Genomic DNA, 72,089 nt, shown 5'->3' with positions numbered 1-72,089 from the left:
GTATTTCATGTCGGTATAATTTGTGGAAGGGAAGGGGAAAAACAATACGGTTAAATAGGGGTACAGGAGGAGCCATTGCAAAAATGTTATGTACAAGTCATTATGTCCAAACGAACTTTACAACTTTGGTTTGTGAGTGGTGGTGGGTATGGGAGCGGGGAGGACTGTGGGGGATGACAGGAGGAGGATGGGTAAAGATGGGAAGGGGAAACAAAGCCAGACGTTACAATATTTTATAAAAAATGTACTCTATCGTGCACATGTAATTGTAATCCCTCTCTACATTGTTTTCACAAAAAATAAATGAACAAATAACTAAATAAATAAATTTAAAAACAAGAAAAGTTGCAGCACTCAGAACTTGGGGACCTTGAAACAATTTGAAGGCCGTCAAGCAATGAGGGTTCACTCCCTCCTGAAAGGAAGGACACGCCTCCACAGAGAAATTGACAGCACTAATCTTCCCAAGATGCTCTGCTCTGCATCCTAGCAATATTGAAAGTGCCTCATTCTGTCTACAATAATAGATGACATTTTTTTCCTCTTAATTCTGAGAGAGTTCAAAAGCATTTAGGAACTCAGGATGCAAAGAATAAGATAGACCACTCAGAACCTCGGCGATTTAAAACATTATTGTTTCCCGGTGACAAGGTTCTAAATGCGCTACAAATTCCCCAAAGGAAATTCAGGAAACTAAGGGGAGTTAGTCAGCATTGGTCTATCCCAGGCATCTTCGGTCTGTATCCTAGCAGGGCTTAAACCTCCTCACAGTCCTCATTAACCAGTCCCAATTTTTTCCTTTCAGTTCTGGGATTGCTGTGAAGTGTTAGGGAGCTCAGGATGAAAATGACAAGATAGAGCCCTGAGAACTTGGGTACCTTAAAACAGAAGTGTTTTTTGGCACCTCAATTGTGAATACTCTCCACCTTCCATATTGTAGAGACAAGCCACCAATGAGAAATAGACCGCATATTTCGGTCTCTAGTAGCTCCTATGTGCATGCTGGCATGGATCCCAGCCCCTCTGGTATCACCAGCCATAGGTCAAAAGTTTTCTTTGAAATATTGGGAGAGTTAAGGAGGTTTTGGGAGCAAAGGATGCAAATAACAAGAAAGAGCTTCAAGAGCTTTAAGGTACCCTAGTTGTGAATGCTCTACACCTTCCCCAAAGGAGAGAGAAAAGCCGCTAAATAGAAATAGACTGAATTTTTCTTGCTCAGGCAACTCTGGTCTACATCCATTAGGGCTTAGTGCCCCTCACACTGTCCACAGAGCCCAGTCCAATTTGTTTCATCCAATTCTGGGAGGGCTGACCTGTCTTAGCGAGGTCAGGATTCAAATGACAAGATAGAGCACTCAGAAATTGGTGACCTTAAAACAGTTTTAATGTCCCAAAGTATGGAGGCTCTACTCTTTCCCCAATGGAGAGACAAGCCTTCAAAGGTATATGGACAACACCGACCTTTCCCACATAGCCCAAATCTACATCCTAGCAAGACTGAAAGTTCCATATACTGTCAACAATAACAGGTCCAAATATATTCCTTGCAATTCTGGGAGAGCTGAAATGTGTTTGGAAGCACAGGATGCAAACGACAAGATAGAGCAACACAGAAATTCCGTGCCTTAAAACAAACTTGTGTTCCAGGCCTCAAATTCTCAATGATCTACACCTTCCCCAAAGGGGAGACAAGCCTTGAAATAGAAATAGAACACATCTTTCTAACCCAGGTTACTCTGATCTGCATCCTAGCATGGCTGAATCCCTTTATACTGTCCATCCACAGTAAGTAGTCCGTTTTTTTTCTTCCAGTTCTGGGAGCACTGACCAGTGTTAGCGAGTTCAGCATGCAAACGAAAGTTTGAGTAAAGCAGAAAAAGTCAGATGAAGTGATGTTAACGAAATGAACCCTAAGATATGTATTCAAAAGTTTTTTATATTCTTTCAAGAGATTGTTTATGACACATTCATAAGATCATTTCTTTTTTACTTTGTAAGTCCCTCTCCCACTGTGTATTCACTGCTTTCACTGTATTTCATGCCTGTATAATTTGTGGAGTGGAAGGGGAAAAACAATTCTTTTAAATAGGGATACAGGTGGATCCATTGCAAAATGTGATGTACAAGTCGTTATGTCCAAAATGAACTTTACAACTTTGGTTTGTGCATGGTGGGGGGTATGGGAGCAGGGAGGTCTGTGGGGTAGTGCAGGAGGAGGATGGGTAAAGATGGGAAGGGGAAACAAAAGAGGACGTTACAATACTTTATAAAAAATGTACTCATTAATTTGCACAGGTAATTGCAACCCCTCCGTACATGGTTTCCACAAAAAAAATAAATAAATGACCAAATAAGTAAATAATTAAATTTAAAAACAAGAAAAGATGGAGCACTCAGAACTTGGGGACTTTTATGCAGTTTGAAGGCCCCCAAGCAATGTGGGTTTACTCTTTCCCCAAAGGATGGACACCCCTGTATAGAGAAATTGACAGGTCCAATCTTCCCAAGAACCTCTGGTCTGCATCCTAGCAATACAGAAAGTGTCTCATCCTGTCTACAATCACAAGTTCTGTTTCTTTTTCCTTACCACTGGGAGGGATGAAATGTTTTTGAGGTCTCAGGATGTAAACGACAAGATAGAGCACTCAGACCTTTGGTGAGGTAAACAATAAAGTATGGTGCCCAAGTTCTGAAGGCTCTACAATTACTCAAAGGAGATACAAGCCACTAAAGAGAAAGAGACAGCAGGGTTCTATCACAGGCAACAGCGGTCTGCATCCTCGCAGGGTTTGAAGCCCCTTACACTGTCCACAGTAACAAGTCCGAATTTTTTCCTTGCAATTCAGGGTGGGCTGACTAGTGTTCGGATGCTCAGGATGAAAACGACAAGATAGAGCACTGAGAATGTGGGGAAATTAAAACAAAATTTTTTAATGGCGCCAAGATTCTGAATGCTCTATACCTTCGAAAAAGAAAAGACCAGACCCCGAAGAGAAATAGACAACATCGTTCGGTTTCTAGCAGCCGCTGTGTGCATTTTGGCATGGTTTAAAGCCCCTCTTGGTGTCACCATTCGCAGGTCAAACTTTTTTCCTTGCAATTTTGGGAGAGCTGTGGAGGGTTTGGGAGCTCAGGATACAAACAACAAGAGAGAGTTTTCAGAATTTGTGGACCATAAAGAAAATAGTTTTAAGGTCTTCAAGTTTTGAGTGCTCTCAACATTTCCCAAAAGCGAGACAAGCCTCTTAGGAGAAGTACAAAACATTTTTCTGTCCCAGGCAACTGTGCTCTGAATTTTAGCAGGGCTTTATGACCATTGCACTATCCACAGTAAACAGTCCAAACTTTGTTCTCCCAATTCTGGGAGAAGTGACCAGTGTTAGGGAGCCCAGGTACAAACTATAAGATAGAGTACTCAGAATATGGGAACCCTAGAACAGTGTTAATGCCCCCAGGGAAGAAGGGCTCTACACCTTCCCCAGGGAAGAGACAGTCCTCCAAAGAGAAATTCACAGCACCCATCTTTCACAAGAAGCTCTGCTCTGAATCCTACCAATATAGCAAGTGCCTCATTCTGTCTACAATAAAAGGTGATTTCTTTTTCCCTTTAATTCTGGGAGAGGTTAAAAGTGTTTAGGAACTCAGGATGCAAAGAACAAGATAGAGCACTCAGAACCTCGGCAATTTAAAACATTATTGTTTTCCGGTGATTTGTTTCTAAATCCTCTACACATTCCCCAAAGGAAACACAGGGCACTAAGGGGAGTTAGACAGCATCGATCTATACCAGGCATCTTCAGTCTGCATCCTAGGCAGGCTGAAACCTCCTCACACTATCCCCATTAACCAGTCCGAATTTTTTCCTTGCAATTCTGGGATTGCTGAGCAGTGTTAAGGAGCTCAGGATGATAACGACAAGATAGAGCCCTGAGAATTTGGGTTCATTAAAACAGAAGTGTTTTTTGGCACCTCAATTTTGAATACTCTCCACCTACCATAATGTAGAGACAAGCCACCAAAGAGAAATAGAGAGCATATTTCGGTCTCTAGTAGCTCCTATGTGCATACTGGCATGGTTCACAGCCCCTCTCGGTATCACCAGCCATAGGTCAAAAGTTTGCTTTGAAATATTGGGAGAGCTGACGAGGTTTTGGGAGCACATTATGCACACAACAAGAGAGAGTTCTCAGAATATAGGGACCATAAAGAAAAATTTTTTCAGGTCTCCACGTTCTGAGTGCTCTCAACTTTTCCCAAAAGCGAGACAAGCCACTTAGGAGAAATAGAAAGCATTGTTCTGTCCCAGGCAACTGTGCTCTGAATGTTAGCAGGGCTTAAGGTCCCTTGCACTATCCACAGTAAACAGTCCAAACTTTGTTCTTCCAATTCTGGGGGAAGTGACCAGTGTTAGGGAGCCCAGGTACAAACTATAAGATAGAGTACTCAGAATATGTGGACCCTAGCACAGTCTTAAGGCTCCCAAGGAAGGAGGGCTCTACACCTTCCCCAGGGAAGAGACACCCCTCCAAAGAGAAATTCGCAGCATCCATCTTTCCCAAGAAGCTCTACTCTGCATCCTACCAATTTAGCAGTGCCTCATTCTGTCTACAATAAAAGGTGAATTCTTTTTCCCTTTAATTCAGGGAGAGGTTAAAATTGTTTAGAAACTCAGGATGCAAAGAACAAGATAGAGCACTCAGAACCTCGGTGATTTAAAACATTACTGTTTTACTGTGACCAGGTTCTAAATGCTCTACGCATTCCCCAAAGGAAAGACATGGCACTAAGGAGAGCTAGACACCATTATTCTATCCCAGGCATCTTCAGTCTGCATCCTAGCAGGGCTTAAACCTCCTCACGCTGTCCCCATTAACCAGTCCCAATTTTTTCTTTGCAATTCTGGGATTGCTGAGCAGTCTTTGGGAGCTCAGGATGAAAACGACAAGATTGAGTTCTGAGAACTTGGGTAACTTAAAACAGAGCTGTTTTTTGGCACCTCAGTTGTGAATACTCTCCACCTTCCATAATGAAGAGACAAGCCACCAAAGAGAAATAGACAGCATATTACGGTCTCTAGTAGCTCCTATGTACACCCTGGCATTATTCACAGCCCTTCTCGGTATGACCAGGCATAGGTCCAAATTTTTCTTTGAAATATTTTCTTTGAAAAATTTGGGAGCACAGGTTGCAAATAGCAAAAAAGAGCACTCACATCTTGGGGACCCTAAAACAATTGTTTTAAGGCCCCCAAGTTGAGAGTGTTCTACACTTTCCCCAAAGGAGAGTAAAGATGCTAGATAGAAATAGACTGCATTTTTCTCGCCCAGGCAACTCTGGTCTGGAGCCATAATGTCTTAATGATCCTCACACTGTCCACAAAGCCAAGTCCAATTTGTTTCATCCAATTCTGGGAGAGCTGACCTGTGTGAGCGAGCTCAGGATGCAAACGACAAGATAGAGCACTCAGAAATTGGTGACGTTAAAACAGTTTTAAGCTCCCAAAGTGAGGAGGCTCAACTCCTTCCCCAATGGAGAGACAAGCCTCCAAAGATATATGGACAGCACCGACCTTTCACACTAAGCCCTAATTTACATCCTAGCAAGACTAATAGTTCCCTACACTGTCAAAAATAACAGGTCCAATTATATTCCTTGCAATTCTGGGAGAGCTGAAAAGTATTTGGAAGCACAGGATGCAAACGACAATATAGAGCAACACAGACATTTGACACCTTGAAACAGAATTGTTTTTCAGGGATCAAATTCTCAATGATATACACCTTTCCCAAAGGAGAGACAAGCCTCTAAATAGAAATAGACCGCATCTTTCTAACCCAGGTTACTCCGTTCTGCATCCTAGCATGGTGAAAGCCCCTTATACTGTCCATCCACAGTAACTAGTCCAATTTTTTTCTTCCAATTCTGGGATAGGTGACCAGTGTTAGCGAGTTTAGCATGCAAACGAAATTTTGAGTAAAGCAGAGAAACTCAGATAAGGTGATGTTAATGAAATGAACCCTAAGATATATATTCAAATGTTTTTTATTTGCTTTCAAGCAATTGTTTATGACACATTCATAAGATAATTTATTTTTTATTTTGTAAGTCCCTCCGCCACTGTATTACCACTGAATTCACTGTATTTCATGTCGGTATAATTTGTGGAGGGGAAGGGGATAAAATTCCTTTAAGTAGGATACAGGTGGACCCATTGCAAAAATGCGTTGTACATTTCGTTATGTCCAAAACGAACTTTACAACTTTGGTTTGTGAGTGGTGTGGGGTATGGGAGCGGGGAGGACTGTAGGGAAGGGCAGGAGGAGGATGGGAAAAGATGGGAAGGGGAAAGAGAGGAAGACGTTACAATACTCTATAAAAACTGTACTCATTTAATTGCACAGGTAATCGCAACCCCTCTGTACATAGTTTCCAGAAAAAAATAAATGAACAAATAAATAAATGAATAAATTTAAAAACAAGAAAAGATGGAGCACTCAGAACTTGGCGACCTTGAAACACTTTTAGGGCCCCCAAGCAATGAGGGTTTACTCCTTCCCAAAGAGGGACACGCCTCCATAGAGAAATTGACCTCACCAATCTTCCCAAGAAGCTCTGGTCTGCATCCTAGCAAGACAGGGAGTGTCTTATCCTGTCTACAATCACAGGTTCCGTTTTTTGCTTTACCACTGTTAGGGATGAAAAGTTTTTGAGATCTCAGGATGTAAACGACAAGATAGAGCACTCAGACCTTCGGTGAGGTAAACAATATTGTATGGTGCCCAAGTTCTGAAGGCTCTACAATTAGTCAAAGGAGATACAAGCCACTAAAGAGTAAGAGACAGCAAGGTTCTATCACAGTCAACAGTGGTCTGCATCCTAGCAGGTCTTGAAGCCCATTACACTGTCCACAGTGAAAAGTCTGAATTTTTTTCCTTGCAATTCAGGGTGCGCTGACAAGTGTTAGGATACTCAGGATGTAAATGACAAGAGACAGCAATGAGATTATGGGGAACTTAAAACAAAATTTTTTCATGGCGCCAATGTTCTGAATACTCTATACCTTCGAAAAAGAAAAGACCAGCCGCCGAACAGAAATAGACAACATTGTTCGGTTTCTAACAGCCCCTGTGTGCATACTGGCATGGTTCAAAGCCCCTTTTGGTGTCTCCATACGCAGTTCAATCTTTTTTCCTTGCAATTTTGGGAGAGCTGTGAATGGTTTGGGAACACAGAAGGCAAACAAGAGAGAGTTCTCAGAATTTGGGGACCATAAAGAAAATTGTTTTAAGGTCTCCATGTTCTGAGTGTTCTCAACATTTCCCAAAAGCGACACAAGTCACTTAGGAGAAATAGAAAGCATTCTTCTGTCCCAGGCAACTGTGCTCTGAATTTTGGCATTGCTTAATGACCCTTGCACTATCCACAGTAAACAGTCCAAAATTTGTTCTTCCAAGTCTGAGAGAAGTGACCAGTGTTAGGGAGCCTAGGTACAAAAGATAAGATAGAGTCCTCTGAATATGGGGACCCTGGAACAGTCTTAAGGCCCCCAAGGAAGGAGGGCTCGACACTTTCCCCAAGGAAGAGACTCCCCTCCAAAGAGAAATTCACAGCACCCATCTTTCACAAGAAGCTCTGCTCTGCATCCTAGCAATATTGAAAGTGCCTAATTCTGTCTACAATAACAGGTGAATTTCTTTCCTTTTAATTCTGATAGAGCTCAAAAGTGTTTAGGAACTCAGGATGCAAAGAACAAGATAGAGCACTCAGAACCTCAGCAATTGAAAACAGTATTGTTTTACGGTTACCAGGTTCTAAATGCTCTACACATTCCCCAAAGGAAAGACAGGGCACTAAGGAGAGTTAGACAGCATTGGTCTATCCCAGTCATCTTCGGTCTCCATCCTAGCACGGCTTAAACCTCCTCACACTATCCCCAATAAACAGTCCCAAAATATTCTGGGATTGCTGAGCAGTGTTAGGGAGCTCAGGATGAAAACGACAAGATAGAGCCCTGAGTACTTGGGTACCTTAAAACAGAACTTTTTTTGGCGCCTCTGTTGTGAATACTCTCCACCTTCCATAATGAAGAGACAAGCCACCAAAGAGAAATAGACAGCATATTTCGGTCTCTACTAGCTCCTATGTGCATCCTGGCATGGTTCACAGCTCCTCTCGGTATCACCAGCCATAGGTCAAAAGTATTCTTTGAAATATTGGGAGAACTGAGGAAGTTTTGGGAGCACAGGATGCAAATAACAAGAAAGAGCACTCACAACTTGGGGACCTTAAAACAATTTTTTAAGGTCCCCAAGTGTTTTAAAGTCCCTAAGTATTGGGGGAGGGCAAGAGTAGAATGGGAAAAAATGGGAAGGGGAAACAAATGAGGATGTTACAATACTTTATAAAAAATGTACTCATTATCTTGCACATGTAATTGTAACCCCTCTGTACATTGTTTTCACAAAGAAAATAAATGAACAAATAAATAAATAAATAAATTTAAAAACAAGATAAGATGGAGCACTCAGAACCTGAAACAGTTTGAATGGCCCCAAGCAATGAGGGTTTACTCTTTCCCCAAAGAAGGACATGCCTCCACAAAGAAATTGACAGCACCAATCTTCCCAAGAAGCTCTGGTCTGCATTCTAGCAAGACAGAAAATGTCTCATCCTGTCTACAACCAGAGGTTGTGTTTTTTTCCTTACCACTGGGAGGGCTGAAAATATTTTGAGATCTCAGGATGTAAACGACAAGATAGAGCACTCAGACCTTCGGTGAGGTAAACAGTATTGTATGGTGCCCAAGTTCTGAAAGCTCTACAATTCCTCAAAGGAGATGCATACCAGTATGTCTCTCCATTGTGGTCTGCATAAGGAGCCCAGCCTAGCCTGAGGTAGCAGTAGTGGTTAACACCTGACTTGTGGTGTGGTGCCTGGCTTACATAAGTGGCCCAGCTGATCCTGAGGCAGTGCCAGCAGCTAGGGCAGTGGCAACAGCTGTGGCAGCAGCAGAGGCATCAACAGCAGCAGCGAACAACTCCGGACCCGTAGTGGGGTGCAGGGCTTCTCCATACTGGTTTTCATAATCAGCCCAGCCAAGCCAATGGTGGCAAAGCGTTTAAACAACCCCAGACTTGAGGCAGGGTGTGGTGCTGAACAACTCCAGAAAAGCCTCATGAACTTTCCTGCCTGGACTGGCTTTGCACCTGAATACACAGATCTGAGCCTCATGAATAGTTAGAATTACAGGCATTCACACCAGCAAGGTCTTATTTTTGTCAACCCCCCTAATTTTTTCTGAAATAGATCATTTCTTAGTTCATACAAGGAATTTAAACAAATACAAGAGAATCGACATAATACCCTGTATTCTACCTGACTGTAGTGGAATCAAACTAGTTCTCAATAATAAGGCATAAAGTAGAAAAAAAACTTAAACACGTGGAAATTAAACATAACTCAGTTGACCAATACATGGGTCACAGAAGAAATTAAAGAAGAAATTAAAAACTTCCTACAATTCAATGAAAATGAAGAAACATCACAACGAAATCTATGGGACACAGTAAAAGCTGTCCTGAGGAGCAAATTTATTGCTCTCAGTGCACACATCAAGAAAACAAAGACCCGATTGGGAAAGTGGCTCAGTGGTAGAATACTTGCCTTGCATGCATGAGGCCCTGTGTTCGATTCCTCAGCACCACATAAGCAAAAAGAAAAAAAGCCAGAAGTAGCACTGTGGTTCAAGTGGTAGAGTGGAAGCCTTGAGCTGAAGAGCTGAGGGACAGCGCCCAGGCTCCATTACCAGACCCCACCCTCCAAAAAAAAAAAAGAAAACAAAGACCAAGTAAACAATCTTATGATGCAACTAAAACTGCTAGAGAAACGAAAAATTTGAACCTAAATTTGCTAGACAGAAAGAGATAACTGAAATAAGAGCTGAAATTAATGAGGTAGAGACTAAGAAAATTATAAATAAAATTAATAAAATAAAAAGTTTTTTAAAAAAGTCAATAAAACTGAGGGACCACTGGCAAGAGTAACTAACAAAATAAGAGAGGAGACCCAAATCAATAATATCAGAGATATCCCAGGAAAATTACAACAGACATCCAAGATATCCAAACAATCATAAAGAAGTAATTCCAGACTCTAATCACAAAGGAAGGAAAACCTAGCAGAGAGGGATAAATTTCTACAAAAATTCAAATTTCTATTCTGCCCTTTCCTTTTCAGCCATGCTTCTCTACCATGTATTGTGGGGGCAGCAGTTCGGTAAACAAACATCTTTTCCTGCCTGAATAGCATGTGGTGTTCTACTCATTGGCTTCCTAATGAAACCTACCTATTTAATATACCTTACATATGGTGCCATGATTCAGATGGGGTTTTTGAGTCGGAAATGTTAGAATTTCCCAACCACCACTTTTCTGTGAACCAAACTGCCTTGATACTTTTAACCAATACCATTGCTGGCCTTCACATCCACATCCACATTACTTGTCCAGTCTGGTGAGTGAAACTACTCTCTATGGCTCTCTGTTGGTCAATCTCTCTGCAGTTGTGGCACCATGACAGATAGCTCGTATGGCCTTTAGCCGAAAGGCTGGTCACCTATGAAGCTAAAGAATCTAGGTTTGTGGGGCTTGGCGATTTCTCTCTAGAGGGCTCTGTGGAAAGTCGGGATGCTGCTTCTGCCTGGTCAGCTCTTCTTCATTCACCAGACTGATTCTCCTACACATTTACTGGGGTGCTGTGAGTCATGCCCGAGCCGTGAAACCCCTTTAATATGCCCCCTGTGCTCTCTGGATAGCCAGATCACCTAATGTTTTAATGCAATTCTCAGATTTAGTCAATTATTGCCTCCGCAATGGTACATGGTTAGAAGTCTGTTTACTTTCAGGTTCTCTATGCTCTCTGCTATTCATGTCCAACTTTCTATATCTCTCACTTTTTTTTCTACAACTTTTTGGATTGTGTCCTGAAGAATGCAATATGGGCTGGGTTCCAGGGACCCCCTCTGGGTTCCCTCTCAAAGGCTTGCCAAACTAACCTTGATTTTTTGTTTAGGCTTTCTTTGCTTTTTTTCAGAAATTCGCCACCTTGAGTTCCCCATTTTGGCCACATGATGGATTAAGGGTTTGGCCCCATCCAACCCTTACCGCTCCACCAAGCATACTACTCCTCCAACCACCTATTCTAATTTGCCTTGCTAACAAGTTGCTCTTTTCACAGACTCTGGTAACTGAGGCCTAACCATCTGATGTGCTTTGTTAGCCAAGATGTCTAAAAAATATTGTCAAAAAATTTAGGTTTTGCATTTTGCCTTTTTTGTTTGTGTTGTGTTCTAGTACTGACAAGATGATTCTAAAATATTGGGCCTATGTGTCCTAAGATTCTCTCATGTAATGAGTTTTTTCATTGCAGAATATTTGGTCAATTCTTGATAAGGACCAGGTAAGCTCTACTTATTCTATTTGATCTCCTTGTTACTTTAGTTGGAAATAACAAAGGGCTTTTGTGGCAAAGATTGCAATTCAAAGCCAGGCCGGGCTGAAAAATCTCTCAGACTCCATTTCCCAACTAACCTGCAATCAGTAAGGCAGGAAGCATTTGCTCAAGCCTCTTATCTCTAACCAGCAAACACTGCAAGTGGTACTATAACTCAAAGTGGTAGCCTTGAGCAGAAGTGCTCAGGGACAGTGCCCAGGTCTTGAGTTCAAACCTCCTTGAATACCAACTGGAACAAACCATCCTAGTAACAAGTACCTAGATTCAGCCAGTCTGGGGAACAAGGAAAAATGGAAAGGAGTAAGAGGAGATATTATCACATCATCCATTTTATGCCTGCCCTTTGAAAATTAACCAGAGCCGGGAGATCAATAGAAGTAATAAGACTGCCCATCTAATGTCAATACCTGTCTAACTTTCAACTGGAAAGGAATTTATATTCTTGCCTTTGTTACTTGACTTATTCTCTACCTAGTCACCAGATGTCAGAAATAGCTAGCAACATTTGTACCAACATTTTCAGCCCCAAGGCCTTCCTCTTGTTATTTATTTGCTCTATAGTATTTTTTCAGTCCCTCAATGCCTGAGTTTTCTCCAGACTTCATCCAAGAGACTTGCCTCCTCTAGACATCATCTAAGCACTCAATGCCCAAGTGACAGCTGTTTCCTGCTACCTTCTCCTAGAGGGGAACATATCTCAGCCTTTTACCCCTACTGTTGACACCCGTGAAAACAGGAAGTAGCCAGAGAGAATCTTCGCCCTTTTTCATAATTATCAAAAGGCTGGAATATAAGGTCTGAACAGGGACACCTTCCTCCCTCTTGGCTAAGTTTCAGCCCAGTATCTGTTACATAGGTAACTGGCAGAGCTGGAAGCAGTCACTTTCCCCTCCTGCTAGGTCACATCCTGGGCCACCTGTGGTCACGTGCCTCCCATCTGATCATAAGAGGGTACCAGACCCTGAGGTCACATCTGGATCCAGTGTGACCACACCTTTCCCCCAACTGGCCACACCTTCTCCTGTCCATAGCCTAGATAAGTCCGGGCCCAGAGGTGGGTCACAACTTCCTTTTCAGCCATGCTTCTCCACCATGCAAGGTGGGGGCAGCAGTTCGGTAAATAAATTCTTTTCCTGCCTGAAAAAAGAATTGCCCAGACAGAACCAAGAAGAAATAAATCAATTAAACATGTCAATAACCTACAAAGAGATAATAGAAGTAATCAGAAGTCTTTCAACTGTAAAAGCCCAGGACCTGATGGATTCACTATAGAATTCTATATGGCCTTTAAAGAGGAACTAATTCCCATACTCCTCAAGCTCTTCAGAGAAATAGAAACAGAGGGAGTAATCCCAAACTCATTCTGTGAAGCCAATATCACCTTCATACCCAAACCAGGCAAAGACTCAACAAAAAAAGAACTATACACCAATCTCTTTTATTAAGACAGATGCAAAGCTCCTCAATAAAATTGCAGACAACAGAATCCAGAAACCTCACCAAAAAATCATACATTGTAACCAAGTATGCTCCATCCCAGAGATGCAGGGATGGTTTAACATACGTAAGTCAATAAATGTAATCCATCGCATCAACAGGTCCAAGGTCAAGAACCACATGAATATCAACATTGATGCTGAAAAGGTTTTTGATGAAATTCAGCAGATCAAAGGCCAATATTATACTTAATGAGGAAAAAATACAACCAATTCCCCTAAAAACAGGAAAAAGGCAAGGATGCCCAATCTCTCCACTCTTCTTCAATATAATTGTGGAATTCTTAGCCAGAGCAATAAGGCAAGAAGAATATATTAAAGGGATCCACACAGGAGAGGAAGAAGACAAACTATTTTTTTTTCAGATGGCATTATTTTATAAATTAATGATCCCTAAAGCTCAGCCCTAAACTCTCAGAGCTTATAAACCAATTTGGCAAAGTAGCAGGATACAAAATTAACCCACAAAAATCAGTCGCCTTTCTGCACACCAACAATATACAAGCAGAAATGGAAATCAAGGAAACAACCTTATTCACAATAAAAAAATGTATCTAGGAATTAAACTAACCAAAGATGTAAAGGGTCTATTTCATGGAAAGTGTAAAAGCCTTAAAAAATGAATCATAGAGTGTGAAGACTCAGTGTTTATGTTGAGGGGACAGAATGATACAGGCTCCAGTCTCAGGATAATCTGAGGACTGTGTTTGGGATTCGGAAAGCTCTTGGCAGGCCGGGCTAGAGAGGGAAAATGTTCTCTCTCCCTATCTCAAAACACATGTCACAGACTCCTGGGAGCTCAGGAAGTAGCTCTTCTGCTTGCTTAAGCATAGATGAACAGCTGGTCAAGCATTTTCATGAGACTGGTGAAGTGGTTTGAGCTTGCTCTAAAATAGTTTAGATAATAATATACCAAAGCGTTGTCTCATAGGTCTAGTAAAAATGTATCTGTTGAAATTTTTGTGTGAATGTCTTCTGACCAAATCTTGGCAAAGATCATGCTTGCTTGTCTTTAAATACCTACTAACAATAAAGCACAGCATGCAGTGGCAATCGCTGTTTGCACTCTGCATCCCCTGTATCCTGGTGATTTCCTGACCCTTACCCAGGGATCCCAATGAACTAGACGTTGACAATTGGCACCCAAACAGGGACCCTGCATTGTTGAATTCAGGAAGGGATATTCAGGTAAGTACTTTTAATTACAGGGTGATGGGACAAGTTAAGTCTACTCTGTACTTTCAAATGCTTAAACATTTACTTGCTGCCTATGGTTTAAATATTTCTTCTTTTGACATAGAAATGTGTATTAATGTAGTTAGGGAATGGAATCCTTGGTTCCCCGATAAAGGAATATTAGATGTTGATAATTGGAAACGAGTAAAGAATAATGTAGAAAGAGCTGTTGGAGAAGGGGAAGAGATTAGATTTTGGTCCATTTGGGCTATTTTACATACCCTTTTTAAAGCTTTGAATGAGGAAACATTAATAGCAGACTTAAAGAAAGAGGCTACCCCTTCTATTGTAGGTTTACAATTGGACTCTTAGGTTAAGGACGCAATAGATAAGGATGCATTGCAATTAACAGAGAAAAAAACTAGAGATAAAAATGGGCTGAAAAGGAACAAACTGAAAGTGAAAATAAAATGTCTGAGCAAATGGAATTGATTTTATCAAAATTACAACACATGGAGTTGGAAATTAGCAGAGTGAAAGGAGAACCTGAGAAAGTGAAAGTAAAGCAGCCTTCAGCTCCTCCGCTGGCTGATACAATTTTTACATCGTCACTCCCTCACAAAACAGAGGACTCAGACAGTGAGTTTGATGAAGAAATGCCTATTTTTTCTCATGCTGTAATTCGACCACCCCCTATGAATGGTATTGCTCAACCAGCCAGATATGAAGGTGTTGCTGTTTATGATATTGGTAAACTTAAAAAGGCAACGACTTTGTATGGACCTCAGTATCATTAGGTTAAGGAATTGTTTAATGGGCTTGCTCGACATTACAATAATTTTCTCCCGAGGATTGGAAGATGCTTTGTAGAGCCTTGCTTAAGAAACCTAAATACCTACAATGGCAAATGTGGTTTACTGAGTTATGTACAGAAAGGTCTAGACAAAATGCACAGAGCAGTAATCCACGCCTACAGGTCATAACCTTTCCCATGTTGAGTATAACAGAACAGTATGTGGATGCTCGTATGCAAGTGAACTCTCCGAACGAGATCCATGGGCAGTTACAAGACATAGCACGGGAAAGGATTCGGCTGGTAGAAGAGCATTATGACTCTTGGACTAAAGTAATTCAAAAAACTAATAAACCCTGTGTTAAATTTTTATCACAATTAAAATAGCACCTAAAAAATACAAAAAGATACAGTGGTTAAATATTTAGGATATGTTATTTCTAGACAAACAGTGACACCTCAAAACTATCTTTATGACGTGATCAATTACATACGTTAAATGATTTTCAAAAGATATTAGGCGATATTAATTGGATGCGACCAGCCTTAGAAATTCCTACTTATCAATTACATAATTTGTTTTAATTGTTACAAGGGGAGCCTGATTTACCTAGCAAAAAACTTTAACTAAGGAGGCTAAAAATAAATTACAATTTGTAGAGCAAAAAATAAAAAAGAAATGTTTTTACATCGAGTAACTCTGAATCAACACATAAATTTATATATTTTGGATACATGGAAATACACAACAGGAATTATAGGACAAAATGAGCTACCATTAGAATGTATTTATACATGGCATAGATTTACAAAGAATATTATGTATTATGAACAACAGTTGACAATTATTATTCAACAGGCCAGGAAACTGGTATTTACCCTATCGGGGTATGAGTTATTTTAAATTATTTTTCCTTTGTCAAAAGACCAAGTAAAATATTTGTTAAACATGTCTGAAATGCTACAAATAGCATTAGTAAATTTTAGTGGGCGGGCAATTTTCCTATCATTTTCCCAAAGGTAGGTTGTGGGATTGCTTGCATAAACAACAATTTGTCATTAATGATATAATTACCAAGGCCCCTATTCTCACTGCTCTTACCGGTTTTACAGATGGCTCCAAAACAAAAAGTGCTTATTGTGCAACAAATAAATACTGGGTACAAACAACTACTTTAGCATCAGTTCAACAAAATGAACTTTTGCTATTATTAAGGTGTTGCAAGATTTTGTGGGAGATATTAATATTGTTACTGATTCTGCCTATGCTGTAGTAGATGTGACTAATATAGTCACTGCTATTACATATTCATCTAAACCCCAGCTAAATCAGTTATTTAAGCAATTACAAGCATTACTGAAACAACGTAAAGCCAAAGTGTTTGTAACTCATATTAAGGGTCATTCTTTGTTACCTGGGTACCTTGTATATGGCAATAATCAGGTTGATAAATTAGTTAGTTTTGCTTCTGCTGAACAGGATCATGCTCATTTACATACAAATGCTGGCCATTCACATATGCATTATAAAATACCTTATTCTCAAGCTAAACAAATTATTAAAAGGTGTCCTATCTGCAGACCAATGCATTTGAGAGTTGTACCTGCTAGAGTAAATCTTCGAGGATTATCACCTAACGAACTCTGACAAATGGATATAACCCATGTGCAAGCCTTTGACTGTTTTTTGTTTGTACATGTTACAATAGATACTTATTCCAAATTTGTTTGGGCTTCTGCCCTTATAGGAGAAACTGTTAACCATGTAATAGAATACTTCTTGGAAGGTTTTGACATTATGGGAGTGCTTGCCAAAATAAAGACTGATAACGGACCAGCCTAAAAATATCAAATTTAAAAGATTTTGAGAACTTTATGATGTGGTACATATTACAGGAATAGAATATAAACCCCAAGGACAAACTATTATTAAAGGAGTTCTGGCACACTAAAACAACAAATTAAAAAATTAAAAAGGAGGAAAAGGCTGGATGAAGGTATGAATAATTTGTGATTTTCCATGCAAAAACCTAAAATAATTTTACATCAAGCTCTTTTTGTTTTTAACTTTTTAAACTTACTACAAGGAGATATTTTAACTAGAGCTGAGCGCCATTTTGAACAAATATCAAAAAAAACTTATTTAAATGCTCCCACATGGATTAAGATTACATTGAAAGCAGAATGGCAACCAGGAACATTATTACATAAGGGGCGAGGATAGAGTTTTGTGTCTACACAGGATGGCAAACAATACTGGCTTCCTGCACAATGGATACAGACGCGGCCCAGTGAGGACAGCCCCATATCCTGCAAGAAATCGGCCATCAGTTGAGGAAGAATAAATCCCCACTGCCCACCTGGGGGCAGGTTTAAAAGTTGACTGGAGAAGGGCAAAGGATGTTACAACGCACTGGTAATCCTTTCACAGCTGAGAACTTGTTCTAGCCATGTGTGCCCTGCTTACTGTAAATCCTGTCAATGCTAATCTAATGTAAGTTATTGGGCCTTTGTTCCTAACCCTCCTTTATTGGAACCTGTTGTTTGGGGAGACATGGATATAACCGTCTATACTGTCCCTGCTGTTTTATCTCCTCCTTGGAATAATTTGACATTTTACAATAAGGATGATGATAGCTTTTTAAATTTTACTTACTATACTCATTCCTTGCCTGTTTTTCTGGAGCCTCCTCCATGTTTAGTTGTGAATTGGCAACATTGGGTTTTACCTGGGAAACACACTTCCAATTCTAAAACACAGCTGCAGCGATTAACTATTTAGTCCATTAATAGTAGCTGGGAAAGCGTCACCTTTGATGGCGAGTTATCCTTACCTATGTGCACTGATTTTACTTATATTGATTTAAAATATCAGTCTTTTGTGTGGCAAGAATGTAGAGGAACATTTGGAAAAATGTTCAATAATTGTATTAATTGGGGAACTTTTGGGCAATTTATTAACACATGTTCAGAATGGAATATTACCAGATGTGATTTATCAAATATTACTAGGATGCCGGATGCCATTAATGGATCGCTTACTGGAGCTCGACTGATGGCCTGGGGAGATGGGGGCATTACAGATGCTTGATGGGCTTTCATGTCTGTACCCACTGCTGATCAAACTCATCTTTGGAAGGTTGCAGCAGCGCTGAAACCCGTGATGCTACCAAATGGATTGTTTTCGGGGATGGCGAACTCTGCATCCACTTATAATTTTACTTTGTACAAATCTTATAATGTAACTGCTTGTGTACCGCTGCCTTATGTATTTTTAGTGGGAAATTTTACATTTTACTCTACTATTTTTTGTTTTAATTGTTGCCTGTATTCTTGTGTTAATTCCTCTCTTAATTTTAATGACAGTGATAGTATTATGATTTTCCACAAAGAACTCATATTTGGCTACCTGTTAAATTAGGAAGAGAATGGTCCCCAAATCCCTTGGATAGTGTTGTTATTGAATTTTTTACCAAACTACTAAAATGTACAAAACGTATGATTGGAGCCATTATAGCTGTGATTTTAAGCCAAATTGCTATTACCAGTGTTGCTGGGGTGTCTGGAATTGACCTACACACTTTCTTACAAACTAAACACTTTGTGAAAGAATGGCACCGGGATTCACATAAATTGTGGGTCTTACAGGCAAAAATTGATGCTCAATTTAAAACACAGATTAATATTCTTAAACAGACAGTGGGATGGTTAAGAAAAAGTTATTGGTTTTGGAAAAGCAGTTATTGTTAAAATGTGATTGGAATTCTACTACCTTTTGCATTACTAATGTAAAATATAATAAATCTATACATGATTGAAATGGACTACAGCAGTATTTATCTGGAAATTCTACTGCTCGTCAATTGATTGCTCAGTTACAATTTAATGTACATGATATTTTTGGTAAACAATTTGCCAATGATGATGCTTCTAATATTGCTGATACATTTATTAAACAGTTGGAAGGGTTGGATCTGAAAGAAATACTACAAAGCATTTCACATACTGCTAGTGGTATGGGAATTATGATTGTTATTATTCTGTTTGCACTTGTGCTGTTATATTTGATTTTTATGAAACCAATGCAAGCTTCTATCATAACCCTGTGGAAAGCTTTACTTTTAAAACAAAAGAAAAAAGAAGGAAATTGTGAAGACTCAGGGTCCAAGTTGAGGGGGCAGAATGATACAGGCTCCAGCCCCAGGATTATCTGAGGACTGTGTTTGGGTTAGGAAAGCTTTTGGCATGCCGAGCTAGAGAGGGTAAATTTTCTCTCTTCCTATCTCAAAACACATGTCACAGACTCCTGGGAGCTCAGGAAGTAGCTCTTCTGCTTGCTTAAGCATAGATGAACAGCTGGTCAAGCATTTTCATGAGACTGGTGAAGTGGTTTGAGCTTGCTCTAAAATAGTTTAGATAACAATATACCAAAGCGTTGTCTCATAGGTCAAGTAAAAATGAATCTCTTGAAATTTTTGTGTGAATGTCTTCTGACCAAATCTTGGCAAAGATCATACTTGCTTGTCTTTAAATACCCACTAACAATAAAGCACAGCATGCAGTGGCAATTGCTGTTTGCACTCTACATCTCCTGTGTCCTAGTGTTTTTGTGACCCTTACCCAGGGACCCCAACACACTAGACCTTGACAATAGAGGATACCAGGAATCAAAAGATTTCCCATATTCCTGGATAGGCAGAATTAATCTGGTGAAAATGACCATACTGCCAAAATTAATAAACACATTCAATGCTATTTCCAGTAAAAGTCAAGTGACCTACTTTTCTCAAATAGAAAAAATAGTCCAAAAATTCATATGGAACAACAAAAGAGCTAGCAAAGCCAAAACAATTTTAGGCAAAAGAAAGAATTCAGGAGAGATCATGATACAGGACTTCAAGCTATACAATAAAGCCATATTAACAAAGACAGCTTGGTTCTGGCACAAAAAGAGACCCAAAAATAAATGAGACAGGTTAGAGTACCCAGAAATATAGCCACATATGGACAGTCAGTTCATAATTGAGAAAGGAGCCAAAGACATAATGTGGAAGAAGCACAACCTCTTCAACTACTGGTGTTGGGAAAACTGGCCACATGCAGAAAACTAAAAGTGGATCCTAGCCTATCACAATGCACTAACATCAACTCAAAATGAATTAAAGATCTTAACATCAAGCCTGAAAATCTGAAACTACTGCAGGACTGAGTATGAGAGACACTGGAACTTATAGGCATAGGCAGGAACTTCCAGAACAGATTTCCAGGGACACTACAAATTTGAGAATGACGCGATAGGACTACCTTGAAATAAATAGTTTATGCACAGATAAAAAAAATAGCAACCAGGGGAGTTCCGGGAAGATGGCGGAGGAGAAGCTGGAATCTGAACAAGCTCTCGCATAGAAAGCAGTTTTAGAGTTCCAGTGAACAGTCCTAAGCCAGAGAATCACACCAAGTGTGCCATCACAGAACAGAGAGTTAGACAAGAGAGGGGAAGCCAAGGAGACACATCTGAGCGCCTGCCAGCAGCTGCCGCTGCGGCGGCAGGGTCGCGGCAGCGACCACCGCCACGGGGTCATACCTGAGACACAGAGAGTCTGGGACGAAGGAGCCAGACCCAGCGGACGAGCAGATTCTACTCAACACCAACAAGAACCGACAAAGAACGGACATCTTCATCCTGCAGTTTGCAGACCAGAGACAACCCAGGATCCAAGACTCGGCGTGAGTAGAAGCCCGACGTCCTCACTCCTTCTCAGGGAGCAGAGGAGGGAAGGCCACCCCTCCCCCCCCAGCACCGGTGATCTCCATCTTGGATACCGACAAAGCTCGGAGGAGCTGCTAGCTCCAGCTCAGGCCTTGGAATAAAACGAGTCATTTAGCAGGTCACAAGAACTTAACGGCAAAGTGACCTGCCAGACTCAGCTCCATCCAGGGAAAAGTCACCCAGCTCAGGCACCAGCCATTGGAGTGGCTTTCCCCACTGGGTAACCAGAGCCAGAGGCTGCCCCTCCCTCTAGCAGCCACCACAATCAATTGAAAAACAGAAACCCTGAGAATGGCTCCAGGCTGGGCGCTGTGAGTTTTATCACAAAATAGCCCCAGGGAAAAGCTACTGTTTGTTGAAAGGCCTCAACTCTACCCAGAACCTAGCCTCATCACTGCATCATCCTCTTTTGTGATTCTCAAAGCTGATCACCCTCCCAGAAAACTAACCTGGGAGGGGGATCTCAAAATCTTGGGTAAAGCAGAGCATTTTTCTGCCTCTTCCAACAAACCGACTTAAGAAACCAATCAAGCCACAGGACCTCAAGCTGACCAGAGACTCCAACAAGAGGCTGGCTACAGACAAAAGGGAGATACAGGATTCTTCCCACCCCTCCCCCCCAAAAAAAAATCAAAGGACTTTTTTTTTCTTTTTTTTTTCTTTTTTTTTATTCTTTTCTTTTTTTGTTGGTTTTTTGTTTTTTTGTTACCTTATATATATATAAAAATTTTTTCTCTTCTAAAATTTTTATTAATATTTAATTTTTGCCTCTTCTGAAAAAATAATTGTTTTCCAGTAACTTTTTTTTCTCCTCTTATAATTTTTATTTTGGGAATATGTGAATGAGCGTTTTCCTTTCTTTTCTTGTCTTCTTTCTCTTTTTCTTTCTTTCTTAATTATCTTTTTGTTTTTTTGTCTAGCTCTACTGAACTTCTGATCTTTTCTTCTCCCATTCCCATCCTAAAAGTTTTTCAATCTCCTCTATGTCCCTCCCTTTCTCTCAATATATTCACATTCCTCTCTAAATAGATGGTCTTTCAATCTCTATAATAACATTAATTTTTACGTTTCTATTTTTTTTCTGGTCTCTTTTCATTCCCCTTTCCGTCTCTTCTTTTCTCTCTCTCTCTACTTGCATCCTACCCAACTCATTTCCTGAATTGTGATTAGGACATAGTTAACTCTCCCTGTGCCTCCCCACACCAATCTATTCCTATTTTTTACCCACATCTCTCCCTAATCCTAATAATTTCTGGTTTTCCAAATTCTTTTCTGCGCTTCGAAGTCCTTTAACATATAGTTGTTTGATGTTGAATAGATGTAACTGTTGAACTAGATTGTATCTGTAGACTATTGACTGTACAAAAGCAAACTTTGGTTGATGGTTGCCTTAAGATAGTGTTCTAGCACAAAACTGGTGCTATCTTCATCTCAAATGGGCAGAGTAAGCCGGAAAAACACAAGAAAAATGGCAAATTCGGGTATCTCAATTCCCAATCCTGATAATCAGGGATTAGAACAGATAAAGAATAATCCAGAGGAGAGTTCCCAAATAGCTCTATAAACACTACTAGCAAACATGATAAATGAGTAGTTTGGGAATGTACAAAGGAATCTGTATGAGCGTGATAGGGAGAGAGAGGAGGCATCCCAGAAGTTTATACAGGAATATCATAAGGGTGAGGAAGCTACTCAAAAACTGATACAGGATTTGCATGAACAACTTGAGAATACTCAAAGAGAAAGGGAGGAATGGCGTGAGCAGGCTGAGAACACTCAAAGAGAACTGCAGAAATAACACGAACGGGAAGAAAGAGAACTGCAGGAATACCACAGACGGGAGGAAGCTAATCAAAGAGTAATTCAGGAATTGAGAGACCAGGTAAGAATACACAAAGATCACTAAAGGCATTCATGGAATCCATTAACAAAGAGCTGAAGGAAGTCAGGGAGGCCACAAAGGGAATGCTGAATGGAACCCAACAGAAGGAATGGGAGTCCAAAGAAACCATAACCAATCAACTAAATGATTTGAGAACAAACACTGAACACCAAATTAAGGAAGTAAAGAAATTCATAAAAGACCTAAAACAGAGCTTCAACAAAGAACTTGAAGCCATCAAAGCTGACCAATTAGAAGGAAAGGAGATAAAAAACAAAGTAGAGAGTCTTGACAACAGGTTAGACCATGCAGAAGATCGAATCTCAGGGATTGAAGACAGCCTAGATATTATAGAGAAAGAACATACAACCATCCAAGACAAGTCCAAGAAATATGATAGGTCTATCCAACACCTGGAAGACACAATCAGAAGGCCCAATCTAAGGATAATGGGTGTAGAGGAACACCTAGAAACAGAAGTTAATGGTCTAGGAAATTTGTTTAACAGGATCCTAGCAGAGAACTTCCCAAACGTACAAAACGATAGGCCTATTCAGATACAAGAAGCTTTTAGATCCCCAAATAGACCAGACCAGAATAGGACATCCCACCGTCACATTATATTCCACACAGGATCAACTCAGACCAAGGAAAAGATCCTTAAAGCTGTCAAGGAGAAAAGGTTAATCACCTATAAAGGGAAAACAATTAGAATTACCTCATATTTCTCAGCAGAGACAATCAAAGCAAGAAGAGCCTGGAATGACCTATGCCATGCCCTAAAAACAAACAACTATCAACCAAGAATACTGTACCCAGCTAAACTCTCCTACATAACTGAAGGTCAAATAAAAACCTTCCATACCAAGAAAAATTGAAACAATACATCGCCACCAAACAAGCCCTAAAAAGATTCTTAAAGATGTCCTACATATAGAAAACCAACAAGACCGCAACAAAGGCCAAGAAACTGCACCCAAACTGAAAATCCAAGAACCATAGGAAGAACCCAGGTTGCACAGCCCCCAAGAAGGTGGATAACATGGCAGGAACTCCCAAATACCTCTCAGTCCTATCTCTTAACGTTAACGGACTGAACTCTCCAATTATGCGACATAGACTGTCTAGTTGGATTAAAAAACAAGACCCTTCAATCTGCTGCCTGCAGGAGTCACATCTTGCCCGTAAAAACAAACACATTTTCAATGTTAAAGGCTGAAACAAAATCTACCAAGCAAACGGCCCTCATAAACAGGCGGGAGTTGCAATCCTAATATCAGATAAAATAGACTTCATATTAAAATTCGTGAGAAGAGATAAAGAAGGTCGCTACATACTAATTAAAGGATCTCTCCTTCAGGAGGATATTACAATTCTAAATATCTATTCGCGAAACAATGGAGCACGCAAATTTATCCAAGAAACACTACTTTCCCTCAAATCCCATATAGATCCAAAGACATTAATTGTTGGGGATTTTAACACATCACTCTCCCCATTAGATAGATCAACTCGGCAAAAACTCAACAGAGAAACCACAGATCTAAACAGCTGCATAAATCAACTAGACTTAACAGATATTTACCGAACATTTCACCCAGCAGCATCAGAATAAACGTTCTTCTCAGCAGCACATGGAAAATTTTCTAAAATAGACCACATTTTAGGCCACAAAGCAAACTTGTCCAAATTCAGAAACATTGAAGTTATACCTTGCATTCGCTCTGACCACAAGGGAATAAAATTAGAACTCAACACCAAAAGCCACCAAAGAAAGTCCGGTATCACATGGAGGCTGAACAACACACTGCTGAATCATGAGTGGGTCATGGAAGAGATTAGAAAGGAAATTCAAATGTTCATGCTATTCAACAAAAATGAACACACAAATTACCAGCTCCTCTGGGACACAGAAAAAGCAGTACTCAGAGGCAAGTTTATAGCTCTGAGCTCCTACATCAACAAATTGGAGAGATCTGAAACTAACAAGTTAATGACACATCTAAACCTCCTTGAAAAAGAGCAGCAAGATAAACCCCAATCCAGCAGACGGAAAGAAATAATCAAAATTAAATCAGAATTAAGTGAATTAGAATCCAAAAAAACTATAGAAAGAATCAACAAAACAAAGCGCTGGTTCTTCGAAAAACTTAACAAAATTGACAAAACCTTAGCAAACCTTATCAGAAAAAGGAGAGAACACACCCAAATTAATAAACTCAGACATGAGAATGGAAACATCACCACGGAAAAAACCAAGATTCAGAACATGATAAGGGAATACTTCTCAAAACTTTATGCTAATAAGTTTGAGAACTTGACAGAAATGGACCTTTTCTTAGCAAATATTGACATGCCAAAACTAAACCAAGATGAGTTAAACCAGCTTAACAGGCCCATATCAACCATTGAAATAGAAAAAGCAATAAGAGACATCCCAGGTAAGAAAAGTCCAGGACCAGATGGTTTTAAAGTGGAATTTTACAAGGCCTTCAAACAGAGCTAACACCAATACTCCTCCAACTCTTCAATGAAATTGAAAGAGAAAGCTCACTACCGAACACATTCTATGAAGCCATCATAACCCTCTTCCCCAAACCAGGCAGGGACGCATCAAAGAAAGAGAACTATAGGCCCATTTCTTTGATGAACATTGATGCAAAACTTCTCAACAAAATTTTGTCCAATCGACTTCAACAATTCATCCAAAAAATCATACACCATGATCAAACAGGATTAATTTCAGGGATGAAAAGCTGGTTCAATGTATGCAAATCAATTAATATTATTCATCACATCAACAGGAGCAACAATAAGAACCACATGGTAATCTCAATAGATGCAGAAAAAACATTTGACAAGATCCAACACACCTTTATGATGAAGGTTTTGGAAAAATTAGGAATCCATGGAACATTCCTCAATACAATAACGGCTGTATATGACAAACCTACAGCCAGCATTATACTCAATGGTGAAAAACTAAAGCCATTTCCTCTTAACTCAGGAACAAGACAAGGATGCCCACTCTCTCCACTTCTTTTCAATCTAGTATTAGAATGCCTAGGTACAGCAATAAGACAAGATGCAGACATAAAGGGGATCCAAATAGGGAAAGAAGAAATAAAATTCTCCCTCTTTGCAGATGACATGATCTTGTATTTAAAGAATCCCATAGACTCCACTCCCAAATTACTCAAGCTGATTCAAAACTTTGGCAAAGTAACAGGTTATAAAATTAACCCACAAAATCAATGGCTTTTCTGTATGCCAACAATGAGAAAAGTGTGGCTGAAATTAGGAAAGCAACTCCATTTGTAATAGCCCCACAAAAATAAAATAGCTAGGAATAAACTTAACTAAAAAAGTGAAGGACCTCTACGATGAAAACTTTAAAATCTTGAAAAACGGAATCAACACAGAAATTAAAAAATGGCAAAAACGCCCATGCTCCTGTATTGGCAAGATTAACATCGTGAAAATGGCAATATTCCCAAGGCTATCTACAAATTCAACGCAATACCTATCAAAATTCCACCCGCATTCTTCAAGGAAATAGCAGAGGCAATCCAACAATTCATATGGAACAATAAAAGACCCCGAATAGCAAATGCGCTCCTCAACGGAAGGAATACTGCTGGAGGAATATCAATACCAAATTTCAAACTCTACTATAAAGCCAAAGTAATCAAAACAGCTTGGTATTGGCATAAGAACAGACCTCAGGACCAATGGAATAGAATTGAAAACCCAGAAATGAAGCTACAGACCTATAGCCAACTAATCTTCAATAAGGAAGCTAAAACAATAAAATGGAAGAAAGACAACCTCTTCAGTAAATGGTGCTGTCAAAATTGGTTGACTACATGTAGAAAACTAAAGCTAGATCCTTATATATCACCCTGCACCAGAATCAACTCCAAATGGATCAAAGACCTTGAACTCAAAGCAGACACTCTGAAAACATTACAGGATGGAATAGGAGAAACCCTACGTCTCCTTGGCTTAGGCCGAAATTTTCTGAATAGAGACCCAGAAACACAACAAATCACAGAAAGGTTGGACAAATGGGATTGCATAAGGTTGCAGAGCTTCTGCAGAGCAAATGAGATAGCTAGCAAGATCAATAGAAAACCCAACGATTGGGAGAAGATCTTTATTAGCCATACAACGGACAAAGGTTTCATATCTAAAATATACTTGGAACCCAAAAAATTAAACCACCCAACAACAAATCCTCAAAGAAACAACTGCCCAATAAATAAGTGGGCGAAAGACTTAAAGAGAAACTTCTCTGAAGAAGAAAGAAGGATGTTCAACATCCCTAGCCATAAAAGAAATGCAAATCAAATCAACATTGAGATATCACCTCACTCCAGTTAGAACAGCAAAAATCAAGAACTCTAACAACAACAGATGCTGGAGGGGATGTGGACAGAAAGGAACCTTACTTCATTGTTGGTGGGAATGTATACTTGTTCAACCACTTTGGAAAGTAGTATGGAGGTTCCTCAAAAGACTTCACATAGTTCTCCCCTATGATCCAGCAATCCCACTTTTGGGCATTTACCCAACTGTTCACAAACAAGACCACACTCAAGCTACCATCACAACTATGTTTATTGCAGCATTATTTACCATAGCTAAGATATGGAACCAACCCAGATGCCCCTCAGTAGATGAATGGATCAAGAAAATGTGGTATATATACACAATGGAATTCTATGCCTCCATCAGAAAGAATGACATTGCCCCATTTGTTAGGAAATGGAAAGGCTTGGAAAAAATTATATTAAGTGAAGTAAGCCAGTCCCAAAGAAACATAGGTCCCATGGTTTCCCTTATTTGCAATATCTAGTATAGGTATGAGTCAAGCGGAAAAGGTCAGATAATATGATGTTAGGAAAATGAACCCTTAAATATGTATTTTAATGTTCTCGTTTCTTTCATGCATGTGTTTCTAACGCATTTACAAGATTATTTCTTTGTTGCTTTGGATGTCCCTCCCCCACAGTGTAACCCCCGATTTCACTATATTTGATGTCAGTATAACATGTGGAGGAGATGGGGACAAACAAGTCGTTTAAGGATTCAGGTGGACCTGTTGCAACAATGAGAAGTACAAAATGTCATGTCAAAACCAGCTTTACAATGTCGGTGTGGGTGGGGAGGGGGGTATGATTGGGTGGGGGGAGGAGGGAGGTTGGGAAGGGAGGTGAAGGGTAAACAAAGGAGGAGGCTGCAATGCTTGGTAAGAAATGTATGCATTATCCTGCCCATGTAATTGTAACCCCTCTGTACAGTATGTTCTCAAATAAAATAAAATAAAATAAAAATATTGCAGTAAAAAAAATAGGAACCAAACTAGAAAGAAAGCCAAATAATTGTGGAAAAATATTTACCAGCAATTATCTTGCCCATGTAATTGTAAACTCTCTGTACAGTTTTTTCACAATTAAAACAAAATAAAATAAATATTTGCCAGCAATATATTAGACAAGGTCTAATAGCCATTATATATGATGAACTTAAGAAACTAACTCTTCATAATTCTAACAAACCAATCTTAAAATGGTCAAGGGATCTAAAGAGATACTTCTCAGAAGAAGAGATAAAAAACAGCAAAGAAACACATGAGGAAATGTTCATAATCCCTGGTTGTAAAAGAAATGCAAATAAAAACAAATCTGAGATACCAACTTACTCCTTTCAGAATGGCCCACATCCTAAATTTAGCCAATGACAAATGCTGGAAGGGATGCAAAGAAAGAGAAACATTACTGCATTGCTGGCGGTAATGTATATTAATACAATCACTTTGGAAAGCAGTCTGGAGGTACCTCAGAAAGCTAAATATCGACATGTACTATGAACTGGTCATACCACTCCTAGGCATCTACTATGAACAACAGGAACCAGTATACAAAGACACACACCTCAATGATTATTGCAGCACTGTTCACAATAGCCACGATTTGGAAACAACCCAGATGAGCCACTACTGATAAGTGGATCCAAAAATTGTGGTACCTATATACAATGGAATACTATGCAGCCTTTAAAAAAGACCAAATGATGGCATTTGAAGGGAAATGAATGGAACTAGACAAAATTATTTGAGTGAGGTAAGCCGAGAACAACAAGACAAACGGCACAGGGTCTACCTGATACGTGGATTCTAAAGCCAAAATGCAAGAAGGTATGACAAAGTAAACAGGACTCGAGAAACAAAGGACAGCCACTCATTTTGTTGTATCACCATTAATGACTCCATGTTCTTGACCATGTAGATGGTAGAAATATGCACGCAATGGAGGGAAGCCAGGAGGAGGAACACAATAAGTGGAAAATGGAACAACATACAACAAAGTGGCCCATCAGCTGCACTGGATATAGAAGAAAAATAACTAAGCAACCCAAACACTGTGATGGGAAGGGAGGAATGAGTGGGAAAGAGGGAAAGAGGGAATAGCCTACACTAAGCAAAAGGAAAAAATGTAAACATCATCTGAGGTGGGAAAAATAATTTGGATTGTCAAAGCTCATAGAATTAACAAACTTTAGACCATGATAACAATAATTTGCCTTGTCAAGGTTAAAAAGTGTTTGTGACTTTACTGAGTATCACAATTCCACAATACTGTGAAATATGTGAAATATATGCAATCACCTATCTCAATTTTTTCAAAACGTCTGAGAAGGGAAGGGTTATGAGGAATGAGTGACAATGTTGTCAAACACCTTGTATTCATGTACTGTTTTGTAGGATGGGAACTTCTTTGTAAAACTACTTAAAGATAATAATAATAAAAACTGTTTAAAAATAAATAAACATTAGGATGACGATAAAAAAGTTCAAATATAAAATAAGAAATTAAATCCAGTTGGAAGGAAAATTTCTTTGGGGAGAGTAATGTAGTGTATTCTATAGCAAGTCTCACTTCAGCATTAAATTCAAAAGCTAGACCTAAAGTAAATGAAATAAACTAAGAAATTGAGTTGAAAAAAAAAAAGAAACTCCACCCACTCTTCCTTGCCTGGACAGCTGGTGTTTGTAAAACTGCATCATGCCCCTGAATTGGAACCGAAGTGGCAAGGACCTTACTTGGTCGTGCTAACTTCACTGTTGCCTATTATATTAGGACGAAAAACAGCATTAGATCCATCAGTCTCTAGTGAAATAGGCAGTGGACCCATATACAGAAAAGGCTACAAGATGGACTGTGCAGACACTCAGAGGGTCCCTTAAGGATAAGACTTACTAAGTGTTAATTAGTAATAACTAGTGTGTTTCTATAATTTACTTGATTACAATTAAATTTACATTTTAAGCCTGTTCATTAGGTGGAGAGATGGGAATTTTTAGGATTTGGTAAGAAGGAATCAAGGATTTGATTTGACATGAAAACCAGTGGGGGATGTATAAAGCAGCAAAGCCCTAATAATCAGCATGACCCACTAATCAATGTGGCCCCATGTCCTGGCCCACAGGAGTGCATAGGTCATGCCACAAAAGGGGACAGGGCATGCTGCTAGAGGGGTAGGATGTCATCCTCAAATGAGCTGTGAAGAAGTTATTGAGGAATGCGCAGTTCATGAAGTGATGGTTGAAAACTGTTAGGCAAGAGACCCACTGGGTCTGGGAGGGGTTCAACCTATATATAGGCTGCATGGTGAGCGCAATGGAATTGGAAAAAATCAAGTGAAGACCTTGAAGGAAGGAAGTGGTGAGATAGCAGGAAGGGAAAGACTTGGGAGAAGAGGAATTTGAGGGAGTGCAGGAGGAGAAGGATGCCAATTGGCCATCAGGCCAGAGAAGTGTAGGCCTGTGGATAGTGGAGAGGACTAAAGAGAAGAAGGAAGTGATGGAAGGGAAAAAGGAAAATGAAGGACATGTCTATAAAGAAAGAGGGAGCAAGAGTAAAGGAAAAAGCCTTACCTATTGAAGTATGGAGTTTCGAGATGATAATTTGGGGGGTTGGTGGTTTGCACACTAATTAACTATGTGCAGGGCTGCCCATTGGAGGTCTGAGATTTGGTGTTTGGGGCTGGCTTGTCAATGAGTGTACAGCCCAGGACAAGGTAAATGCAGGCCCATTACTAGCGTAAATAAAGTTATCCTCAATGTGCCTTATTAGATTGTCTTGTGTTTTATGCAACATAAGTATACGAGTTTACAAGTTAATAGTGTCAAAGGCCTCGAATTTTGTAAAATGTTATGAGGTCATAATAGGTTTGCAATACCCAATGGGACAATGATATCACAATGGCAATATGATGTCACAATATCAAGTCATAATAATATTTTGATGTCATAATTAGTTGGTGATGCGATAATGGTGATGAGGTCACAATAGGTTTATGATGTCACAAAGGATTGATGATGTCACAATGGCATGCTAGACTTCAATCTTCCTTAACTTCAAATGAGAATATAAATCCAGAATGGGATTGTTATATCTACAAAGTTATGCATTGGCCCAAACGTTATGAACTCCCAATAAGTATGTAATGTCACAATGGATTACAATGTGCATGATATCTGACAAAGTGATGACATAATTTTCATGATATCAGAGTGCATTTCTAATATCACATGTCATACCTGAAATAAGTAAAAAACAGATTATCAGATCAAAAAGGGCTTATGTATCACAAGGGCATCATGTCAAAGTTATGAGGGGAGGACCAGTTAATGATTTCACACTGGTGATTCTGCTTCGAAGGGTTTGTAATATTACAATGGTATAACTGATCTCAATTGTTAGACCACAATGAATATATGGGTAAACAACTGAATTTTTTTGTCACAAAGGCCATATTCTGTTTCAAAGGTGCTAAGAGGTCATAACTGATTAAAACGTCACAATGTGATGGTGATGTCACAATGGTAATGTGATGATGCAATAGGTTTGTGATATCACTGTGGTCATGAGGTCACCCATGGAATAGTGATGTCATTATGAGTTTATAATATTACAATCACATGTCTGATTTCAATTGCTACTAGTTTACAAAGAGGAAAAGAATTCAAGGAAGGAGATAGAAGTCGTAAAACCCACGAGGTTTCTAGCATGTGATGTCATAATAGGTGTGTGAAAACAGAATGGTAGAGTAATATCACAATGTCAATATGATGTCACAATATCATGTCATAATAAAGTGTTAAGGGAGTTCTGAGGAAGATGGTGGAGGAGAAGCTGGAAGCTAAACAAGCTTTCTCATAGATAGCAGTTTTAGTGTTCCAGTGAACAGTCCTAGGGTAGAGAATCACACCAAATGTGCCATCACAGTACAGAGAATGTGTCCAGAAAGGGAAAATCCAGTCAAGGAGACAGATCTGAGCACTTGCTAGTAGCCATGGCTGTTGTGGCTGCAGCAGCAGCAGCGGCGGCCATAGCCATCATCCCTACAACAGAGAGATCCCAGGACAAAGGTGCCAGACACAGCGGACAGGGGATTCAACTCAACACCAGCAAGAACTGAGAAGGAGCAGATACCTTCATCCTTCAGATTGCAGACCAGAGAGTGCCCAGGTACTAAGATTCTGACATGAGTAGAACCCTGAAATCCTCACTCCTTCTCAGGGAGCAGAGGTGGGAATGCCAGCCCTCTCCCCTACCACCACTGGAGATCTCCATCTTTGATACTGACAAAGGTCCGGCTGAGCAGGTAGCTCCAACTCAGGCCTTGGAAGAAAACAAAAGAGTCATTTTGCAAGTCACAGGAACTAGAAGGGACCTGCCAGGCTCAGTTCCACCCAGGAAAGTCACCCCGCCCAGGCAGAGAGAGCTCTGTCCCCAGAGAAGTGACTTTCTTCACCATGTAAACAGAGCCAGAGTCTGTCCCTCCGTACAGAAGCCTAGACAAACAATTGAAATTCAGTAAACATAAATCCTGAGAATGGCTCAAAGCTGGACTCTATGTCTCAGGAGATAGCCCCTCAGGGGAAAGCTACTGTTTGCTGAAAGGCCTCAAATCTATCCAGAACCTAGCCTAATCGCAGCTTCTCCAAACTAGAGGAAATTGCCATTTCCCTCTTTTGGGATACTCAAAACAGATCTCCCTCCCATTGAACTAGCCTGGGAAGAGGATCACAAAATCCTGCCTAACACAGAGCATTTTCTGTCCAAACAAACTTACTTAAGAAACCAATCAAGCCATAGGAAAACCAAACACCACAAACAGACCAGAGACTCGACCAATAGACTGGTTATGGACACAGGGGAGATACAGGTTCTTCCCATTCCCTGCCCTCCTAAAAAAACTCAAAAAACCAAAGAACTCTTTTATGATTTTTTTAATTTTAATTTTTAAAGGGTTTTCTGTAAATATTTTCCTCATTTTTTTTTGGTGTATGTGTGTATGTGTGTTTAATAAAAAGGACCAAGAGGTCCTTTTTATTGTTTTCATATTTTCTCTTTCTTTTTTGCATGACTTAATTGCTATTCTGCTCATCCCAAGATATATACCTGTTGTCAATTATTACACCTTATCCCCCATTTTGTACATAATTAATACAGAAATTTATTACTCAATTCACAACCTCTTAGGCTTAAATTCTTTACGAGGAGTTTTATTTCTTTATACCTACATAATTTTCTAGTAACCAATATAAAAAATATTTTTTAATTTTTCATGTCTCCTTTCCCTCGTCCCCTCTTCTCGTCCTATTCTTTTCTTCTCTCAATATCATTTCTTTAAACTTACATAAATTGTGTTTCACTTCTTAAATTTGAATTTTTGTTTTTCCATTTTTTCTTTAAAATATCTCTCCTATCATTCTGCCCAATCCATTTCCCTCTCAGAGATTAGGACTTGGTTAAATTTACTCTCCTTTAATCTATCCACATCCCGCTAGTCCTATTTTCCCCCACATTTCTCCCTAAAGCTAATAATTTCTGGTTTGCAAATCCTTCTTTGCTGTTTGTAACCCATTAATCCATGGTTGTTTGATGCTGAATAGCTTGTATTTGTTGAACTATATTGTATTTGAAGCCATTTTGATTGTGCGACTACAGGTCTCTGGTTGATGCTTACCTTAAAATAGTATTCTGGCACAAAATTGGTGTTACTTTCATACCAAATTGGCAGAATAAGCTGGAAGAACACAACAAAAATGGCAAGACCAGGTGTCTGAACTCCCACTCATGATAATCAGGTGACAGAACAGTTAATGAATAATTCAGAGGAGAGTTATCAAAAGCTCTACAAACACTGCTGGTAAACATGGTGAATGAAATAATTGAAAACTTGCAAAGGTCTCAGTGTGAGTATGATAGAGAGCAAGAGGAGGCAAACAAAAATTAATACAGGAATCTTGTGAGCATTAGGGAGCTACTTAAAGATTAAAACAGGAATTGCATAAGCCGGTTGAGATCAGTTAAAGAGAAATACAGGGATAACATGAGAATGCTGAAAACAGTCATAGAGAGTTAGAGGAATTGTGTGAATGTGAGGAAACTTATCAAAGTGTAATACAGGAATTGAGAGAGTGGGATGAGAATTGACGAAGATCAATACAAGCATTCATGGAATTAATAAACAGACAGCTGAAACAATTCAGAGAGACCACAAAAGGAGTGATGAATGGAGCCCAACAGAAGGAATGGGAGTCCAAGGAAACCATAACCAATCAACTAAGTGATTTGAAAATAAACACTAAACACCAAATTAAGGAAGTAAATTGAAACAATATCTAAAAAAAAATCTCCAACAAAGAATTTGAAGCCATCAAAGCTGACCAATTAGAAGGAAAAGAAATAAAAAACAAAGTAGAAAGACTTGACAGTAAGTTACACCATGCAGAATATCGAATCTCGGGGATTGAAGACAGCCTGAATATTTTAGAGAAAGACCATACAATTATCCAAGAAAAATCCTAGAAATATGATCTATTCAACACTTGGAAGACACCATCAGAAAGCGAATGTGAGGATACTGGGAGTAGAGGAGCACCTAGAGACAGAAGTTAATGGTCTAGGAAATTTATTTAACAGAATCCTAGCAGAGAACTTCCCAAACATGCAAAATATAGGCCTATTCAGATACAAGAAGCTATTAGAACCCCATATAGACCAGACCAGAACAGAACATCCCACCGTCACATTGTAATCTGCACAGGATCAATTCAGACCAAGGAAAGGATCCTTAAATCTGTCAAGGAGAACAGATCAGTCTCCTCTAAAAGGAAAAGAATTAGAATAACCTCAGATTTCTCAGCAGAGATGAATAAAGCAAGAGCCTGGCATGATGTATGCCATGCCCTAAAGATAAGTAAGTATCAGCCAAGAATACTGTTCCCAGCTAAACCCTCCTTCATAACCAAAGGTCAAATAAAAAGAGTCCATTGCAAAGAAAACTTGCAACAATAAATCTCCACCAAACCAGCTGTACAAAAGATATTTAAAGATATTCTACACATAGAAAATGAACAAGACCACAGTAAAGGGTGAGAAACTGCATTCAAGGGAATAAAATTAGAACTCAACACCAAAAGCCACAAATGAATTCCTGTAACACATGGAGGTTGAACAACACACTGTTGAATCACAAATGGGTCATGGAAGAAATTAGAAAGGAAATACAAATGTTCATGATATTCAACAAAAATAAACACGCAAATTACCAGCTCCTCTGGGACACAGCAAAGGCAGTACAGACAGGCAAGTTTATACCTGTGATTTCCTATATCAATAAATTAGAGAGATCTGAAACCAACAATTTAATAAGACATCTGAACCTCCTTAAAAAAAGCAGCAAAGATAAACCCCAATCCAAGGAATGGAAAGAAATAATGAAAGTTAAATCAGAATTAAATGAATTAGAATCCAAAAACACCATATAAAGAATCAACAAAACAAAGAATTGGTTCTTCAAAAAATTTAACAAAATTGATAGACCCTTAGCAATTCTTACCAGACAAAGAAGACAATACAACAAAATAAGCTCAAAGATGAGAATGGAAACATCACCACAGAAACAACCAACATTCAGAACATTATAAGGGAATACTTCTCAAACCATTATGCTAATAAGTTTGAGAACCTGGCAGAAATGGACATTTTCCTAGCTAATATCGACTTGCAGAAACTCAAACAAGATGAGATAAATCAAGTAACATGACCATACAAAGCATAGAAATAGAAAGAGCAATAAGAAACCTCCCATCTAAGAAAAGCCCAGGATCAGATGGATTTAAAAAGGAATAATACAAGGCCTTCAAACCAGAGCTCACACGAATACTCCAAAAAATCTTCAATGAAATTGACACAGAAAGTTCACTACAGAAATCTTTCTATTAAGCCATCATAATCCTCATCCCAAAGCGAGGCAGGGACTCATCAAAGAAAGAGAACTATAAACCCATTTCTTTGATGAACATTGATGTAACACACCTCAACAAAATTTTGGCCAATCGACATCAACATTTCATCCAAAAACTCACACACAACAATCAATCAGTATTTATTTCAGTGATGAAAATCTGGTTCAATATATGCAAATCAATTAATGTAACTCATCACATCAATAGGAGCAAGAATAAGAACCACATTGTTATCTCAATAGATGCAGGAAAAGCATTTGAAAAGATCCAACACCCCTTTATAATGAAGGCTCTGGGAAAACTATGAATCCAGGGAACATTCCTCAATACAATAAAGGCTGTATATGACAAACCTACAGCCAGCATTATACTTAATGGTGAAAAACTGAAGCCATTTTCTCTTAACTTAGGAAGGAGACAAGGATGTCCACTTTGTCCGCTTCTCTTCAATCTAGTATTAGAATGACTATCTACAGCAATAAGAAAAGATGCAAATAAAAAAGGGATCCAAATAGGGAAAGATGAAGTAAAATTCTCCCTCTTTGAGATGACATGATCTTGTATTTAAAGAATCCCATAGACCCACTTAGAAATTACTCATGATGATTCAAAACTTTGGCAAAGTAGCAGGGTACAAAATTAACTCTCAGAAATCAATGACTTTTCTGTATGCCAACAATGAGAAAAGCGTGGCTGAAATTAGAAAAGCAACTCCATTCATAATACCCCACAAAAAATAAATTACCTAGGATTTAACTTAATCAAAGAAGTGAAGGATCTTTATAATGAAAACTTTAAAAGGAAATCAAATCAGAACTTAAAAAGTGGTAAAAGAAAAAAAAAAAACTCCCATGCTCCTGGATTAGAAAGATCAACATCATGAAAATGGTAATACTTCCCAAGGCTATCTACAAATTCAATGTGATACCTATCAATATTCCAAACTCATTCTTCAAGGAAATAGAAGAAGCAATTCAAAAATTCATATGGAACAATAAAAGACCCCGAATAGCAAAAACAATCCTCAACAGAAACAACAGTGCTGAAGGAATATCAATACCAAATTTCAAACTGTACTACAAAACCATAGTAATCAAAATAGCTTGGTACTTGCACAAAAACAGACCTCAGGAGCAATGGAATAGAATTGAACACCCAGAAAATGAACACACAGACCTATAGCCACCTAATCTTGGAGAAAGGAGCTAAAAAATAGAATGGAAGAAAGATAGCCTCTTTAGTAGATTGTGTTGGCAAATTTGGTTAATCACTTGTAGAAAACTAAAGTTACATCCTTATATATCACCCTGCACCAGAATCAATTCCAAATGGATAAAAGACCTCAGAGTCAAATCAGACACCCTAAAAACATTACAGGACACAATAGGAGATACTCTAGATATCCTTGGAACAGGACTAAATTTTCTTAATAGAGACCCATAAACACAACAAATCAAAGAAAGGTTGGACAAATGGGATTGCATGAAATTGCAGAGCTTCTGCATGTCAAGGGACAAAGCTCGCAAGATCAATAGAAAGCCATTGGATTAGGAGAAGATCTTCACTAGCCATAAAAGGGACAAGGGTCTCATATCTAAAATATACCTGGAACTCAAAAAATTAAATCTCCCAACAACAAATCCTCAAAGAAACCACTGGCCAATAAATAAGTGGGCTAAAGACTTACAGAGAATCTTCTCCGAAGAGGAAAGTAGGATCGCCAATAGACACACGAAGAAATGCTCAGCCTCCCTAGACATAAAAGAAATGCAAACCCAAACAACACTGAAATACAACATCACTCTAGTTAGAATGACTATAATCAAGAACTCTAATAATAACAGATCCTGGACGGGATGTTGGTGAGATTGTAAACTTGTTCCACCACTTTGGAAAGTAGTATGGAGGTTCCTCAAAAGACTCTACATAGAGCTCCTTGATGACCCAGCAATCCCACTTTTGACATTTACCCAAGTGATCACAGACAAGAATATACTAAAACTACCAGCAAAACTATGTTCATTGCAGCATTATTTACCATAGCTAAGATATGGAACCAACCCAGATGCCCCTCAGTAGATGAATGGATCAAGAAAATCTGGTATATATACACAATGAAATTCTATGCCTCCGTCAGAAAGAATGGCATTTCCCCATTTTTTTAGGAAATGGAAAGACTTGGAAAAAATTAAGTGAAGTAAGCCAGACCCAAAGAAATATAGGTCCCATGTTTTCCCTTATTTGCAATAACTAATTTATGTCTGAGACAAGCAGAAACGGTCACATATGTTGTTAGGCGAAATGAACCCCTTGGTAAGGACTCAAATTGTTTTTCTTTTCTTTATTCTAGTGTATTTATAAGATGATTTCTCTGTTGTTTTTTATGTTCCTACTCCACGGTTTAACCCCTGTTTTCAGTATATTTGATGTTGGTATAATTTTGGGAGGGGAAGGGAAAAACAAATAGGGATACAGGGTGACCCATTGCAACAATGACATGTACAAGACATTATGTTGAAAACCAAACTTTATAACTTTGGCGTGGGGTGGGGAGGTGCAAAGTGGGAAATGGGAAGGGATAGGAAGGGGAAACAAAGGAGGAGGCAACAATGATTGATAAGAAATGTAATCATTACCTTATTCATGTAATTGTAAACCCTCTGTGTGTATTTTTACAATAAAAATCATGAAATTATAAAGTAAAGCCGGGCGCTGGTGGCTCACGCCTGTAATCCTAGCTACTCAGGAGGCTGAGATCTGAGGATCGCGGTTCAAAGCCAGCCCGGGCAGGAGAGACCGTGAGACTCCTATCTCCAATAAACCACCAGAAAAACGGAAGTGGCGCTGTAGCTCAAGCGGTAGAGCGCTCGCCTTGAGCTGAAGAGCTGAGGGACAGTGCCCAGGCCCAGAGTTCACGCCCCACGGCCGACAAAAAAAAAAAAGAATTATAAAGTAAAAATCCATGTCACTTTTTTTCTGTCGGTCATGGGGCTTGAACGCTGAGCCTTGGCACTGTCCCACAGCTTTTCAGTTCAAGGATAACACTATACGACTTGAGCCACAGTACCATTTCTAGTTTTCAAGAGTTATATTGGAGATAAGAGTCTCACAGACTTTTCTGCCCAGGCTGACTTTGAACCACTATCCTCAGATCTCAGACTTTTGTGTAGCTAGGATTACAGGCATGAGTCAACAAAGCGCAGATCCAAGACAATTTTTAAAAAGCAAGCTTATTGAAACTTCTGGCTTTTTCCAAGAAACAATCTTACTTTATCAGCATTAGTTCATAACTATGAGTTACTTTTAGATGTAACTGTGAGTTTTTCAATAGAATCAAATATAAGTTTTATTATAACTAAGTATCTCACAAAAATCCACTCAATTATTACATACTATATTACTCACTATTATTGTTAGAGTGTATATTACATATAGTGGAAAGTGAACCATTTCATATAAATTAGTAGATGTTATTTTAGCATTATAAATTCACATCTGTGATTTTAAACGAAGGAATGAAAATTGTTCATGTTAAAATGAAATATGAATGTGTAGTGTGTCCCAACTGAACCTAAAATTCTGAGTTCATACAGACAAAATTATTTTCTTTCCACTAAAGACTTTGAAATAACACTATTAGAAATAGTGAGGCAAGAGGAGGAAGAATTAAAATCATGTCAAACATTGTCTCCGTTATTCTGCTAACCCCTCCTCTTTGATGACCTGCCAATTCCCAGTTGTCACAAAGCTTCAAGTGTCTCTCTTAGAATTCTATTTGGAAAAGTTCTCAATCACTGATTCTTTTTGTACTTTCTGTTATATGAAACAAAATATAGACACTAAAACAATTTATATACAATGCACACATATGTTGAAGTCACCACAACTGCAAAAACAACGAACAAAGTAGAACTCCCCCAGGAACAAAAACATGTTGTGTCCAGTTTTTTTGAAAGCACAAATAACTCAAATACATGTTAACTTGTAGTAGAGCCAAAAAGATAACTGTGTCTCAAAAATACGGTTGTGTTATTTGTAATTAAATTCATCTAGATGAATCTAATATAGCAAATCTCTTGAATGGATAAAATTGTTTAAAACAAATGTGACTGTATGAGAATTGAGATCTGCACAAAATTAAAAGAATAAAATAACAAAATCATGACATTTTAAAAATTCAGAAATGCAATGAATAAGTCCAATAATATCCGTATTGAAAACTGATTCCTACTGATTTAACAAGAAAAAAATATGCAACTATACAATCTGAGCAGTGTACATGAGTCTACATAATTTTAAACTACTCCAAATTACACTTTGTAGAAGACTGAATGTGGGTTATCTAAAGGAAAACTTCAACACATGATATAAATGAATTAAAAATCTCATGAAAAGAGAGAAGTAGTTACTGGAAAATACTAGTTTAATAAAAGGTGGTCAAAATTTTCTAGTATTGAAAAAATTGCACACATATTTAGTTAGATCCAGAAAAAGACCCAAGTTACTTGAGCTGATTTGAAACTTTGGCAAAGTAGCAGGATACATCTGTAACATTTCTATGGATGCTGACTCTGGCAAGGAATTCACTTCCTTTTTGATCTGACAAATAAATATATGAAAGAACATAACTTCTACAACTAAATATCAAGACCTAACTAAACATATAACCAGAAAAGGCATCATGTAAGCCGTATTGCAACTGGGGTAAAATTGAGATACCACTTCACCCCAATTAGAATGGCTATAATCAAGAACTCTAGTAACAACAGATGCTGGAGGGGATGTGGACACAAGGGAAACTTACTACATTGTTGGTGGTAGTGTAAACTTGTTCAACCACTTTGGAAAGCAGTATGGAGGGTCCTCAAAAGACTCCACATAGAGCTCCCCTATAACCCAGCAATTCCACTTTTGGGCATTTACCCAAATGTTCACAAACAAGACCACACTAAAGCTACCGACCGGCACGACTATGTTCATTGCAGCCTTATTTACCATAGCTAGGATATGGAACCAACCCAGATGTCCCTCAGTAGATGAATGGATCAAGAAAATGTGGTATATATACACAATGGAATTTTATGCCTCCATCAGAAAGAATGGCATTGCACATTTGTTAGGAAATGGAAAAACTTGGAAAAAATGATAGCAAGTGAAGTAAGTCAGGCCCAAAGAAACATATGTCCTATAGTTTCCCTTATTTGCGATAACTAGTATATGTCTGAGTCAAGCAGAAAAGGTCAGATTAGTTGATGTTAGGGAAATGAACCCTAAGATATATATTCAAATGTTTTTTTTTTCTTTCATGCGATTGTTTTTTAACACATTTATAAGATGATTTCTCTGTTGCTTTGTATGTCCCTCGCCACTGTATAACCCCTGCTTTCACAGTAGTTGATGTCGGTATAATTTGTGGAGGGGAAGGGAAAAAATAAATCGTTTAAATAGGGATACAGGTGGACCCATTTCAACAATGAGATGTAAAAGTCGTTTTGTCGAAAATGAACTTTACAAATTTGGTGGGGGGAGGATGAATGGGATGTGGGAGGAGGATGGGAAGGTGAAACAAAGGAGGAGGCTACAATGTTTGATAAGAAATGCATTCATTATTTGCCCATGTAATTGTAACCCCTCTGTATAGTATTTTCACAATAAAAAAGATAAATCAGTCATACTGATTCTGTATTTATTGTAAATGTTGATTTTTTAATTAATTATTACCTTTAGTTTGCTATTTTTAAGACATTGTGTTAAATGATGTATAAATTGGTAACTAATTTTGGATGCTTTTGTTCTGAGTGTAATGTCTCACTCCAGTTCCTAACCAGTGAAATGATGTTGATTACAAAAAAATTCTAATAGCTACTGTTTATAATACACAAAATCTCATAAGCATGACACCATAAGCATTGGTTAACATTTGGATATCAGGGTCTCATGACTGATGAGGCCTATCTGCATGAGTATCATTGTACCTAGATTCCTCAGCCTAAATTTAGCCACTGTTTAAAAATGTTTATATCTTTGTCACCTATCAGAGATTAAGTCTGAATATAAAGCCTAAGGAAAATGATAAAGTAAGAATTTAGCTTTTCTTGATATAAAATAACATTATGCATCATAGAGTAACTCACTGGTTTAAAGTCAACCTATTTCTCCAAAACATTCTAAGTATTTCCTTGAAATGTGTATTATTCTCTTGAAAAGAATGGGGAATGTGAGAAGAGAACTAACCAAGCATTGCCTTCAAATATACATAATTTGGATGTACCGCTACAATTCGCTTTAAGCATTTCTGATAAAAAATGTTTAAATAATTGATTTTCTGGTCAGATATAATATATCCTAGTTTCATATACTAAACTACATTCAGAAAAAAAGTGGCATCTCTATAATATGTGATGCCCAATTCTTAGGTATTTCATCCTGCCTCCATTTAATGAATGTTATTGTTTAAATCCTTCATAATTTATTAATTAAAATCGATCAGTGTCCTATAATATAATTGTGTATGATTTTATCCTAGAATGATTCAAGGAGTGCCCATTCAATCAGGACAAACATCACATTCCATTGGTATTCATATGGATAGGAATGAGTTTCTTAGGCTCTCCTGCCATTTGAAGGTGGCAGGATCAGGATTCGAACTGTGGGCTCCAGCTCCCACCACTTAAACCTGAGGATAGGGAACTCACCTGTCTGTGCAAGAACATCAGCAAGACCAGTGATAAGGCAGACACAAGTGTCTCTCAGCATTCCTCCTTGAAACTTATAAGGCTGTGATAGGAGGATCATGGTAAAAGTCACCCTAGGCAGAAAAGTCATTGAGCCCCCTTTCCTACTTCAATGCCAACAAACCAGAATTCGGGCCGTATGGCTCCAGTTGTAGAGGGCTAGCCTTAAGCAAAAGCAGCTCATCGACTGTGCCCAGATCCTTAGTTCAAGATCTGGGACTGGCAACAAATAGACATACAGAACAATCTGTGCAGCCATCCAGCTAAAGCAGGTCACCCTCAGCAGCCTTTATTTACATTTTATACTGAGGCCAATGCAGGAACGAGCACAAACCAGGCAGGGAAAGAGAAGATGAGGTTTCTTAGAAGTAATCAATATTCAGAAAATTAAACTTGGGAACATAAAATGGTAGCATACTTATGTAAAAACTACCATTACAAAAAATGATGAAGGGGATGGGAATGTGGATTCCTGAGAGTTATTGCCTACCATGCAAGAAGTCCTGGGTTCGATTCCTCAGTAGCACATACACAGAAAAAGCCAGAATTGGTTCTGTGGCTCAAGTAGTATAGAGCTACAGAGAGTGCCAAGGCCTTGTATTCAACCCAAGAACTGGCAAAGAGATAGCTAGGTAGATAGGTACATAGGTAGGTAGATAGATACATAGACACATAGACACATAGATACATAGATACATAGATACATAGATACATAGATAGATACATAGAAAGATGATAGATGAATCTGGTTTTGGATGTCAGGAGGAAAGAAGGGCTTTCGTAACTGTTTTCTACCTTCAAATACAGTGTTACCCTGGAGTTCTTCCTGCTAACAAGGCTAGGGCTCAGATCCTGAGAGCTTCATTTGAACCCAGGATGGGTCAATAATGTTTCTTTCCTGCTTCTATAGCTGGAGAACTCTAAGAACATTTAGAGTGCAAGTACTTATCACCAACAGAAACACAGGAAATTCGTGAACTTCTGATATTTTAGCAGTGGAAGTCCGAGTGTCATAGACTTTCCTGCCCTGGCTGGCTTCACCCTGTGATCCTGAGACCTCTGCTAGGATGACATGTGTGAAGTACTGGTGCTCTGCTAGGTTCATAACTGTAATGACATTGACAATACAAGTCAGGGATTATCACAAAGGGTTTGGGGAGCATATTAAGCCTTTCAACAATGGACCTTTCAGAACCCTGTAGGACACAATGTTGTAATGCTAGAGTCTGAAAGTCTGGGCATATGGATTTGCTACACTTGAACCTGGAGCTCTGACTCCAATTCTGGTGTACATCAGCATTCATTTCCAGAGAATGTTCTCCTAATCAGCAAATAGGAAAAGTAAGTTGATTGACCCTCACTTTTTTCCAGTTGTGTGTCTCGAACTCAAACCTGGGCACTGTCCCTGAGCCCTTCAGTTCAAGGTGAACATTCTACCACTTGAGTCATAGTGCCACATGTGGTCTTTTTGTGGTTCATTGGAGATAAGATTCTAATAGGCTTTCCTTGCCTAGGCTGTATTTGAACTGTGGTCTTCAGATCTCAGCCTCCTGAGAAGCTAGGTATCCAGTTGTGAGCCACCAGCATCTGGCCTATTGTTTCTCACAGTCCTGGCGCTTGAACTTAGGGTATGGGTACTGTCTTTGAGCTTCTTTTTCTCAAGGCTAGCGCTCTACCACTTGAACCACTCCACAGCTTCTAGGTTTTTCTGAGTATGTGGCAGCAACTCTGATCTTTCCCTCACATTGCAACACGTTTACCAAGACCCTGAGTTCAAATTCCAGGCTAGGAAAGAAAACTCGCAGAAATTCCAAACCAGGGAGCTTTATTTTTTATTTAGTTAAATGATTAATTAATTATTTAATTTAATCTTTATTTTGCCAACATAGGGGTTGAACTCAGGTCGTGCAACTCTGCCTCAGCTTCGATTGCCCTAGGCTGGAGAACAACCTCTGGACCCATAGCCGATCTTGGGATCCTAGGCCCAGAGGGCTTGCATGAAGAAAAAAAAAAGTAGGATACCACAAAAAGTGGCGAGCTGCATAGGGCTGGGGGTTTACATTTTTTATCTTTACATGATGACCATCCTGGTTCTGAATGACACAGCTGCAATTGGACCTGACCAGCCATTGCTGAAGGCTGGTGAGCTATCAGGGAAACCATAGGCCTACCTGTCAACATAGGCCCTGGGTTCAAATCCCGGTCCTGACACCTACCAATGGCAGGAGGTCACAAGAGACTAATTCCTGTGCATAGGAATACCTATTGAAAGAGTACTTCATGCTTCAGTGTAGTCTAAAAATGGATGCAATAATCCTATCATATGGATTGATCTTAATTAATAGTTTATTGAACATGAAAAGAATAATATTCCATCAGTGGCAGTATAATAAATGCCTAAGAGTTGGTAGGAACATAGTAGGTTTGATTCAATCATAGACAAACACATCTGGTGCTCCTTTCCAATATGTATTTATTTGTATACCACCATCTGCCTATCCATGTATCACTGTTTTGGCCAAAACTGGGGCTGGATCTCAGCACTTGGGAACCCCTGACAGCTTCATTGGCTAGAGGCTGCTGTGCTCACACTCATCCATTCATGAATTGGGCCTGCTAGGCCCTGACTTGAGATCCAAGCACTGCCAAAAATATAATCTTGGAGTAAGAAGCCGAGAATGACACATGTTTTCCTTTTCTGGGAGAGTCCTGAGTGTCAGGCATGATGGATATCATATCTACAAATCTGGATGCTGTGATAGGATGTAAACAATGTAATAAATGGTAGTGGTGTCATCAGAGTCAATAAAATAATTGCTAAATAAATGAATAAAACCAGAAATAAAATGAATAACTACACCAAACACAATATGTACTGAATATCTGTAAGGAAGTATAATTCCTGTTTTTAAAATGGATATAAAGAGTATGTTTTCCCAGCCTGAAGCTTGAATTCAGACATAGGGAACAGGCCTGAATTGCTTGTCTTCAAGCATGGTCAGATTCCTTTCTCTCACAGTGCTGCATATTTACCCAGGACTTGAGTTCAAATACCAGGCCTGGCAGAAAAAATGGCACGAATTGCAAACCAGGGGGCTAATTTTTTTAATGGCGGGTTATTGTGGAAGCGATTGTCCTGCCTGACAACATAGGTTGTGAGGCCTGGAGAAGCAAAAGTTGAGGAGGTGACAACTCCACAAATTGAGCATCTCAGAGGAAGGAGACATGACCCCTTTGCAGGGATCACCACACAGCAGCTCAGTGGCAGACAGAGCTGGAACCACAGGCCTCCTGCCCCATTAGCTGCCACCAGAGCAGGCATGGGGATGGGAAGTGGGACAGAGGGCATCTGAGAACAAAATCTGCTTCATCCATGACCTGCATGATGACGTGGACTTCCATAGTCCAGCGGATGAGCACCACCATTGATGCAGCCAGCTGTTGGCACACATCTGCACTGTCTTGGAGTCCCTCATGGCGTGTAAAGAGCAGATGTTCATCCTGGATGAACTGTGTCTGGAGAAAGCCAAGCGCGTGTGCTGGCTCTCCCAGGAGAAGATGGAGAAAAGAGAGCTGGGGGAGCTGCTGTCCCTTCTTGCAGGGGAAGGAGTGGATAGAAGGCTCCAGATGCCGGCACAGGATGAGCCCCCACCACTGCAGCTGCTTCAGATGCCTCAGGCTCTGGGGTGGGCAAAATGAGGGAGGAGCAGAAAGGTTTTGAAGAATTGCAACTTCAAGACAGCTTGGAAACTGCCATAGGCAAAGTCTGGGTTCCCGACCCTGTAGATGACTCCCCTATGGATCACATCCTGCAGCAAATGCCCCACATCCGGAGCCACCTACAGCTGGCAGGCTTGGTCAAGGAGCATTCCCTTTCTTTCTTCTGTAGACTGATGTGGATGATGACTCTATGTGACATACTGATTCTCAAAAGCCACGTCAGCCACCAGAAATAAGTGGCCAGGCAGCCTTTGCTCAGGCCTCCATCTGCCGTGTGATGGGAAGGTAAACTGAAGGTCAGGTAGGGCAGAGGCTGCCGGGAAGTGGCCCAAATTCAAGGAACATCTAATAGCCCATTGGTGGCCAGGGAAGAGACCCACTTTATGCTTATCTCAAACAATAAATTGTTTTCAAAGGAAAGAAAAGCCTCCAACAAAGATTTGTTTTTCCAGTCCTCTGGCTTGAACTCAGGGCCTGGCCACTGTCCCTGAGCTCTTTTTGGTTAAATCTGGCAGTCTACCAGTTGAGTGTTTTCTGATAGTTCATCGAAGATAAGAGTCTCACACACTTACCTGCCCAAGCTGGCTTGGCACCATGATCCTCCAGATCGCAGCTTCCTGAGTATCTAGGATGACAGGTATGAGCCCCCAGTGCCCAGCTTGTGATGACTTTTGAAGGCATTTTGTCAAGTCTGTGAAAGGAGTCCCAAAGGGCCTGGATAGACCATGACCCAATCAAGGAGCTGGGATGGGGGAAGGCTCATCTTCTAGCCATTCTGTTCTCCAAAATTAAAGATGCCAGTTGGTGTTGTATGCATCAAATACCTAGGCCAACAGCCATCAGGCTTAGTGGGGAATAGGTAGAGAATACCCAAAGATTGCAGTGTAGAAATCTCTGATTTTGCATGCATGTGGTGTGTGTGTGTGTGTGTGTGTGTGTGTGTGTGTGTGTGTGTGTGTGTGTGTGTGTGTGTGTGTGTGTGTGTGTGTGTGAACTTAGGGCCTAGGCTCTATCCCTGAGTTTTCTTGGTCAAGCCTAGTACTCTGCAACTTGAGCCACAGTCCTACTTGCTTTATGATGGTTAATTGTAGGTAGGAGTCTCAAGGACTTTCCTGTCCAAGGTGGCTTGGATCAAGAGTAAACACAACTCACAGGTACAATCCCCATGGTGGGCAACTCCTGCCCCCTGCTGGCCAGACGTGGAACATGAGAGGCCGTGACATTGTCCTCTAGATTTCAATTGGGGGAAGTGACCAGGGCCAAGCTGACTTTTGCTCACCATGGGTGCTGATGCCAGAGCAGGTCTGTTCCACCCTAGGCTAAGAGAGCACCAGGAGTCCCGGATCCCAGGGGCACAAGGAAGGGAGAGGTCAGCTCCAGGCTGAGCTAAGAGCCTTTGCCCACAGACACCCCAACTTGGCCTTCCTGATCACCATAAGACCGGTCAAAGAACAACCCCCAAAAAACAAAATTGGAGCTGTGGGTAAAAGTGCTAGAGCTCTAGCATCGAACCAAAGAGATCCCGGACAGAGCCCCCAAGCTTTGAGTTCAAGACCCTCAGCTGACCCTCCCCCATAAAACACAGGTTGGCTAAAGTAAAGTTGTAGGATTTGTGAAGTGTTTCTGAAGAATGGTGATACTAAAGAAATCACCCTAATTTTAATGACAGCTGAAATTGTGACATACAGCTATGTGCTGAGTCCTTCACAAGGTGCTGTTTGCTGGGGCCTTCCCACATGGAGTTTTGTGCTGAGTCCTCAATAAGGTGCTGTTTTCTGAGTCATCCCAAAGGGTGCTATGTGCTGAGTCCCTGAGAAGAGTGGGCCATGCTGGATTTTTCAAAGGGTGCTGTGTGCTGAGTCCCTTACACAACGTACTATATGCTGAGTCCTTCAAAGGGTGCAGTGTGCTAATTCACCCCAAAGGGTGCTGCTATGTGCTGAGTCTTTGAGAAGTGAGGGAGGAGGTGAATTTTTCAAGTGCTTTGTGCCAAGACCTTAAAATAGGCTGCTCTGTACTGTCCTGCAAATAGTGCTCTGGGCTGAGACCTTTGACAGTGTGGTATGTACTGAGTCCTTCCACACTATGGCATGTGCTGAGTCTTTCAAAATTGTGCTATCTGCTAAGTTTTTTGAAGGGTGCTATGCACTGAGTGCTTTACACAGGGTGCAATTTACTCAGTCCTTCAAAGGGGGCTGTGTGTGTCTTAACACAGGATGCTATGTATTGAGTCCCTGGGAAACAGTGCTGTGTGCTTGAGTTTTTCAAAGCATGCCATGTGCTGAGTCCTTTACACTGTGGGCTATGGATTCCCTCATTCAAAGGATGCTGTGTGCTGAGTACTCTAGACAGTATACTATATACTGAGTCATTCAAAGGGAGCTGTGTACTGAGTCCTTTACACAGGGTGCTTTGGGCTGTTTTTTGAAGTGTGCTGTGTGCTGAGTCAACTAAAAGGGTGTTATGTTCTGATTCCTTGAGAGGCAGTTATCCCCAACAAGCACACACACACACACACACACACACACACACACACACACACACACACACACACACACACACACACATGGGTCACTGTACACCTGCTTGGTGTGTAGAGTGGAGGGGGAAGGAAGAGAGTCTCCTCCCGTGGTGGGGCTGAGGGGAGATTCGATCCCCCGGGCAGGTACTGGGGTTAGGGAGGAGTGATGACCTGATGTGAGGCTACAATTGCGTGGCCTGGAAGCCTTAGGGCCCAGTCAGGGCTGGGCTTGCAGCAGGGTTGGGGGCGGGGGCAAAGGGGAAGGGAGCATGGCAAGGGGAGGAGGGGTAGGACCCAGGGCACACTGTGTTCACAGTGGGGGGCGAGTGCACTCCGTGGGGGCAAGGAAACCCAGGAGAGGCGTGAGGGCAGAGAGAGAGAGAGAGAGAGAGAGAGAGAGAGAGAGAGAGAGAGAGAGAGAGAGAGAGAGACAGAGACAGAGACAGAGACAGAGACAGAGACAGAGACAGAGACAGAGACAGAGACAGAGACAGAGAGAGAGAGAGAGCAGATCGAAGAGAGCACACACACAAAGGCAAGCAGCTTTATGGGCTGGCGACATCCCAAATCTTAGCGCAGGTCCTGGCGGGAAGCACAGAGCATGTGGAGCCTGTGCAGCAGGACATTGCCACAGGCAGCTACTCGGAGGTGTGGTGGCCATGGCAGGCCTGAGTCTGAGGTCCCTGCCCAGGGAGTATGGTGGTGGAGGTGGCTGAGGCGGGGGCAGTGTTGGCTGATGAGGAGGAGCAGAGGCCATGTGCAACCCCCTCCATGCTTCTCAGACGCGAGCCTGCCCACTCCCTGCAGCATCGCGTCTCAAACATGGTGTTTTTGGCTCAGACCCATGGTGCCTCTTGAAGTCGCCCAGCAGAGATGGCACGCCCCTGGCTTGCTTGCAGACCCTAGTAGGTCTCAGATCCTGGTCGTTGGACTCTGGGCCTGCATGCCTCTGGAGCCTCTGCCTACAGCTTCTCCCAGTAGCACACATGAGTGGCTGCCCCATGGGCCTGCACCCTGCGAACCCTCCTGCCAAAAGGCTATCTCCTGCTGACATGGACCCACCCCTCCTTCCTCCCCTCTCCTGTCCTGCTATTGTGTGCCCCACGCCCCACAGCCTATCACGTCCCTGCCACAAATGTACCCCAGGGTTGGAGAGTGGGAGTGGGTGTTGACCCCGGGATCCCACCCCCACACTAGTAACCGGTGTACCAGGAAATGGCGTAATGCAGGAATGGGTGAGGAGGGCCAGGGGTTGGCCTGGAACAGTGGGAACCACACAGCTGCGCATCTGCACCCTTCCTCTCCCTGGTGGGAACATGGTGGCTTTAGTCAGAGGTGGGGAGCAGCACCTCCACACCTGCCTTCTTGGGTCTTTTGCTTTTTGCTGGGGGTGGTGGGTGTTGGATGCAAAAGATAGGTCCTCCTTGCTGTGTGAGCCCTTGTCTTCTGTGCTCGGTCACCCTTTCACCTGAGGAGGGTCCCGGAAAAGCCCACTAGTTATGTGAGGGCACTTGGAGTCAGATAGAAGGTGAATATCTGGGAAGAACACACCCCCTCTGACACACATATACCTGACTTGTGCCCCCCACATCAGCTGTCAACAGTTCTCACAGGGTGATCACATTTCAGAGCTCTCCCAGCATCTGCTGGCTCACAGTTCATCTGCTCTCCTAGTCCTTCACAAGAATCCCCCAAGTCACCCAGAAGCATCTAGGCTGGAAGTAGGGAGTCTGTCCATGTATGTAGCCTTTAGGACCCCATGCATTTCCCAACACTGCCCCTACCTCAGATCAGAAACCTCTCTGGGACACTGTGACCACCCTGCTTGCTTTTAGTCCTGGCTCTGAGGATCCACCTATCTCAGGACACCTTCACACAGAATCCTGGCCTGGGATTTTGGTGAATGGTGAGTAAATGCTGGTTTTTCCCAAGGGAAAGTGTCTGGCCCTTGAGAAAGGGAGAGGCAGAGTGGTTCTGCGTTATTAGAGCGGTGGTCCTTTGGGTGGGAGCCACTAGTTTGACAAGGGAATCACTGTGCTCCAGCTTGTATCTTGTCCCAGAGGAGGAACCAACAAACTCAGGAGAGACACTGCTGGGTCTATTTGTGTGTTCGTCTGTGTGTGTGTGTGCATATGCATGAGAGAGAGAGAGAGAGAGCGGGATGGAGGGAGAGGGAGAGACAGAGAGGGAGAGAGAGAGGGAGAGAGAGAAGCAGAGAGAGATCATCTTTCTCCTTATACCTGTTTGTGCTCAGGTTGAGTGATCAGTTGGCAAATTACAGGTGCTGCATGGAGGAGTCTTCTGTCACAGGTCTGGATTTGTGTGTGTGTGCCTGTGTGTGTGCCTGTGTGTGTGCCTGTGTGTGTGTGTGTGTGTGTGTGTGTGTGTGTGTGTGTGTGTGTGTGTGTGTGTGTGTTCAGAGAACAGGGAGAACAATGAAAACATTTAAGTCAATGTGTCTAAAAAGAGCAAAAGCATTTTATATGTATGTGTGTGGGTGTATTCTAATTTTTTCATCAATGCCAAGTATGAGTCCAGCCATAATTTTTGTTTTCTCCTTGAACGTTTCATGGCTCCTTTGGAGAAATTTTCACTAGACGATCCTTTCCACCTATCTCTTCCCTATTTCCTATAGCCCACAGTAGCTGCTGGGCCTGTGTGGGTCTCCCCTAGGAGGCCTGTGTGAATTGCAGACCAGAGTGGACACCTGTCCTTCTGTCTTCAGCCAGAAGGCTCATGAGGCAAGTGTGAATGCAGCCATACTCTTCTAGCCAGACAGTCTGCTCTCGTGTGTATATTTGGAGCTAATTCAAGGGTTGGGAATGTGTCTGCCAAACATAATTAAGGAAGTAAATGCGGGGGGGGGGGAGGAGGTCAGGGGCTGTGAGACTAGCAGGGTCTGGAGAGTGGTGAACGGTGTGATATGGCACATGGTTCACCACGACCAAGGAAGAGAAGGCAACCTTACCCAGGGCATTGACTGTGTCCGTGGGAATCTGGGCAGGGTGCTCTGGGCCCCCACTGGTGACATGGATTCCCTCCCGGGGCATTGTACCAGTGGTCAATCATCTCTGGGTTCCTGCAAACTTCAATTTGTGTCCCACCTGGGCGATTTCCAGCTGGGTAGTGGCAGGCACTTGCATTCCCCCTGTGGAGCCTGCTCGGTATCAGGCCGTGGAAGTTAGCAAGGGCTCTCTGAATGCCAGTTCCTTTTCTTTTTATTTTAATTTTTATTTTTTGTGTACATACTGTACAGAGGGGTTATCATTACATAGGCAAGATAATGAGAATATTTCTTATCAAGCATTGAAGCCTCCTCCTTTCTTTAACCTTCACATAACTTCCCAGCCTCATCCCACCCCTCCACCCAACCCCCCGGCTCCCGCACCAAAGTTGTAAAGTTCGTTTTCGACATGACAACTTCTACTTCTCATAGTTGCAACGGGTCCACCTGTATCCTTTAACGACTTGTTTTTCTCCATCTCCTCGACAAATTGCACCGACCTCAAATATAGTGAAAGCAGGGGTTATACTGTGGGGGAGGGACACACAAAGCAACAAAAAATAAATTTATAAATGAGTTAGAAACAAAGGCACGAAAGAAAAAAAAACATTAAAATACATATCTAAGGGTTCATTTTCCTAACATCACATTATCTGACCTTTTCTGCTTGACTCATACATGTACTAGATATTGCAAATAAGGGAAACCATGGGACCTATGTTTCTTTAGGCTTTGCTTACTTCACTTAATATAATTTTTTCCAAACCTTTCCATTTCCTAACAAATGGGGAAATGTCATTCTTCCTGATGGATATATAGAATTCCATTGTGTATATATACCATATTTTCTTGATCCATTCATCTACTGAGGGGCATCTAGGTTGGTTCCATATCTTAGCTATGGTAAATATGCTAAAATAAACATAGTTGTGTTGGTAGCTTTAGTGTGGTCTTGTTTGTAAACATTTGGGTAAATGCCCAAAAGCGGGATTGCTGGGTCATAGGGGAGCTTTTGTGAAGTCTTTTGAGGAACGCCCATACTGCTTTCCAAAGTGGTTGAACAAGTTTACATTCCCACCAACAATGCAGTAAGGTGCCCTTCTGTCCACATCCCCTCCAGCATTTGTTGTTGTTAGAGTTCTTGATTTTTGCTGTTCTAACTGGTGTGAGGTGATATCTCAATGTTGTTTTGATTTGCATTTCTTTTATGGCGAGGGAGGTTGAGCATTTCTTCATGTGTCTATTGGCTATCCTTCTTTCTTCTTCAGAGAAGATTCTCTTAAAGTCTTTAGCCCACTTATATATTGGGCAGTTGTTTCTTTGAGGATTTGTTGTTGGGGGATTTAATTTTTTGAGTTCCAAATATATTATAGAAATGAGACCCTTGTCCGTTGTGCAGATAGTGAAGATCTTCTCCCTATCTGTGGGATTTCTATTGATCTTGTTAGCTATGTCCTTTGCCATGCAGAAGCTCTGCAACTTCATGCAATCCCATTTGTCTGAAATTTCTTTCATTTGTTCTGTTTCCGGGTCTCTATTAAGAAAATTTTGGCCTGAGCCTAGGAGACCTAGGGTTTCTTCTATTCCATCCTGTAATGTTTTCAGAGTGTCTGCTTTGACTCCGAGGTCTTTGATCCACTTGGAGTTGATTCTGGTGCAGGGTGATATATAAGGATCTAGCTTTAGTTTTCTACAAGTAGTTAACCAATTTTGCAAGCACCATTTACTGAAGAGGCTGTCATTCTTCCATTCTATTATTTTAGCTCCCTTATCGAAGATTAGTTGGCTATAGGTCTGTAGGTTCATTTCTGGGTTTTCAATTCTATTCCATTGCTCCTGAGGTCTGTTCTCATGCCAGTACCAAGCTGTTTTGATTATTATGGCTTTATAGTAGAATTTGAAATTTGGTATTGATATTACACCAGCGGTGTTCTTTGCGTTGAGGAGCATTTTTGCTATTCTGGGTCGTTTATTTTTCCAAATGAATTTTTGGATTGCCCCTTCTATTTCCTTTAAGAATGAGTTTGGAATTTTGATAGGTATTGCATTTAATTTGTAGATAGCCTTGGGAAGTATTGCCATTTTCACGATGTTAATCTTTCCAATCCAGGAGCATGGGAGATTTTGCCATTTTCTAAGTTCTGTGTTGATTTCCTTTTTCAAGATTGTAAAGTTTTCATCATAGAGGTCCTTCACTTCTTTGGTTAAGTTAATTCCTTGGTATTTTATTTTTTGAGGGGCTATTACAAATGGAGTTACTTTCCTAATTTCAGCCACACTTTTCTCATTGTGGGCATACAGAAAAGCCATTGGTTTTGGGTGGTTAATTTTATACCCTGCTACTTTGCCAAAGTTTTGAATCAGGTTGAGTAATTTGGGAGTGGAGTCTATGGGGTTCTTTAAATACAAGATCATGTCATCTGCAAAAAAGGGTGAGTTTTATTTCTTCTTTCCCTCTTTGGATCCCCTTTATGTTTGCATCTTGTCTTATTGCTGTAGGTAGTCATTCTAATACTAAATTGAAGAGAAGTGGAAAGAGTGGACATCCTTGTCTTGTTTCTGAGTTAAAAGGAAATGGCTTTAGTTTTTCACCATTAAGTATAATGCTGGCTGTAGGTTTGTCTTATACAGCCTTTATTGTATTGAGGAATGTTCCATGGATTCCTAATTTTTCCAATACTTTCATCATAAAGGGGTGTTGGATCTTGTGGAATGAATTTTCTTTATCTATTGAGATAAGCATGTGGTTCTTATCCTTGCTCCTGTTGATATGTTGAATAATATTAATTGATTTGTGTATATTGAACTAGCTGTGCATCCCTGAAATGAATCCTGTTTGATCGTGGTGTATGCGTTTTTGGATGAATTATTGGAGTCGATTGGCCAAAATTTTGTTGAGAAATTTTGCATCAATGTTAATCAAAGAAATGGGTCTATAGTTCTCTTTCTTTGATGAGTCCCTGCCTGGCTTTTTGATGAGGGTTATGATAGCTTCATAGAATGTGTGTGGTAGTGAACTTTCTCTTTCAATTTCATTGAAGTGTTGGAGTAGTATTGGTGTGAGCTCTATTTGAAGGCCTTGTAGAATTCCGCTATAAAACCATCTGTTCCTGAACTTTTCTTAGCTGTTAGGTCTCTTATTGCTGTTTCTATTTGAATGCTTGATATTGGCCTGTTAAGATGGTTTAACTCATCTTGGTTTAGTTTTGGCATGTCAATATTTGCTAGGAAAATGTCCATTTCTGTCAAGTTCTCAAACTTATTAGCATAAAGTTTTGAGAAGTATTCCCTTAAAATGTTCTGAATCTTGGTTGTTTTCATGGTGATGTTTCCATTCTTATCTATGAGTTTATTTATTTGGGTGTGTTCTCTTCTTTTTCTGATAAGATTTGCTAAGGGTCTGTTAATTTTGTTAATTTTTTCGAAGAACCAACTCTTTGTTTTGTTGATTCTTTCTGTAGTTTTTGTGGATTCTAATTCATTTAATTCGGATTTAATTTTGATTATTTCTTTCCATCTACTGGATTGGGGTTTATCTTGCTGCTCTTTTTTAAGGAGTTTCAGATGTGTCATTAAATTGTTAGTTTCATATCTCTCCAATTTGTTGATGTAGGAGCTCAGAGCTATAAACTTGCCTCTGAGTACTTCCTTTGCTATGTCCCAGAGGAGCTGGTAATTTGTGTGCTCATTTTTGTTGAATAGCATGAACATTTGAATTTCCTTTCTAATCTCTTCCATGACCCACTCCTGATTCAGCAGTGTGTTGTTCAGCCTCCATTTGTTACCAGACTTTCTTTGGTGGCTTTTGGTGTTGAGTTCTAATTTTATTCCCTTGTGGTCAGACAGAATGCAAGGTATACCTTCAATGTTTCTGAATTTGGACAAGTTTGCTTTGTGGCCTAAAATGTGGTCTATTTTAGAAAATGTTCCATGTGATGCTGAGAAAAATGTGTATTATGATGTTGGTGGGTAAAATATTCGGTAGATGTCTGTTAAATCTAGTTGATCTTTGCAGGTGTTTAGATCTGCTTTTTCTCACTTGAGTTTTTGCCAAGTTGATCTATCTAGTGGGGGAGAGTGGTGTGTTAAAATCTCCAACAATTAATGTCTTTGGATCTATGTGGGATTTGAGGGAAAGTAGTGTTTCTTGGATAAATTTGGGTGCTCCATTGTTTGGCGAATAGATATTTAGAAATGTAATATTCTCCTGAAGGAGAGATCCTTTAATTAGTATGTAGCGACCTTCTTTATCTATTCTCACGAATTTTAATTTGAAGTCTATTTTATCTGATATTAGGATTGCAACTCCTGTCTGTTTATGGGGGCCGTTTGCTTGGTAGATTTTTCTCCAGCATTTAACATTGAAATTGTGTTTGTTTTTATGGGCAAGATGTGACTCCTGAAAGCAGCAGATAGAAGGATCTTGTTTTTAATCAAACTAGACAGTCTATGTCGCTTAATTGGAGAGTTAAGTCCGTTAATGTTAAGATATAGGACTGTGAGGTATTTGGGAGTTCCTGCCATGTTATCCACCTTCTTGGGGGCTGCGAAAACTGGGTTCTTCCTATGGTTCTTGGATTCAGAATTCCTTTGTGGTCTCCCTGACTTCCTTCAGCTCTTTGTTAATGGGTTCCATGAATGTCTTTAGTGATCTTTGTGTATTCTCTTCCTGCTCTCTCAATTCCTGTATTACTATTTGATTAGCTTCCTCCTGTTCATACCATTCTTATAGTTCTCTTTGAGTGTTGTCAGACTGTTCACTCCATTCCTGCCTTTCTCTTTGAGTATTCTCAAGGTGCTCATGCAAATCCTGTATCAGTTTTTGAGTAGGTTCCTCTCGCTCATGTTATTCCTGTATAAACCTTTGGATTGCCTCCTCTCTGTAGCACGCTCATACAGAAATCTTTTGTGGGTTTTCAATCTTTTCCTGAATTGACATATTGTTTTTCTCCTCTCTCCCTATCACGCTCATACAGAGTTCTTTGTATGTTTTCAATGTTTTCATTTATCATGTTTGTCAGCAGTGTTTGTAGAGCTATTTGGGAACTCTCCTCTGGATTATTCATTATCTGTTCTGTCCCCTGTTTATCATGAGTGGGAGTGGAGATACCCGTACTTGCCATTTTTCTTGTGGTTTTCCAGCTTACTCTGCCCATTTGGGATGAAAATAACACCAGTTTTGTGCTAGAACACTAACTTAAGGCAAGCATCAACCATAGGATGAATTTGCACAATCAATAGTCTGCAGATAAAATCTAGTTCAACAGGTACCTCTATTCAACATCAAACAACTGTATATTAATGGGCTATGAACCGCAAAGAAGAATTTGGTAAACCAGAAATTATTAGGTTTAGGGAGAATTGTGGGTAAAAAATAGGAATAGTGTTATGTGGGAAGGTACAGGGAGAGTTAACTAAGTCCTAGTCTCAAAGCAGGAAATTGGTTGGATAGGATGAAAGTAGAGAGAGAGAAAACAAGAAGAAAGGGAAAGGAATAAAACAGAGACCAGAAAAAATAGAAAAATAAAAGTTAATAATATGCAGAATTGAGAACAAATTATTCAAAGAGCATGAATATAATGAGAGAAAGGGAGGGATATAAAGGAGATGTGAAAAACTTAAAAATAAAAATACTTAAAATATTATATAGGTATAAAGAGGTAGTACTGCTATTAAGGAATTTAAGTCTCAGAGGTTTTGAATTGAGTAATAAATTTTTGGATTAAGTGTGTACACAATGGGGGATAGGGTCTAAGAGTCAACTACGGGTTTATGTGAGGAAGTGCAGAACAACAATTAAGTCCCATAAAGAAGAACAAAAGAGAGAAAAAGGTGAGAATGATAAGGAAGAAAGAAAAAAAAAGACCAGAAGTTCAGTCGAGCTAAGCAAAAAACAAAAAGAAAAAAAAATTGTAAAAACAGAGAAAAAGAAAGAAAAACGCACACACACATGTATCACTAAAATAAAGATTATAAGGGGAAAAATGTTTCTAGAAAACAATTTTTTTCAAAAAAGGTAAAAATTAAAAAAAATTTTAGAAAAGAAAAACAATTTTTGTAAAAGGTATAAAAAAAAGAAGAAAAAAAAAGTTCTTTGATTTTTTTGGGAGGGTTGTGAAAAATCCTGTATCTCCCTTGTGTCTGTAATCAGCCTCTGGTTGCAGTCTCTGGTCTGCTTGTGGTGCTGCGGCTCGGTTGGTTTCTTAAGTCAGTTTGTTTGGACAGGCAGAAAAATGCTCTGCTTTACCCAGGATTTTGCTATCCTCCTCCCAGGTTAGTTCAATGGGAGGGGTTCTGCTTTCATTATCACAAAAGAGGGAGATGGCTTTTTCCTCAAGTTTGGAGATGCTGTGATGATGCTTGGTTCTGGCCTTTCAGCAAACAGTAGCTTTTCCCGGGGGCTAGTCTGTGAGAAACTCACAGAGCCCAGCCTGGAGCCACTCTCAGAGTTTCTGTTTACTGATATCGAGGCTGCTAAAGGTAGGTGGAGCCTCTGGCTCTGATTACCCAGTGAAGAAAGCCACTCCTCGGGTGGCACCCGAACTGGGTGACTTTTCCCTGGGTGGAGCTGAGTCTGGCAGTTCACGCCGTTAAGTTCTTGTGATCTGCTAAATGACTCCTTTTATTCCAAGGCCTGAGTTGGAGCTTGCAGCTCCAAATTGGTATCCAAGATGGAGATCTCCGGTACTGGGGGGGGAGGGGTGGCCTTCCCTCCTCTGCTCTCGACCAAGAAGTGAAGACGTCAGGCTTCTACTCACACAGAGTCGTGGTTCCTGGGTCGTGTCTGGTCTGCGAACTACAGGATGAAGATGGCTGCTCCTTATCTTGCTGGTGTTGAGTGGAATCCGCTCGCCGGCCGCATCTGGCTCTTTCATCCCGGACTGTCTCTCTTTCAGGTATGGCGGTAGGGCCACCGCCACAGCGGAAGCAGCGGCCACTGCTGGCAAGAGCTCAGATCTGTCTCCTTGCCTGGATTTTCCCTCTCTGGCCTAACTCTCTGTCCTGTGAAGGCACACTTGGTGTGATTCTCTGGCTTAGGACTGTTCACTGGTACTCTAAAACTGCTTTCTATGCGAGAGCTTGTTGAGCCTCGAGCTTCTCCTCTGCCATCTTCCAGGAACTCCTTTGAATGCCAGTTTCTGTTACCTGCTGTTGCTGTAGGCTGTCTAGAAGGAAAAGGGGAGAGCTGACTTTGGAACCCTTTGATTGGGACAAATTAAATACCATGTTCTCCAGGGTTTTATCTTGAAACTGGCAATTTCCACTAACACCTGGGATTATGGGTCAAATTAGACGGACCATTTCAGCCACCAACAATGACGTTCAAAGCACCACAGGCAGAGTTCCCTAGCCAGATGGTCTCCTGCTATGAACATCATGCCTTGACTGCCTTTCTCTGGCAGCTGTTGATTCTATTCTTGCTCTCTCTAGGGTGACCACCACAGTTGAGGACATCGGAGGGAGCAGAGATTGTGATCTCACCATCCCCAGCCTGCAAATGTGACCAGAGATGATTCCCAGCATCTGCACTGGACTCTTCGAGATTCAGAAACCCGGGATCCTTTCTCTGCAACAAGAATCTTGAGGGCTGGATATGATAGAACATCCTGGCTAGCCCCAGGGGGAGAAGAGGAGGCCCCTTCAACCAGGCCTTCAGCTCAAGGCAACCTCATTCACACCTGTGTGGGGTATTGAGTGCCACAGAGATGGTCAGCCGCTGGACAGAGATCTTGGAGAAGATAGGCATCCCAGAGGCCCCGGAATCCAGCAAGTACATCATGGCTCACTTCCTCGGAGCCAAAACAGTTAAGTGCAGTGGCACCAGGAGGGTGGGAAGAGGGAGGACAGAGAACTGTGGGAGAGCTAAATCATGCTTCCCCCCCAGGATGCTTACCTGTATCAGATGGGACTTTTCTGTAGTATTGTCGTAGGAAGATGCTCATTTGTTTATCCAAAAAACAGTTATAGTGTGAGCCAGGCTCCGGGGGGTCCATAGACAATGAAAGTTCCAGTGCTGGTTCCACAGTACATGAAGAAACCTTGGTTTGAGCTGGATGCTGATGCTTCATACCTCTCATCCTAGCTACTAAGAGGCTGAGATGGGAGGATAGAGGCTTAAGCCCGGGGCAGGAAAGCCTGTAAGACTGTTATGTCCAACTAACTAACAAAACGAAAACAGCAGAAGTGGATGTGTGGCTGAAGCTGTAGTCTGTTGGACTTGAGTAAAAAGGCTCAGGCACATCACCCAGGGTCTGAGTTCAAGGCCCAGGAGTGAGAGAAAGAAAGGAAAGAGAGAGAGGAGGGAATTACAGAGAGAGAAAAGGAATAAAGGAAGGAAGATGGAAGAACATGCAAGCCTTGGTTTGGAGTACCTGGATCAAGGAGCCAACCATTCACATCTCTGTGGGGAAAGTTTCAGAGCATAAAGGCAGTATGTAGGACCAAGCCACAGACCCCTCAGCAACTTCATGACATCCAGAAGCCTGGTGGTCACTGACTGCAGAGAGAAGCAGCCTCGAGTAGACCTTTGGGCTCAGGGTGGGTCATGAGGTTTCAATCATCTCCGGCCCCAAGGAGTTTATTTTCTGGTCAGATAAGAAGGAAATGTCTAAGGGCTAGGGAGGTGTTGGGGTGATGGAGTGTCAAGAGGGGGGAGCAAGGGATAAAAAGGAAGATGAAAAGGGAGGATGATCCCTGTTCAGGTGTGTCAGGACCTCGCCTGTCAACCTAGACCATCACTGATAGAGCTTTTAACCCAGCCACATTGCAATTAAATGTCCTGGTGCTCGTTGACCACCTGGCTATCATCCACCGCAGGATGTCTGTGCAGTACGACTTTGGGGACTGGGATTTCCACGCTCAATCTGAAGGTCAGATCCCTGGTGTTCATTTCTCGACCACAGAAAGGGCTAAGCATGCCTCTGGCACAGGACAGACAGGGAATGAGGGTGGGAGTCGGGTTCAGTGGTGCCCCAAGTCTTCCTTGAGTGGGCGTTAGGACCCTGTGATTGCCATTCTCAGATGTAGAGGTGGGTGTCTATGCTGGCTCAGCCTTTAGTCTAGATGGCAGATCTGGGACTCAGAGAGGGCCAACTGAAGGTGGGGAAAGGTTGGGTAGAGGCTGGTGGGAAAACTAGAGGCACTAGGCTCTGAGCTTTGTTGTTTCTTTGAGGATACTCACCACCTAGGAACATTCCTGAGATGGATGAGCCCTTTGCTCCTTTCCAAGAGAGGGACCCATGGCCCAGAAATCCTTTCGTTCCCACATCTTGTGGTTGGATAACTAGAACTCACCTCACTGCTCAGTATTGAGGCAGTACAGTGAGAGATCTTAAGTCTTTGATAAGGTCAGGGGATCCTCAGTATGAGATTGTACTTGAATGTCCTAACCAGGTGCATGGTCATTCCCATTTAAGACTGTCATGATGTAGGACATAGAATCTAAAGAATCAGAGCATGATGGGGCCTGTTCTGGGGTCTTGAGTATTATGTGTTAACTTCGAGCTCCCATGTTCCCAACTGCTTCTCTTTCTTGGGTGGGTAGAAAAAGCATGAATGGACCGCAGCCGGGGGCCATACCTGAGCGCTCACACAGAGTCCGGGACGAAGGAGCCAGACGCAGCGGATGAGCGGATTCTACTCAACACCAGCAAGAACCAACAAAGAGCGGACATCTTCATCCTGCAGCTTGCAGACCAGAGACGACCCAGGATCCAAGACTCGGCGTGAGTAGAAGCCCGACGTCCTCACTCCTTCTCAGGGAGCAGAGGAGGGAAGGCCACCCCTCCCCCCCCAGCACCGGTGATCTCCATCTTGGATACCGACAAAGCTCGGAGGAGCTGCCAGCTCCAACCCAGGCCTTGGAATAAAACGAGTCATTTAGCAGGTCACAAGAACTTAACGGCAAAGTGACCTGCCAGACTCGGCTCCATCCAGGGAAAAGTCACCCAGCTCAGGCGCCAGCCATTGGAGTGGCTTCCCTCACTGGGTAACCAGAACCAGAGGCTGCCCCTCCCTCTAGCAGCCTCAAAAAACAATTGAAAAACAGAATCCCTGAGAACGGCTCCAGGCTGGGCTCTGGGAGATTTTTTTTTGCACAAAACAGCCCCAGGAAAAAGCTACTGATTATTGAAAGGCCTCAACTCTACCCAGAACCTAGCCTCACCACTGCATCCCCCTCTTTTGTGATTCTCAAAGCAGATCACCCTCCTAGAAAACTAACCTGGGAGGGGGATCTCAAAATCTTGGGTAAAGCAGAGCATTTTTCTGCCTCTTCCAACAAACCAACTTCAGAAACCAATCAAGCCACAGGACCTCAAGCTGACTAGAGACTCCAACAAGAGGCTGGTTACAGACAAAAGAGATACAGGATTCTTCCCACCCCAACTCCCCCCCAAAAAAAATCAAAGGACATTTTTTTCTTTTTTTCTTCTTCTATTCTTTTTCTTGTTTGTTTTTTGTTTTTTGTTACCCTATATATCTATAAATTTTTTTTCTCTTTTAAAACTTTTATTAATCTTTAATTTTTGCCTCTTCTGAAAAAATAATTGATTTCCAGTAACTTTTTTTTCTCCTCTTATAATTTTTATTTTAGGAATATGTGAATGAGCGTTTTCCTTTCTTTTCTTATCTTCTTTCTCGTTTTCTTTCTTTCATAATTATCTTTTTGTTTTTTTGTCTAGCTCTACTGAACCTCTGATCTTTTCTTCTCCCTTTCCCATCCTTAAAGTTTTTCACATCTCCTCTATGTCCCTCCCTTTCTCACAACATATTCACATTCCTCTCTAAATAGATGGTGTTTTAATCTCTACAATAAAATTAATTTTTACGTTTCTATTTTTTTCTGGTCTCTTTTCATTCCCCTATCCCTCTCTTGTTTTTATCTCTCTCTCTACTTGCATCCTAACCAACCCTGCATCGTGATTAGGACATAGTTAACTCTCCCTGTGCCTCCCCACACCAATCTATTCCTATTTTTTACCCACATCTCTCCCTAATCCTAATAATTTCTGGTTTTCCAAATTCTTTTCTGCGGTTCGAAATCCTTTAAAATATAGTTGTTTGATGTTGAATAGATGTATCTGTTGAACTAGATTGTATCTGTAGACTATTGACTGTACAAATGCAAACTTTGGTTGATGGTTGCCTTAAGATAGTGATCTAGAACAAAACTGGTGCTATCTTCATCTCAAATGGGCAGAGTAAGCCAGAAAAACACAAGAAAAATGGCAAATTCGGGTATCTCAATTCCCAATCTTGATAATCAGGGGTCAGATCAGATAATGAACAATCCAGAGGAGAGTTCCCAAATAGCTCTACAAACACTGGTGGCAAACATGATAAATGAGAAGTTTGACAACTTACAAAGGACTCTGTATGAGCGTGATAGGGAGAGAGAGGAGGCATCCCAGAAGTTTATACAGGAATATCATAAGCGTGAGGAAGCTACTCAAAAACATACAGGACTTGCTTGAACAACTTGAGAATACTCAAAGAGAAAGGGAGGAATGGCGTGAGCAGGCTGAGAACACTCAAAGAGAACTGCAGGAATCCTACGAACGTGAAGAAGCTAAACAAAGAGTAATACAGGAATTGAGAGACCAGGTAGAGAACACACAAAGATCACTAAAGGCATCCATAGAATCCATTAACAAAGAGCTGAAGGAAGTCAGGGAGACCACAAAGGGAATGCTGAATGGAACCCAACAGAAGGAATGGGAGTCCAAAGTAACCACATCCAATCAACTATGTGATTTGAGGACAAACACTGAACACCAAATTAAGGAAGTAAAGAGATTCATACAAGACCTAAAACAGAGCTTCAACAAAGAACTTGAAGCCGTCAAAGCTGACCAATTAGAAGGACAAGAGATTAAAAACAAAGTAGAGAGTCTTGACAGCAGGTTAGACCATGCAGAAGATCAAATCTCAGGGATTGAAGACAGCCTAGATATTATAGAGAAAAAAACATACAACTATCCAAGACAAGTCCAAGATATATGATAGATCTATCCAACTCCTGGAAGACACCATCAGAAGGCCTAACTTAAGGATAATGGGTCTAGAGGAGCACCTAGAAACAGCAGTTAATGGTCTAGGAAATTTGTTTAACAGGATCCTAGCAGAGAACTTCCCAAACATGCAAAAAGATAGGCCTATTCAGATACAAGAAGCCTTTAGAACCCCAAATAGACCAGACCAGAATAGGACATCCCACCGTCACATTATAATCCACACAGTATCAACTCAGAACAAGGAAAAGACCCTTAAAGCTGTCAGGGAGAAAAGGGTAATCACCTATAAAGGGAAACCTATTAGAATCACCTCAGATTTCTCAGCAGAGACAATCAAAGCAAGAAGAGCCTGGAATGACCTATGCCATGCCTTAAAAACAAACAACTATCAACCAAGAATACTGTACCCAGCTAAACTCTCCTTCATCACTGAAGGCCAAATAAAAACCTTCCACAGCAAAGAAAAATTGAAACAATATATCTCCACCAAACCAGCCCTACAAAAGATTCTTAAAGATGTCCTACACATAGAAAACCAACAAGACCACAATAAAGGCCAAGAAACTGTACCCAAACTGAAAATCCAAGAACCATAGGAAGAACCCAGGTTTCGCAGCCCCCAAGAAGGTAGATAACATGGCAGGAACTTCCAAATACCTCTCAGTCCTATCTCTTAACGTTAACGGACTGAACTCTCCAATTAAGTGACATAGACTGTCTAGTTGGATTAAAAAACAAGACCCTTCTATCTGCTGCCTGTAGGAGTCACATCTTGCCTGTAAAAACAAACACATTTTCAATGTTAAAGGCTGGAACAAAATCTACCAAGCAAACAACCCTCATAAACAGGCGGGAGTTGCAATCCTAATATCAGATAAAATAGACTTCAAATTAAAATTCGTGAGAAGAGATAAAGAAGATCGCTACATACTAATTAAAGGATCTCTCCTTCAGGAGGATATTACAATTCTAAATATCTATTCGCGAAACAATGGAGCACCCAAATTTATCAAAGAAACACTACTTTCCCTCAAATCCCATATAGATCCAAAGACATTAATTGTTGGAGATTTTAACACACCACTCTCCCCACTAGACAGATCAACTCGGCAAAAACTCAACAGAGAAACCGCAGATCTAAACAGCTGCATAGATCAACTAGACTTAACAGACATTGACCGAACATTTCACCCAGCAGCATCAGAATACACGTTCTTCTCAGCAGCACATAGAACGTTTTCTAAAATAGACCACATTCTAGGCCACAAAGAAAACTTGTCTAAATTCAGAAACATTGAAGTTATACCCTGCATTCTCTCTGATCACAAGGGAATAAAATTAGAACTCAACACCAAAAGCCACCAAAGAAAGTCCGGTATCACATGGAGGCTGAACAACACACTGCTGAATCAAGAGTGGGTCATGGAAGAGATTAGAAAGGAAATTCAAATGTTCATGCTATTCAACAAAAATGAACACACAAATTACCAACTCCTCTGGGACACAGCAAAGGCAGTACTCAGAGGCAAATTTATAGCTCTGAGATCCTACATCAACAAATTGGAGAGATCTGAAACTAGCAATTTAATGACACATCTAAACCTCCTTGAAAAAGAGCAGCAAGATAAACCCCAATCCATTAGACGGAAAGAAATAATGAAAATTAAATCAGAATAAAATGAATTAGAATTCAAAAAAACTACAGAAAGAATCAACAAAACAAAGAGTTGGTTCTTCGAAAAACTTAACAAAATTGACAGACCCTTAGCAAATCTTATCAGAAAAAGAAGATAACACACCCAAATTAATAAACTCAGACATGAGAATGGAAACATCACCACGGAAACAACCAAGATTCAGAACATTATAAGGGAATACTTCTCAAAACTTTATGCTAAAATTTCGACAACTTGACAGAAATGGACCTCTTCCTAGCAAATATTGACATGCCAAAACTAAACCAAGATGAGTTAAACTATCTTAACTGGCCCATATCAAGCAGTGAAATAGAAACAGCAATAAGAGACCTCCCAGCTAAGAAAAGTCCAGGACCAGATGGTTTTACAGCGGAATTTTACAAGGCTTTCAAAGCAGAGCTCACACCAATTCTCCTCCAACTCTTCAATGAAATTGAAAGAGAAAGCTCACTACCGAACACATTCTATGAAGCCATCATAACCCTCATCCCGAAACCAGGCAGGGACTCATCAAAGAAAGAGAACTATAGACCCATTTCTTTGATGAACATTGATGCAAAACTTCTCAACAAAATTTTGTCCAATCGAATTCAACAATTCATCCAAAAAATCATACACCACGATCAAACAAGATTCATTTCAGGGATGCAAAGCTGGTTCAATATACGCAAATCAATTAATATTATTCATCACATCAACAGGAGCAAGAACAAGAACCACATGGTTATCACAATAGACGCAGAAAAAGCATTCGACAAGATCCAACCCCCCTTTATGATGAAGGTTTTGGAAAAATTAGGAATCCATGGAACATTCCTCAATACAATAAAGGCTGTATATGACAAACCTTCAGCCAACATTATACTCAATGGTGAAAAACTAAAGCCATTTCCTCTTAACTCAGGAACAAGACAAGGATGTCCACTCTCTCCACTTCTCTTCAATCTAGTATTAGAATGCCTAGGTACAGCAATAAGACAAGATGCAGACATAAAGGGGATCCAAAGAGGGAAAGAAGAAATAAAACTCTCCCTCTTTGCAGATGACATGATCTTGTATTTAAAGAATCCCATAGACTCCACTCCCAAATTACTCAAGCTGATTCAAAACTTTGGCAAAGTAGCAGGTTATAAAATTAACCCCCAAAAATCAATGGCTTTTCTTTATGCCAACAATGAGAAAAGTGTGGCTGAAATTAGGAAAGCAACTCCATTTGTAATAGCACCACAAAAAATAAAATACCTAGGAATTAACTTAACCAAAGAAGTGAAGGACCTCTAGGATGAAAACTTTAAAATCTTGAAAAAGGAAATCAACACAGAACTTAAAAAATGGCAAAACCTCCCATGCTCCTGGATTGGCAAGATTAACATCGTGAAAATGGCAATACTTCCCAAGGCTATCTAGAAATTCAACGCAACACCTATCAAAATTCCACCCTCATTCTTCAAGGAAATAGAAGAGACAATCCAAAAATTCATATAGAACAATAAAAGACCCCGAATAGCAAAAACACTTCTCAACGGAAAGAACACTGTTGGAGGAATATCAATACCAAATTTCAAACTCTACTATAAAGCCATAGTAATCAAAACAGCTTGGTATTGGCATAAGAACAGACCTCAGGACCAATGGAATAGAATTGAAAACCCAGACATGAACCTACAGACCTATAGCCATCTAATCTTCGATAAGGAAGCTAAAACAATAGAAGGGACGAAAGCCTCTTCAGTAAATGGTGCTGGCAAAATTGGTTAACTACATGTAGAAAACTAAAGCTAGATCCTTATATATCACCCTGCACCAGAATCAACTCCAAATGGATCAAAGACCTTGAACTCAAAGCAGATACTCTGAAAACATTACAGGATGGAATAGGAGAAACCCTTGGTCTCCTTGGCTCAGGCCGAAATTTTCTGAATAGAGACCCAGAAACACAACAAATCAAAGAAAGGTTGGACAAATGGGATTGCATAAGGTTGCCGAGCTTCTGCAGTGCAAATGACATAGCTAGCAAGGTCAGTACAAAGCCCACCGATTGGGAGATCTTTACTAGCCATACAACGGACAAGGGTCTCATATCTAAAATATACTTGGAACTCAAAAAATTAAACCACCCAACAACAAATCCTCAAAGAAACAACTGCCCAATAAATAAGTGGGCGAAAGACTTAAAGAGAACCTTCTCTGAAGAAGAAAGAAGGATAGCCAATAGACACATGAACAAATGTTCAACATCCCTAGCCAAAAAAGAAATGCAAATCAAATCAACATTGAGATATCACCTCACTCCAGTTAGAACAGCAAAAATCAAGAACTCTAACAACAACAGATGCTGGAGGGGATGTGGACAGAAAGGAACCTTACTTCATTGTTGGTGGGAATGTAAACTTGTTCAACCACTTTGGAAAGTAGTATGGAGATTCCTCAAAAGACTTCACATAGATCTCCCCTATGATCCAGCGATTGCAGTTTTGGGCATTTACCCAAATGTATACAAACAAGACCACACTAAAGCTACCAGCACAACTATGTTTATTGCAGCATTATTTACCATATCTAAGATATGGAACCAACCCAGAAACCCCTCAGTAGATGAATGGATCAAGAAAATGTGGTATATATACACAATGGAATTCTATGCCTCCATCAGAAAGAATGACATTTCCCCATTTGTTAGGAAATGGAAAGGCTTGGAAAAAATTATATTAAGTGAAGTAAGCCAGGCCCAAAGAAACATAGGTCCCATGGTTTCCCTTATTTGCAATATCTAGTATAGGTATGAGTCAAGCGGAAAAGGTCAGATAATGTGATGTTAGGAAAACGAACCCTTAAATATGTATTTTAATGTTTTCGTTTCTTTCATACATGTGTTTCTAACACATTTATAGGATTATTTTTTGTTGCTTTGTATGTCCCTCCCCCACAGTGTAACCCTCGCTTTCACTTTATTTGATGTCAGTATAACATGTGGATGAGATGGGTACAAACAAGTCGTTTAAGGATTCAGGTGGACCTGTTGCAACAAGGAGAATTACAAAATGTCATGTCAAAGCAAGCTTTACAATGTCGGTGTGGGGGGGAGGGGGGTATGATTGGGTGGGGGCGAGGGGGGAGGTTGGGAAGGGAGGTGAAGGGTAAACAAAGGAGGAGGCTGCAATGCTTGGTAAGAAATGTATGCATTATCCTGCCAATGTAATTGTAACCCCTCTGTACCGTATGTTCTCAAATAAAATAAAATAAAATTTAAATAATAAAAAAAAAGAAAAAGCATGAATCTAGGAACTGGGTCCTATCCCTTGGCTTTGATGCTGAAAGCTAGCACACTACCATTTGAGCCACAGCTCCACTTCCAACTTTTTTGGGGTGTTTAATTGGAGATAAAGTGTTCTCATGGACTTTGCTGCCAAGGGTGGCATGTAACTACAGTCCTCAGATCTCAGTCTCCTGAGGGGATAGGATGTCAACATGGAAAATATCTTTCACTGGATGCCAGTAGCTCATGGCTGTCATCCTAGGTACTCAGGAGCTGAGATCTGAGGACCATATGTCAAAGCCAGCCGGGTCTGGAAAGACCCTGAGTCTCTTGTCATCAAGGAACTGACAGAAAACAGGAAGTGGTGCTGTGGCTCTAGTAGTTGAGTGCTTGCTTTGAGCTGAAGAGATCAGGAACAGCACCCAGGCCCAGAGTTCAAGCCCCACAACAGAAAAAATGGAAGAAAGTAAGACATCTTTGCCTGCAAAGGGTGTGGGAGGTGGGGGCAGGTAGGCGGATGCTGTGGTTGGGACACTGGGTGCTGGCATCACTGTACAGACATTTCTATGAACTCCCCAATTTTGCCCCAGTTTGAAGCCACAGCTTCAGGAGGACGTGGCCTGTAGCAGGCAGGGATTGGGTGAATGGGTGCAGGGGTGGGATTGTTGTGTCTGTATTCTCTCCATTGAAGGATGGATTTGGTTGTTGGGTGTCAGAGTCTGAAGTGAAGTTTTGCAAGAAGTTTGTGGCCTGACGAATTGGGATTCCTCTGGGTATATAAAGGTGGCTGAAGCCGCGCGCCGCCGGTGCTCACAACTGTCATCCTAGCTACTCATAAAGCTGTAAAGACCATGGTTCAAAGCCAGCTTGGGCAGGAAAGTCTGTGAGATTCAATGGCCAATGGACCACCAGAGAACAGGAAGTAGTGCTGTGGCTCAATTGGGGAGTACTCATCTTCAGCTGAAAAGCTGAGGGACAGTACCATGGCCTAGAGGTCAAACCCCATGACCAACAACAAAATAAGAGGTGACTAAGTTTTCTTTATAGCAGTGTGTATGGTAGGAAATTCTATGCTGGGTTGTGAGACATTTCAGATACATGAGAGGCTCATTGTTTTGTCTACAGTGGGTCTGAAGTCGGGAGTGCCAGCTTCTTGAGGATAGGATGTGACCCTAATGGAGGGAGTTCATGGTTCCGTTCTCAGGGACTTCTATAGCCTTGGCATATACGTGTGTGTGTGTGTGTGTGTGTGTGTGTGTGTGTGTGTGTGTGTGTGTGTGTGTGTGTGTCTGTGTGTCTGTGTGTTTGTCTGTGTGTCTGTGTCTGTGTGTGTCTGTCTGTCTGTGTATGTGTCTGTGTGTGTTTGGAGGTAGAAAAATTGGCCTTGAACTCAGGGCGTAGGTACTGTTCCTGAGTTTTGTGCTCAAAGCTAGTGCTCTGACTCTTGAGCCACAGCTCCACCTCTGGCTATTTGGTGGTTCACTGTAGATAAGAGCCTCACAGACTTTCCTGCATAAGCTGGCTTTGAACAGTGATCCTCAGATGTCAGCCTCCTAAGTAACTAGGATGACAGACAGGAGCCACTTGAGCTGGCTTTGTGTGTGTGTGTGTGTGTGTGTGTGTGTGTGTGTGTGTGTGTGTGTGTGTGTGTGTGTTTAGAAGTGGGTTGTAAAAAGGAGCACCTGAATCTTTGATAACTTCTAACCGCTGTCTTTGGGGGATGAATGGGCTTTATGGCTGAGGTCTGGGGGCCTGGAAGGGTGAGACTTGAAGGGGAGTCAGGACCGCTAAATTATAAGATGAAGGGATTGGTGTGCCCTGGAACTGTTCACTCCCTTGGGCCTGGTTGGTGACAGAGGGACATTGGGAGGACCTGGGGGTGGGGCCCACAGGGGGTGGCTCTCCAGGGCAACAAGGAACGTGGCCAGCTCTTAGTATGGATGTGAGCCCCGTTAGTATGGAGCACATTGGCATGGGTCAGACGCTGGGTCTTCTCATCATGATGTCTGATGGGAGAGGCCAACCCTATTTTAAATAGTGACCTGTGATCTTCAGATCTCAGCCTCCTGAGTATCTAGGATTATAGGCATGAGCCTCTGGCACCGGGCCTCTGATTATTTTCGGTATGTTAGGGTTTGAACTCAAGGCCTTAGGCTTTCCAGTCAGGTCTTCTACCACAGGAGCCAAGCCTTTCTGTGTTGGTCATTTCTGAGATAGAGACTCAATATATGCTCAGGCTGGGCTGGATTGCGGTCCTCCTGTGACAGGAATTGGTCACCATGCCTGGTCCTCTGTAGTTGAGATGCTAGACATATAATGCCATGCTCAGTCAATGGTTAGATGGATTGTCCCAAACTCTTAATCCATGGCAGCTGATTCTTGACCACAGTTGAAGCTCTACATTGTGCCTAAACCATCTGACCTCAGTCTCCTCACAGGACAGTTGTGAGGAAAGAAGGGATCAATACAGGGGGATCTGTGGGGCAGAACCAGGCATTGAGGGAGTGGTCATCAGATATAGTTCTTGGCAATTATGTGAGCATATGACAGGAAGATACCTGGAAAGGGCTCAGATGGGGCCTATTATTTATCGCGATGCAAGTATGGGATTATGAAACAAAACATGGATCTCTTTCATCCTTACCCTATCCAATGAGGAAGGGGATCCTTCACTGTTGAGTTTTGTAGCTGGAGAAAATGAGGCACAGAGAAACTGGTGACCTACTCATGACCCCCAGCTAACAGGAAGCTCTGCCTGACTTCTCTGCCATGCTCCCTAGGACAATGAGTGCTATTCAGTCCACTTCTTGTGGTGGGAAATCCACTTATTGTCAGTTGTGGGGCTTGAACTCTTGGCCTGGGTGCTGTCTCCAAGCTCCTCACATAAAGGCTAGCACTCTACCACTTGAGCCACAGCACCACTTCCGGTTTTCTGGTGGTTCTTTGGAGATAAGAGTCTCACAGACATTCCTGCCTGGGCTGGCTATGAACCATGATCCTCATATCTCAGCCTCCTGTGTAGTTACCATTATAGGCCTGTGCTATTGGCAGCTGGCTTAAGTGTATTTCTGACTTTCTCTCTCTCTCACTCTCTCACAGGAACTGGTTGAATGGGTGTTGGAGGAGGTGGCCCAGGGTCCCCATGTGGCTGTGACTCACAGTGTCCCTCTCATTCTGGAGGTGGGCTG

The sequence above is a fragment of the Dipodomys merriami genome, unplaced genomic scaffold (genome assembly GCF_024711535.1).
Source record: "Dipodomys merriami isolate MVZ:Mamm:240054 unplaced genomic scaffold, mDipMer1.0.p SCAF_105, whole genome shotgun sequence".
Lineage (NCBI taxonomy): Eukaryota > Metazoa > Chordata > Mammalia > Rodentia > Heteromyidae > Dipodomys > Dipodomys merriami.
The sequence above is the reverse complement of the archived record's forward strand: the minus strand, read 5'-3'. Positions refer to the sequence as shown.